Consider the following 72,089-nt stretch of genomic DNA (forward strand, 5'->3'; position numbering starts at 1 on the left):
ATGTAAAAGTTAGATGTGACGCCATTGAAAATATAAAAGAATTTTTAAATCTGATACCCTGACTTCTAGTCTCATTTGTTTTGATTCTTGAATGTTACTTATCCTTTTATTAAGTTTTTCTTCATTCAAGCATTGATAAACCTTTGTTATGGCATGGATGAAGATTGATTTTTTTTTTTTTATAATAAGGTATGTCATTTTAAAGGGGACTTGATGTGATGTTTTGTGGAATTGTTATTTAAATTGCTAATTTGATGTTTTGAAGAAAGTTTGCAGCTTAACTCATCAAAAACTTTACCTTGAAGAACCAAAGTTACATATAATTGATCATCTTCACCTTACACTATAACAAGATGTAAATGAGAAGTATAAATTATGACAAAATTGATTAATCATTCAAAGAGTTTGGAAGTTCAATAAAAAACTTAGTATGAGAATCGTTCAACCACATAAAAAGAAATAAGCATACAATGTGCGACAACTAGGTAAAATTCATTAACCTCAAAATAATATTAACAATTGGTTTATATAGTAGAAATTAAGCTAACCCTAATTTGACTTAATGGATTCAAACTTGATACATAAATCTTAACGCATTAAAAGCTTAAAATAATAAAATAAAACCTAACTCAAATAACTCTTAAATGTTGCAGGTCCTATAATATATTAAAAGATAAATATATAATAGCTCAACTAATTAAAACAAGCTTAAAGTCAAATTTTTTAATTTGCTTTTAAAATTGAAGTTAAATTTCAAACGAATGATTATCTCTTATCTTGATGAATTAGAAAGTCTAACATGCATCACTAAAAATATATAGATGTTTACTTTTCAATGTAACTAGAATTGTATCAAAATTCATTTTATAGCTCTAGTTATGACCAAAATAATAACAAAAAATCAAAAGTGACAAATCTGAATCTTCTTATTCCTATCTTTTTGTAATGTTTGGAAGTTTCTCTATAAGCTTTTCTTAAACATGAATCAAATTAATCAAGGCTTGTTCTTTGATATGCTCTCAAAGTTGATCTTAACCCATGTATCTTGAAAAAAGTCCATTAATTGTTTTCCTTAACCTCTTTGCTTTAGATCTCATGATAGGACCAATTGAATCTCTAATGGATCTTTTGGTGTTAAAGTTAGGTTCATATCATAATATATACTTGAAAAGTAAAAACTTTAGAACCCACAAACAAGATAGAAACAACTCAAAAAAGCTAAAATTAAATTGATAAAAACCCGAGTCAATGATCACTTAAATCAAGGAACTGAAGTTATTAAATGAAAGACTCCAACCTTTTAATTATAAAGAATAAAAATCTAGAAGTATAAGAAAAAATACCATAATAACAATTATATTTTTATAAATTTTGAAGAGTTGAATGAAAACTAAGAATATAAATAATTTGATATGTGCATAATATTATTTATAAAATAAAACTAAGTTTTTATTTTGTTTTGACCCTTCAAAAAAAGTAATTATAATTTATAAAAGAATCAAACCTTAATGAAATAATGAGTTGAATATAAGATCCAATTAAAATAAAAACCCAAAGTTTATAAAATAAATAACAAAATCCCAAAACTAATTGAATTGCAAGCTGCGTGCATTTCCTTTGTAAAACGAATGATCGCTGAATTCCTTGAAAAGAATGCTTGTACTGCCAACTTTATGACGTTGATAAATAAAGAATTGGGTTGAAATAAAACAGTACATGAACTATTGATTATATGCCATTGACAAATAATATCGTTACAAGATATGGAAAAGCTCTGCCAACTTTATGTCTCTTAGAAAATTAATGTTTGCTGAATGTAACGTAAAGATTGTAGCATAAAAAATCCTTTCAAGATAAGGATAGTTACCTGATTATTTTTTTTTAGAAAATAAAGAATCTTTATAAAATAAAAATTCTATATATAATTAAATCAAGAATCTATAAATCACTTCAAAACAATCATTTTAAGATTGTTCTTGTTTGTTGATATTTTCTAATTTTAATTTAAAATATATCTTATCTCTTCAATAAATTAGTTATTGAATGTATTAATAAAAAACTTAAAATGATTTAAAAATTATAAAAAAGTCCAGTCTAGTAAATTTATAATTTTTTAATCCAATTATCTTGACTTAATTTATTAAATTTTTCTTTGATTTTTTAAATGTTAGACTTTGTAATAAATTTAATTGATATTTTTAATGGATTTTTTTAGTGGTGATAGTTGATTCTTATTGCTATGATGTTTATGTTTGTGCTTTATTTAGCAGTTGATTATGGGCGTTTCATGTTACCATGCTTATGAAATCTTAAAACAATTAGAAAAAATTATGTTGTAGTTAATTTTTTATGAGCTTGTATTTTGGATATTAGACGACAGCCTATGTACCCGAGCTACACAAGCTTAATGGAAACCAAGCTGGGGAAGCAAGGGGGAAACCAACAGCTAGAACTTCAAAGAGAACAAGAGATTGCAGATGACGACAATGACGATGAAGGTGGTGGCAATGAACCAGCCAGTGAGGAAGAGGTAATTTCCATAAAAAAAAGGGCCAAATCAAAGAGAGAGTTGAAGCCTAAAAGTCCTGGAAAAAATCCTCAAGGAAAAAAAAAATACAAAGCAAGTGATAATAACAAAGAAGATGATAATGAAGAAGGTGACACTGGTAGTGATAACGATGAGATGAAAAACCCAAAAAAGGGACAAACCTGAGTTGTAATTTTTTTTTAATTGTTATATATAGTTTAATTTATATATATCTTGATTAACTTTTTAAAATTTTAAACTTAATAATTATATAAATTATTAATAATCTTAGTGTTTGTAGTATTTGAATTGATAATCTTTATAAAATAAATTTAAAATTTAACCAGTTAAATTATATTTAGAGTTGCATAACCTTAAATTGAAAGTATGGTAAGGAGGAGGTGCATCTAGTTCTTAAAGGTATTGGCAGTGAAATGAATTTTGTCATAACTATTGGTATATCTTGTTTAAGGTACTGCATTTCTGTGCATGCCGACGGCTTCTATTAATTGTATGACCAGGACTCTCTCTTTCAGGTGGTGTAAATTTTTTTCGAAAGGTTAATGTTAATAAAATATTCTTAAATTAGCATGAAGGCTGTTTGAAATAAACACGTTTGTGATTAATTTCCCAAATCCCATGGGTTAAGAAATGCTCTCCGTTGCTACAATGAATGCCCATGGAAATCCCGTAGTTCATGGAAGCCACTTTTACAGTAACTAACTAGTTTTGTTGCCCATATTTCAATGTGGATATAGATATGAGATGCGGGTAATGTTTTTGTAAGTTTTTCTAGTAAATATTTATAATCTTATAATGTACAAAAAAATAAAAATAAAACATGAACAAAATGTGATACAAGTAGAACCAAATTTAAAAGTATCTTTAGTACTGTTATAGCTTTTATGGTTATGATTTAAAAAAATTATTTGATAAAAAAAACTTCTAATTAAGGTTAGTTTAGTTTAGTGGCTGTTTGGTAAAAACTGTGATTGAAATTAAGATTAAACAAAAATCAATTTCGTATGTTTGGTCACAAAATTATGAATTTTTTTTCTATTTTTCCTAAAAAATAACTTCTTTAAATGTTTTTAGATTGTTTTATTGTGTTGATGTTAAACATAATTTTTTTTTAAAAAAAATCTCAGAAGATATATTTTAAAGCAAAAGGCACTTTGATCAACCACTGCTATCATAATCCCAAACAATCAAGTTTTTCGAATTGAGATTATAAAATAACTAAGATAGGCAATGATTTTTAATTGAAATATTGTAGATTTAACTATTATATTACATAATCAAATAAAAACACTTCATATAAAGTAATTTTTATTATTCCATTAAACTATTTACAATTCCATCACGTATGAAATCCATCCTGTCTTGACTATAATTTTCCTGGCTTCTTGAGCGTGTAGTAATATCAGGTAAAATATCATCAAGAACAAAATTATGATTGTGATCAAATTTTATAAATGCAATGTTATTATGTGATCTCTTTTTAATGTAATTATGCAGTGTCATTAATGCCACTACAATTTCAATTTGCGTTTCTATTGATGAGCAGGTATGTTTTGTAGAATCCTTCATCTCTGTTTCTATACTTCAAAAGAATGTTCTATCACATTATGGAGTGATGATTGTGCACGATTAAAAACTTCTTGTTGATTTCTTGGTTGTCCACTACGCTGAAATTTTTGGAAGTGATATCTCTGACCTTTATGTGGATGTAAATACTCATACTGATCAAGATATCCAGAATCAACCAGATAGTACTTATATGTAATTACAAATAACATTTACATTTGTCAAATTATTTATAAGAATTTCACAAATTATTACACTTATAATTATATAACAAGTTCTATTGTATAACTACTTTCTGGTGGTTTAGGAAATTTTATATTTCTATTGTTAATAGCTTTAAGAAAAATACATGTATCATGGGCACTGTCTTCCCATCCTACCCATACAAACATGAATTGCATGTCAAAACTACAAGTAACCATTATGTTTGAGTTAGTACACCTTTTCTTCCTATAAAAGAAATTTGATTTTCAATTGATATACAAGCTTGCACATGTGTTCTATTAATTGCACAACACAATTCTACACGAAAACCATTAACAATATAAACTCATTAATTACTAACATGCAAAAAATTTATCTAAATTTTATATTGCTAACGTTAATAAACATTTGTCTAACCTTGAAATGGGGCATATATCTTGGATTCATTGCAATTCTTGGAGTGCTTGTAAAACTCGGGTCCTTTAGTTTTATGACATCTACTACAAACAAACATACTGCTGCTAAGACTTCTTTGATGCATCTACTTACAGTTTCACCCGAATGTTGAAATCGCTCTTGAACCTCCCTATTCGGTGCTCCGAGTGCTATTATTTATAGAAATATAACCACTTTTTCAATCACACTCATCCTTCTTAAATATTTTAACCCATACCTTATTTCTAATTCATTGCACAAACTCAACAAAGTGGATATATCCATTCTAAACATGTTCACACATCATTTTCAATGTCCTCGTAAAACTTCGGTTAACCAACACATGTCCATGTTGTACGAAACCATACACGATTCTTTAAGCATATAATTAATATAATATATGTGTATTACTCGGGCTATGCACACAACTAACTTTTTCATATCAAATTCTTACCTTCAAAATGATTCATCATCCTTATCAATATCATCATCATCATCGTCGTCATCATCATCATCCCTACCTGAGCCATCGTTGTCATAATCACCATAACAGTTAATGTGATCAACAACAAGCTCCATTATATTTTCATAATCATTATCCAAATCTTCATTGATTATTGCATTAAAATGCACATCATATATATATATATATATATATATATATATATATATTGCTAAATAGATAAACAAATGAATATTGTTAAACACTATTTTTTTATTTTTTTTAAAAGTATTTTTTGGATAGTATTTTTAATGATAAAGTATTAAACATATTGGTTTATTCTGGCTCGGCCCACTTCTATATAATTTCCAGTCGGTCTTCATTATTTATGTGAATAGTGGAGACTAAAAGCAAATTCTGTAGATGAAAAAGAAGATAAAGAAGGGGAAGAGGAAGCTACCTTACAAGGAGGCTATGTCTGGCTAACGGTTGCAACATAATAGGTCGATGGTGAACGAAGGGCGTTGTTTGGCCTATGGAAAGCGATCCTTTTTATCTATCAACTATTTCTGCTCTTACTCTTTCTCTATCTCTATTACTTTGTATTTCTATTTCAAAAGGTTTTCTCCCCTCTTATGGTGATGCTGATATTGAGGATAATGACATAAGGTGATTATCATAGTGGTGATAAGGAAGCCATGCGGTGGTGTCCCTGTTTTTTTGCCTGTACTTGCCGCTATTGTTCATCTTTCTCATGTTTTTGTATGGTTGCGTGACCTTACTCTATGTTTTCTATATCAAATTCTAGTTTGTCCTTCATTTTGTTTTCCACCCTTCTAATTCGTGCGATTATCATGGCGGTGATGAGGAAGCTATGTAATGGTGCCCCTGTTTTATGCCTGTGTTTCCCTCTCCTTTTCCTCTCTTTCAGGTTTTTTTCTATTTTGGGTGGTTTTATGTCATGTGAATTAGGATTGTTTTTTAACTTGTTTTTTGCCCACTCTTCTGCTTTGTCTCTTTTGTATGAGCTCGTAGTTGTTTTTTATTGTGCAAATTGCCATTAACAAAGAGTAAGATTTATATTGTATTTTTTTTACTTGTTTTTTCTTATATGAATCGCCATCGAATTCCCATCTTACAGTGATTGTTCCTCATATATTTTTTCTTCTGCAAGGCTTTAACCCATGTGAAAATTTATTTGACACTGTACCATGTGAAAAGTATTACTCCAATATTGTTTGTCACAATGTAAAATAGTGTTTCTCAACCCTGTAATACACCAATTTGCATGTGATTTTAGTTCCATTTTACACTAGGCTTTTACAGCAGTTTGCATGTGACTTCACTTTGTGACTTATTGGTACATCTTGTGATGAGTGATTTTTAGCCATTATGTTTAATATGTTTAACCTTTTGCATATTCTTTTATTTTCCTTCTCGTTAATCCCTTTCCTATCTACTTTAAATTTTGCTTTGTTATTGAAATAACACAATTTATTATATTGGATTTCCGAAGTAGTGGAATTTATAAGTGAAATTTGTTCTGTCAAATGAAACAATACACTTGATTTACATCATCTACCAACATATTTATTAGCTAAAAACTAAAAGCATTGTCCACATCATAAACTGATTTCATTAATAGTAAATTGTATTATTTCATATCGCAACTAATAAGACTCAACAATTCTCAAATAACACTACAACTTTGAATTACATTAAAATACAATCCATAGTCGGAACATAATAAATATTAATGCTCCATAACCTAATTGATTGCAGATGTCATCTCCTTACAATGTCAATTGTTTAATTCATGAAGGGTCCCGAACCAATATAAATTAATTTATTACTCCATATCATCTTGAGAAATCAACAACTTTATTAATTTGTAAATTTATATAAATGACAAAAAATTTAAAAACATGTTAAATAGCAATTTAAATAATAATATTACCAACAAATATATGAAAGCAAGCATTTGGGATCATTATATACCTCTCGGTCTAAGGTCCTATACATTCTCTACAACCATTTCATCTTGTTTTCAATATTACCCATAGCTGACCACATTTCTCTATTCCTTCTCTAAATTAAAAATTCAATAGCAAACCCATGAAAATCATCACCGATATGAACTTCTTCAATTGAGTGAAGCTCGGTTATAACCTTAAGAATACTGCAACCTTCCTGATCTTTACTAATAGATGTTGAATCACTATTGTTTGACATGTTGTCAACCATTTGATCCCACTGTGATAGTAGTTGAAACCAATTTTAGAATTCCTTTTTTTTTTCCCACCTGAAACCTCAAACCGTTCTCTTTCTGTCCTCTTCCTACTATTGGGGCTATGGTGACGGGTAGACATATTAACCATGCTAACTGATTAGTACTTAAAAGTGCATTTTTATCATGGTTTTATATATTCATTATGCACTTGAAGTATCACTAGCATCTTAACTAAAATATGTTTTATAATAATGTATCTAATAATATAAGATGCCTATAATGTGTGGTAAATGTCTATTTTTAATGCAGGCCTATCACATAAATGAAAGGATTGATTGATGACTTGAAGAACTTAAATTGCAAGGATAAAGAGATGGTCAAACTTAGAAAAGAGATGTCGGTGCAATCCAAACCGGAACACTGTTCGGTAATTGAGTCATATCTAGAGCTATATATCTCAGATTTAGGTCCAATTTATATGGATGGAAAGGTAAGACATAGGCCTACAACTTTTATATGGAGCCCAAGATCTAAAAAGGCCATTATCAAGTCCAAATTGTAGCAACAACAAAGAAGCCCGAATCTGTCTTTTAGCCCGAGCACTGTTTGGTATTTTGGCCATATCTGGAGTTCTAGAAGTCCAAATGAGCTGAATGTTTTACACAAGAAAGCTGAGACAATTTCCTACAACTTTCATGTTTGCAACTGGCTCCAATTTTGATGTTATCAATGATGTTTTGGGTAGACAAGAGAAGATAAGGATTGTCACCAAGTCAAAAGTTGGCCACCCACTTATCAATTAGTCATCAAATCAATAGTTCCCAATTTTGGCCTATAAAAGGAGGCATTTGCCATGCATTTAGGCATCTTGGTTTCCAAATCAAGATCATGCTCTTCCTTTCTCTCTTTGTATTTTTTGTAATGTTTATGCTTTGCTTTCATTAATATTAAGTTTATGCCTTTCATTTCCTTTCCTTTACTTAGTTAAGTTTTATGTTCTTATTTTGTTTATCTATTTTGCTTTCTTTCATTATGTCTAGCTAAGTTGGTTATGTCAAGGTGAAAAGGTTACACTAATGGTGTAAGAATAAGTATAATGTAAACTTAATATGGACTTTAATGTTTGATACTAACATGTTTTATATTTGTTATCTTGTTCACTCTTTAATACTTTGCTTGTTAAATGAGTAATCTTGATTTATGTTGTATAACACTTGGTACAACAAATGCTTGACACTTTCATAGCCCATAATGTATGGTATAACCGACACCTGAGCTATGAAAGGAACTTGATTTGTTGTTAACATAAGTTATAATCATGAATGCTTGATGAGATTTACAAGTATTAGCATTAATTGAATAAGATGACTAATGTAATCATGATAACAATATATAATCTGATTGGAACCTCCTTTGTGTGTGGTTTCCAATTCAATAATAAGAGTTTATACTATACTTGTTTGATATACCATTAGTGGAACCTCTAACCTTGACATTTGTTATTATTATTGTTTAATCCTTACATTAATATTTCATCTCTAAGTTCTCATCATCATCATCTTCTTCTTCTTCTCTTTCTTTATTATTATTATTATTATTATTATTGGTATTATTATTATTATTATTATTATTATTATTACTATTATTGTTATTGTTATTGCTGTTGTAATATTGTTATTTATAATTTGTACAATTAATCTCTCTATGGTTCGACCCCGGTCTTGCCGGGTTATTTATTACTTCGACACTCCTGCACTTGGGAGAAGACATCAACCTTTTAGTCGTGTCACTAACCATGTTACAAAACATCATCGAAAAAATTTAGAATTCCATCCTTTTTAGAATCAACACTTCCTTCTTCCAAATCGAGCTGTTCAATATTGCCATGTTGATTGCTATCAACACCAACATTATGATTAGGTAAGACTTCAGATGATGGTGCCCATGCATAATCACTAGTAGCAACAACGTTTGCTAATATTCTATCGTACTTCATACATAACGACGGTTTGATACCGGCGTGCCTAAGCTTTTTTGCCCCCCTTATTTCCTACACAAAAGAAACAAAATTATTTCATGCAACTTTGCCTAATTTATTAATAACTGAACTCAAATGTAAACACATTAAAGATTAAGGATCATGACAAATAACCTGAATTTTTTATTTCCACCACTAATCACTAGCAAAAATTATTCCTAATTCAGTATTCCAGCCCATATCAGTTTAAAAAATGAGTTTCTTCTATATTATCTAATCCTTTTTGCAGCCATCCCATTTGTTTTTCAGTTGTGCCTTAGTGAATGCATGACCAATGTGTTCTTTGAATGATGCCAACAAATATTTCGAGCCAGCTTTGTTGAAATGAGTGTTTGATCTCATTCCCATATCGATAGCCTTGATGCAAAGGTCATAAAAGACATGCAACATTTCTTTAGTCCATGTTGCTTTATCCATATTTTCAGGACTTTCCATTCCTAGTTCGATGAATATTTGGAAGCAAAAACAATGAGTTATAACATGCAATGAATTTGACATCTAATTTAATACAAATATAGTCAACATACAAGTATTTAAACAATCAACAACGATGATTAAAAATGAAATGAAGATGTTGAGACTTCTAATTCCAAAAATGAACTTAGAGCATCCAATATATATAAATAAACTTCGACACTAGTTAAATGCCTTAAACTTTCCCTCCTTGACATATTTTCTATTTATATTCTATGTTTATAAACCTGCACCAGTGATCAAAGTATATGATAGCATAAAAGCCCTAAACAATTACAATGAAACAAACAGTTGGCAACAACAGAATCACAATTGAGAGACAATTGATAAAAACAATCATCAAAGTTTACATTATTGCACAACTACAAATGCAAATGATTTAGAGATGCATATGGCTAATTAATCCAGCAACTAATAGTTTTCTTTTCATTTTAGCATGTAAACACAATAATGGCTATGGTTAATAAACATAAATGACAACAACATATGGTCACAGTATTGCAAACAAGAACAATAAATAACATAAAAAGTTTTATTCTAGCACCAACAAACAGACAAGTAGTTACGTAATTGTAAAAAATAGACAAACATACTCAATTTGACAACACATTTTCTTTTTTGTTGCTAGACAAGTTTGGATAAGTAAAATGTTATTGTGCCTCCTACACCAACACAAAACTGTACATAAATTCATCAACAATAAATATGTAATTATAAGAAACAATTGAACAAGCAAGTAGCCATTTACGGTTGTGGAGTTGAAACAAGTTCACAAGGATGCTTGATACATCCTAGTAAAGAAGTTGCAAAATCACTATACAGTCCAACATTGAAATAGTTGTATGAAGTAGTGTGAAGTAAAGAAAAACTGGTTATTCACAAGTTGAATACTTGTTGAAATTTGTAATCTTAACTCATTTCAGATTTTATATAAATTTACATCGAACTCAATGTTAACCCAAGATTAGTAAAATTATTAAGCATAAATTGCATATTTCTTCGCTAGATCACAGGAACCATAATAGATAACCTAAAATTCAAAAATTATTGTCACCAAATTGATTCTTATTTCGGTAACTACAACACAAGAAAAAGCCCAGATCCTGTATTAATTTTGAATAAGTTCAGCAGATAGACAAAATTATTCACTGTGAAAACAATTGCAAAAATGAGAAAATACATTTTTCAATAGATTTACAAGATTAACAACATGGAATCGCGTCTCAAGTAGAAAAAAGAAAGGAAAATTAGTTTCCATAATAGAGGAGAGATTATGATTAGAAGAGACAGATCTTCAATTTTCTTTTCAAAAGGGTGAGAGGAATCTAACCATCGACAAACTACTTCATTGTTGATTATTTGATGCTCATATTTTTTTGACAAATTAGAGAGAAATTAGAAAGTTTGATTTTCCTCCAATGGCTTTAACAAGTCTGTGTTTTGTGTTGATGGACTATTGGTATTTTTACAAGGATTTGTTTAGAAATCAGGGAGGAACTGGGAAGTTCGATTTCCCTCCAATAGCTTTAACAAGTGTGTTTTGTGGTCAATGCAATGTTGGTATTTTTACTCTGAATTTTTTGAGGAATCGGGGAGGGGAAGTTTGATTTTCATCCAACGGCTTTTTTTTTTTATGTTTTTCTTATGGTCAATGGATAATGAAATTGAAGTTGAGAAGCATCAGAATCGTGCTTTTAACAAAACTTAGTTTCAAACACACTTTATGGTAGGTCTAACCAAAACAAAACCAAATTTCAATTTTATCAAATATTCAAAGTTGTGGTTAACTCTTAACCTTATACGTAACCACAACGTCAAAAAACATCTTAGTTGCCAAAAATCTTAAAATGACATTTAAGAAAATGTAAGAAAATAAAAAACAAGATGAGGTAGTAATGAACTTTTTTCAAGTGTCATTAATTTTAGTATAGTAGGTCAACTTTAAAATCTCCTGACCTAATTATTTATAAAGGTTAAGTTTTAAATTAATCATGTGAGAACTGACTTGATATAACTAGATTGATTTGACAGAGCCAAATATAACCTAAATAACATAAAAACAAGGGTTGAATTAAAAAAATAATTAGTATGACATATTTTTTTGTTTTATTTTTGAGAGGATGACCAAGTAAATCAGCCATGGTACTCAGATTAAAAAAAACAATCACAATCCAAGTAATGAGCATGATCAATATGTATTAACCACCAGGTGGCTAGCTATTGTTTTTCTTTACCATATCCTTATTCTCTCCTCGGTTAGCCCTGCATTGGGTTTGGGTTGTAATTTCAGTCTAAATTGAAGAGTTATTAAATAATCAGTAATTAAATTGAAAATCGAGGGCTTAAACTAAGGTGAGATGAAATTTTGGACTTAATTGAAAGGTTCTTATATAATTAGAGACCAAACTAACCAAAGAGGAAAAAACTAGCGTATGCGTCGAAGACGTTCTAGCATGTGGGAGGACCCCTCGTGCTCTAGCAGCACATGCGATGCCCTCCGTCTTCCAAACTCAATCGTCCATGATGTTCCCAAATACATCTAGACATTCTCTTCCATTACAGTTAGAGCGTGTCGCATTGTTCTTCCCATGGAGGTGCCTCCGGCCTATTATCTTTCTTCTTTTTCTCTGTTCTCTCGTTGAAATCCACAATTTTTTATTTTTTTTTCCTTTGAGGGATTGATTGTTTCCTAATGATCAATTACAGTCCCTCAAATTTTTATCTCTTGCAAAACACAAAAATCCGATCAATCTTCCACAAAATCAATCTTGAGAACAATGGCGGAATGCCTTTTTTTTTTTTTCATGAAACCAACTTTGATTTCTTAGAAACAAACCATAAAAAAAAAAAATAATGAATGAGACAAGAATAAAACAAGCGTAGGTAAATCAAATTGAAAAAAAAAAAAGAATTCGAGAACAAAAAAATAAAATAAAATTAGCACTGTATAAAATTGTTAACAATTTCCGAAGTTAATTGTGCCCGCCAGCAAGATTTGCTTACTTGGCTTCATTCTGCCATAGAAGCAGCTTTTCTGGTTACTGATTGCTTTTGATCTTACCTCTCCTGTTAACCAAACAACTAGATGTATGAGTTAACATCCATCCTCCCACTCTATCATACTCGTCATTTTCCCATTCCATCTTTCCTGAAAAACAGACGTTCAGCACATGAAGAACAGTAAGGTTTTTTTTTTATATTATTATTATGCTAAATGCTTGCTGCATGAATATTCTGATACACACAGAGATGAATAAAAAACTTTTGCAGTGTTATCTCATAAGATGTTAGAAGGAAATAAATCTATAACGTCTGATTTTCCTCTTTCTTTCCTTTTTTTGTGTTCATTTTCTCCTTTACCCCCTCATCTATGCTCCTGAAAATATCCGTAGTCAAAGGCCTGCAGCAGATTTTTGGGAAAACGGTGAGAAGAGGAGAAGGTCAGATACAAATCTGGCTACTCTTTTCAGAAAAAAATCGAACTGCTTACCTTTGGTCAGACAGAAGCGCATCTCCGTCCAAATGTTAATTCATGCATTGAGCTCAGAAGAATACTCTCAGAGCATCCACAACTTTCTCAGGCCTGTTAGTACCAGGACAAAGATTTTACATGAGAAAGACGGGGGGAAGTGGTTGTGCACAAAAATGAGGTAATATGATTAAATTACCAGTCCTCTTGTGGCATATGGCCAGCGCCTTCTAGTAACTTAAGCTTCACAGCATTAGGGTTTCCTTTCTGAAACTCTTCTGCCACAGCCTGAGGCAGATACTTGTCTGCTACTCCCCAGGCAAGAAGTATTGGTTTATCCCATCTAAAGTCCAGAGGCCATCAATACACGAAGTCCCATTTGAATAAAACTAATTCACGTGCTGCACTACAATCTAAAAAAAGCTCTACCTACCCTTCAGATGCAAAGCCATCAGCGATTTGGCTTGCAATATCTCTGAAGTTGATCTTCCTCGCGGCCTCGAGCAAAGCTGAAACAACAAAAGTAAAAGCATGAAACCGTTAATAGTCAAGACATTCATGTATGCTTACATCCATCACCAACTATTTGTTAACTGCTGGTTCTGTTCAAGAGTGAAGTCATTGAAATTAAAGTACTTCTGATATTTTAGCTTACACAAATCTTTAAAACAGTAGTTTAAATTGTATTATTGCACCATGTCTGTTTTATGCTGCTAACGATGTTTTTAGGACAGTTTCTACAAGATTAGAGCATGATTTCTTCTACCAATTGTCTGTTAAATTCGCATCTATGCATAAAAAATTGGAGATATATCAGACTGCCTTGAAGTGAATAAATATTAGACAAATCAAGGGCTGGAAATAGCTAATCAGGACAATACTTGCTTAGTTCCTTTCGAAATATATCATTTACCATTTATCGCAAATTTACTAGCAAATGTGGAAGAAATGAAATACAAACCAAACCCTGGTCCACTGCTTGCCAAATATGGTAACCGATAAACGTCGGCCTTTTCCAGCTTCAGGACATAGCTGCAAAACAAGCGCATTCAGAGAAAGTAAAGCACGTATAAAAGTAATTGCTTCTGCAACTTAAAGCAGCTCAAGCTCCTCAGGTACAAAGGAAAATGGCTATCTTTACAAATCTTCAGGTGTCCCTCAATTGGCATGCTTAAATTTTAAGAACAGGATATTGTCTGTGTCTTCACATCTGTGATATCGTCTCTGCAAGCGTTAGCGCTCAGAACAGACTCTGAATTGCAGGCTTGCATGTATTTATTGATTTTGTTTGAAGGTAGTTTGATTACTTCCAGATGGTTATAAGAAAAGAGCAGCAGCTACAAAGGAAGAAATGCAGGTATGATTTGGATCATCTAGGCAAGAAATATAGACATTAACATGCAATTGACTTTAGCTACCTGAGGGTAACGTAGAAGCAGTAACAAACTAAGGTGCAAGTTACACAGAGATATGAGGACTGGAATTTGTAAATATAATATTGATAACTGTTGGTGAATAATATAAAATTATTCTTAGGATTAAACAATCATGAGTTTGAATATTGCTACTGTTATTTTATTTGATAAAAATTAAGTACTACCTAATGTAAACTTATACAAGTTTTAAATTTAAAGAGCTTTTTATTTAAGGATGTAAATTAAAAAATCATATCCTGAGACCCAACCTAACAACTCAAGTTATTAAGTTAAAATGATTATTTAAAAAAATATCAAAATCTTGTTTACTAAGTGATTACAAGTTCAAAACTCACCATCTACATTGTAATTAATAATACATTAAGTACAAAATAGCAGTATGGACCTGTGAAAGTCTAATTAACAATATGCAGATGGATGAGGCAGTTGAATGGCGATTATGACATCCAAAAGACACGAGTCAGAAATCTCAATCTTGAACTGAGGTATGATCATAGGCTGCAGAATAGGTGTATTTAGAGATTCAGGTAAAGCAACACGTTTGGAAACTTCATGTAAGACTCTCGCCATTTGCTTTCTTATTGGTTTAAGCTAAAAATACTAATGCATAGTGGAGCAGATTGGTCTCGGTACTAAAAATTAAAGGTTCAGTTGGAAATTATAAAAACTGAAAGCATATATCTAGGATACCTACGGGCTGCCTGCTTCAATAAAGCGCTCAGCCATGACAGCATTTTGGCAGGTAAATTCACCATAGAGAGGAATCCTGGATGAACAAATTAAAGGAAGTGCAGGTGAAAAAAGCAGTGGGTTAGCGGGGCAGAGTCGGTACATTTAAGAGAAACTAAGAATCATATATATGGATAGCTTAAGAGATGATATGGACATTAGCACTTTCATTAAAAAGCTAAGCACTGAACCTTAGCTGTTGAAATAGTCCAGGAACGGGAGATGAAACTGTCACCGGACTATTCAAAATTGCTAGTTTTGATATCTTGCTCTTGTTTTTCAGGGCCCAGGTCAATCCATATGAACCTACAAGAAATCCCTTCGGGAATATGAGAAGCATGTTAGGTATTGTTTACATGAATGGACTTGCAGCATTGATATATTATCACGCTTGAAAACCGAACCCAGACCAAAATGCAGACCTGGGAAGTTTTGTAAACCGAATTGGTAAATATTATATGAAGTTTCATCACAAACATGCATGATTGAGTAGCTTGTGTTCAGGTAATTTATTCAAACCTGAACAACAAGGAAGAAGGGAGATTTGACTCCCAGCACATCCAGTAATTTATCAAGTGCTTCATGGAACTCCTTTTCTGCCACAGTTGAAAATTCTCGAAATGAGAGAACTGACGAGAATTAAAATGTTTGAAGTGCTTATTATCAGAAAACAAAACCTGTGTAGTCAAAGCCATATCCAGGTTGTGGCTTGTCACTGAAACCAAACCCTATCCAATCAGGTGCAAAGCAGTGGAACCCAGCATCTGACATCTATATAGGAAAAGGATAATTAACTTTACTATCGAAGAAATGTGTAATCTAGCAGTAGAAAACAGCTCAAGCAGGTAAGTTAATTTTCTGTGTGAGTTGATGAAAAGGGCTTTCCATCTTTGATTCTACTCGTTTTCTCGAGGGAACTTGTTTTGTCTTTATTTGGCACCTTTCTTCTGAAGGAAAAGAAAATCCTAACACCACAGAGCACTGGTCACCTATTATTCAGGTACCTACACTCCTTAAGTTGTTGATGACAGCCAAGTAAAGAAACTTAACACACAATTAGATCTTGTTTAAGCAGATTTTGTTTGAAACAGAGGAAAATTTTGCCAAATTCCAGGCATTAAAAGGGTAGGTATTTCCATGCAATAAGCTGTGGTTATAGCTCAAGAACATGTGAATCCAGCAGAGTGGTAGCCTACATAAAATCCTGAAGCACAATCTCAGAACAATGTTATCAAGCCATGAAGACAGAAACCTCATCTCTTAAATTCTTCTGCAGAAATTGATCTTTCAAGTTAAATGTTAAGCTCAGCAGGTGAGGATGCAGTTAGAGATTCGATAGCCTTAACTAGTGGCCATTAATTTCTCATCATTTACATGTAAATAAATTTGAAGAACTTTGCCGTAGAGAAATTTATATGAAAAAGTCTAGGCAGTTTAGACATTGAAAACAAAAGGAAAGTATGAAGATGAATTAGAAACCAGGTCAGCAACCTGAGACATGACAACTCGATAACTATAAGATTGTGCTGGCGCCCCATGTAAGAAGACAACTGTTCCACGGCGGCTGTCAGGGGATCCTGCCACCCAAACATATATTTGTCAAACAAGTAGTTAGAAACAAAAAGGAAGTACTGTTGTATGCCATAGATAAAAGTTTTACCAGTTTCTCTCACAAACCATATTAGCTCCCCAGATTTTATGTAGGAGCCATTTTCCTTTCCCTTGTCTTCTATCCTCTGCATCAGAAAAGAAATGAATGAATGCTAGGATAAAGAATATATTTCTTTTTTTGACATAATAGCAAGCACTACTGTTTTAACGAATTTTATTCAACTAAAAAGACTACATGGACACTGAAACGATATGGCTTCTTGAGCTCCTTGATTCAAAAAACAAAGGATATATATGCCTTCACTAAAAATGGCACTGAACAATTTAATCGATTGCCACAGAGACTCATGTTTCAAATTCAAACATTTTATATCACCTCAAATTACAATTCGACCCAGAATTTTATATTAAAATCTCTTAACAATTTCAAAAAGTAATAAAATGATGGCCATGTGTAACCCAAAAACTTGAAATATTTATTTCACTAAAACTAACAGGCTGGACAATATTATTGAATGTTCAAGATTAAAAGGGGGCTTGAAAAACATCACTCTACATTGAAAACATTAAAAAGAAGTCATGCAAGTTAAGTTGTATATATGCTTGATTGAGACAACTTAATTTAGTACTGCTAGCTAGCATAAGCTAAATAAGTATAAGAATGCTTACATAGAGCATTTGGCCGACATTGCCATCCTCAGCAGGAGACTCAGGGAGCTGAATGGAAGAACGGCTGGAAGGATTATCAGTGACAAAACCAAAGGGGTTGAAAGCTGGTGCATCTTTGTCTTTTTCATTGTCTTGGCTACTGTTAGTGGCATTTGCTATTATTGATGTCCCTCTTCTTCTTCTACTTGAGATCATACTTCTTTTTGTGCCTGTATTAATGTTGCTGGTGGGCATAGAAGCAGGAGGAGGAGGAGGAGAGAGCAGAGACCATGTAGCCATTTTTGGTTTTGCTTTGGGAGCGTGTGTGAAGTGAGAGACATACAGTCTTTTCTTTCTTTTGTTTTTAATTTGAAGAAGTAATTAAACGGAGGCCACATTATTGTTATTCATTTATTTTGTGGATATAATTTGACAAAGGGCAGTCGTGTTTGTGGCCTCACGCGCTTTTCCAGTGGCTATTGATGATTCTGCCTGGATTCCATAAACGGGTTGAGTCAAATAAGATAATGCAAAGATAATACAAATATTACAGAATAACCATTTCTTTTCCGTTCTTCGTGATTAGAGAGTGATATAGTGAGTTCTATGACCGGGGGAGTGAAGATTAAGTCTTGAATTTTAATGCTACAGCTAAATGATAGCCATTTACAACAAAACTGCAAAGGACTTGGCTGTTTGTTGCTTGCTGCTAACAGTGGTTGTTCATTCAACTTTTGCAGATCGAAGAAGGTTCCCAGAACAGTAAGCAGCTACGGGAGGAAGATGACCTTGAGATTAGGATTGAGGGCGATGACCTTGGGATAGAGGATATCGACCTGCCTGAAGGCAATGATCTTGAGGACACCTGCGAACAACTGTTTGATATTGAACACCATGTCTTTGAAAATATTGGGAATTTCGATTGAAAATGTCTTGATAGTTATTTATCGGGATAAATATATTGATATAATATTTAATATGGTTTGATAAATTATTTATATTTATAAAAAATATTTATATTATTAAAAATAAAAAAAGTGATACAATATAAATACACGAAGGAAAAGGATCACATTCACTTTTTTTAATTCCTAGTTCTCATTGTTGTACTTGTAGCTGCTACACTTACAGTAAGGCTGCTGCTATTATCCTTTTTTCTTTTTCTCTTTTCTCTTACACATACTCACCATTCTTTCTCACTCTTACTTTGTGTTTCTCTTTTGATGTTTATTTATAAGCAAGAATGGTAGGACAACTTGACTATAAATTATATCACTAATGGTGGCAGCACATGTGTTGTATCATTTTGCCAATGATTAATACAACTTGTTTGACAATAGCAGTTATCACCAATAACCTACTATTGTAGCCTTTGACAATGGCAACCCTCTCTTAAAATAGCGTTGTAGATGCTGCCATATAAGTGGCAATATCCCAACAATCACCCAATTTGCTATTTGTATGGGCAATTGTCATCTTGCTTTTTCAACACAAGCTTGAATCCTACAACTTTTCCAAACTTACCATTCTGAGAGCATCTTTGACCAAGTTTATAGGTACACGCCAAACCTTTCAATCACTAGAGTCACCAAAGCACACTCATGCTCACACCAAATGATCACTTCAACTAGATGGTCTCCCACATTACATCTGAAAAGTGTTAACACTTATCTCTTGGACATAACATTCCCCTTTGAGTGTATCAACCATGCTCAATCCAGAATAATTTTTCAAGCCTCATAATAAGGCTTATAACACCCCCCTCAAATAGAAATTTATATTTCCGAGTGTGATAGTCATTTGAGTATTTGAATTTGCTTAGAAGCTCACCACTCTTCCAAAAGTTTACTAATTCAGGAGTTATGTCTGCCTTCTATTCCATCTTAGGAACCACACCTTACTTTTCCATAAATCTCTTGCTCTTAGTCCTAAGAGTCCAAGCAGCTCTCTATCTTTAACCATGAGGACAGCCCATCAAAGGTTGATCCATATCTGTCTTCATACTTTGAGTATTACAATGTCATTACCGAGCTCACCACCTTGACAAGAGTTAACTTGTTCCCAGAACCTACGCATGCTCTCTGTTTTTACATAGCAGTTGCGTCTTAATGCTCCATAAGTCATCCACTTATTGTCCAAGGAAAATATCTTCTAGCTCATTGATCTTTAATATGGAGGCAAGATCTATGAAAGTCAATTTTACATTTGTCTTCATACTCATCATAGCCACTTCATTGGCTATTCATACATTTGTCCACTCATATCTAGCCATCACATCGGCTCTAAGGCTTTACTTGGGCTCATATCATAGCCTTCACACCTTCTTTCTCTCCACATGATTGGCAATTTGAAGCCCAAATCTGCACTCCACAACCCAATCCAGCCTCCACTCCCTCTTTCTAAAATATAAAGTATACATAGAAAAAGTGACGTGAAGGACTCCAATAGCCTTAAATGATGTTGAACCACTGTCACAAGAAATTCTAGTTGGCTTATTTTTTAGATTTTTCTTGCTTAGCTCTCTAATTACTTAACTAAGTATTGTTTCTCCCTTCCTCTCCCTATTATGGCCTATAATGTCATCTTTTGTCTGTCCAATGTCCATTTGTCGCTCATTTAGAATGTCTCTGGCTCTACCACCATGCGGACTATAGAAGAGATTACTGTCACTGATCACATAGAAAAAGAGAGTTACAGTACACTCTTCGCAATCCTCCATCTTGATTTATATATTTGGAGCTTCTGCGCCTTTCTGCTTGATAACTCCACCCACACCAACTTTTCTTTGGTGTCTTCGCATTTCATTATAGGTAGTTGTACCCCCTCAATTAGGTGTTTTTGTAATAGCTCATTTTTCATCCTTGCATGCATTGGAAAAGTCCTTGCTTGTTGCTTTTTTAAAAAGCACAAGAGACTTCCTTTTGTACAATCTTTTACACAGTCTCTACTCTAAGCTTCATCTGGAAACTCTTCTTCTCCTTGTATATGTTGTCTCATTACAGTACTGACACTACCAAAAGATTGATGTCTTCTTCCAAGTATAGGAGTGTCAAAGTAATAAATAACCCGGCAAGACCAGGGTCGAACCACAAAGAGGTTAACTATATAAATTATAAATAACAATAATAAAACAACAACACCAATAACAATAATAAAGAGATCTTTGAGATGTGATATTGATACAAGGATTAAACAATAATAAAAACAACTATCAAGATTAAAGGATCCACGAATGGTATTTCAAACAAGTATAATATAAACTTTTATAACTCAACTAGTAACCACACACAAAGGAGGCTCCAATCATATTATAAATTTTTAATATAATTATATTAGTTATCTTATTCGAATAATACTAATACTTGTAATTATTGTCAGGTATCCATGATTATAACTTATGTTAATAACAAATCAAGTTTTTTTTTTATTGCATAGGTATCGGTTATACCATACGGTTTGTGCTATAAAAGTACCAAGCATTTGTTGTATCAAGGTTATACAACATAAATCTAAATTAACCATTTAACAAGCAAAGTATTAATAATGAATAAGATAACAAATACAAAGTATCAAACATTAAAGTCTATATTAAGTTTATGCTATACTTATTCTTACACCATTAGTGTAACATTTTCACCTTGACATAATAAACTTAGCTAAATATAATGAAAAAGAGAAACATAAATAAAATATAAGTTAATTAAGTAAAGGAAAGGAAATGAGTAGCATAAACAATATATTAATATAAGCAAAACTTAAGCATTATAATATAGAGAAAGTAAGAATATGATCTTGATATGAAAACCAAGATGACTAAATGCATTGTAAATGCCTCCTTTTATATGCCAAAATTAGGAACTATTGATTTGTTAACTAATTGTTAAGTAGGTGGCTAACTCTTAACTTGGTGACAATCCTAGTCTTCTTTTCTAAAAAAAATATCATTGATAATGTCAGAATTTGAACATACTTAAATTACAAAAGTTTTAGAAAATTATTTCAGCTTTCCAGAAAAAAAATTAAGGTCATTTAAATTTCTAGAACTCGAGATATAGGCTGAACATCAAACTTTTTCGTTGTTGCTAAGATTTGGACTTCCAAATAGTAGAATTGAGTCTTGCCTTCCTCATTAATGTTTTAAGCCTATGTCTTAGCTTTCCATCCATATAGAGCAAACCTAAATCCAAGAATTATAGCTCTAGATATGACTCAATGACCGAACAATGTTTCAATTTGGGTTGAACCAGCATCTCTTTTCTAAGTTTGGCCTTCTATTTGTCCTTTTAATTTCAGTACTTAAACTCATCAATCAATCCTTTTATTTATATGATAGGCTTAAATTCATCAATCAATCCTTTTATTTATGTGATATGTCTGCATTTAAGATAAATATTTATCATAAATTAAAGGTATCTTATAATATCAGACTTGTTATTATAAAACATGCTTTAGTTAAGGAGTTATTGATACTTAAAGTGCATAATGATGATATAAAACCTTGATAAAAATGCATTTTTAAATACTAATCAAGTACCTCGTTGGATCCTACGGGTACTTCTGCACAATCTCCATATGCCCTTGTGCAATTTCTATTTTCTAAATTTCTCTCTATTCTTTGCTTTTATGTTTGACAGAAGCTCATCATGTCACAACACTTATCCAAGTTAAAATAGGGTGTCAATCTTTATCTCTTTGTTATATTTCTTTTCCATTATCAAGATTTTCATGAATTCTCCATTCAAGCAATCACAGTCACTGAATTTAACTTTTTTTGAGAAATCACCACTCCATTAGATTCTTTAACATACAAGACTTAACTATTCTTTTATGTCATCATCTTGCTAGTCTTCAATAGTTTCATTACAAATTATTACATATACTAAAATAGTAATGTACGAATAATTATTCAACTAAGCAAGTTTCCAGGAAAGATTGGAGGAGTCACACTGGTCCCGTTTAAAAATCAATCTCCTAGATACAACTTCTTAGGCCATATTTATCTATCGTACTGTTTTTCCATATATACAATAATTTGCTAGCTTTGTTGTGCCTTTTCTTTGCAAGTGATATGAGATATCCTGGTTTTATACATGATTTCTCAACATCTGGTGAGACTACCAATGCTTAGATTCGTCAAGATTGGTCTTCATCAATTTCAACTCTCCACTATAAAGTGTCCACATGATTGGGTGTTTAGAGTGTCCTAATTTTGCCTTCCCTCAAGGCAATTAAAATTCTCACCGCTTAGCAGTTCAACACATATAATTAATTAAACATGTGTGACTCCTTCTTTTTCATCTCTATCGACCACCACGATGACCTTCAAATGCTTTATGATAAATTAATCTCTCCTAATAATTCACCACCACCAATTTTGGTTCATATCTCAATGATTAAACTATACCATTGCATCCGAAACAATCCAATTAGCTAGAAACAAGTCTGAAATCATTCAAATCGCATTTCAAATGGATAAGATTTGATCAAAACACTTCTGGCCTGATGAACGACCTAGATTCAATTTCAGATCCTGTTGCATGTGAGATTAGACGCGTTGCATCCTATACCTCAGCTCGCAGCTAATATGCTAACAAACTAGGTGCTGACTTGGCGTGCAAACTGTGCATGCTGATGCCATGATTACATCATATGATATCATCTTTATCTAGGCCAATCATATGAGTCAAGTCATCTGGTATTTAGGTTGGGTCAGCCCATCCAGGTGAAGAAAATGCCTGGCGTCACATTAGTATGCTTGGACAGTCTCCTCGCCAGCATGTTTGGGAGTGTACGACTATGTCCCATGTCTAAAGTTTTTGTTGTTTTCACCAGTATGCTTGTCTTTTCTTCCTCTAAACGATGATATAGTCAAAATATAATTTTGACAAATTTTATTTTTGATCAAAGATCAAACATCACTTTAAACCAAATGTTATGATACCAATTTTAAGAATTCTGACCAGTGATGTTTTGATAATTACCCATTGAAGGCAAAGCACACGAACATAATATTTAATGTGGTTCGACAAATTGCCTACATCCATGGGAAAGGTTCATATTATTAGAGATAAAAAAATGATATAATATAAATACATGAAAGAGGAGGATTATATTCACTCTACTCAACTCCCAACCCTCATTGCTGCACTTGCAGCTGTTGCAATGGCAGCAAGGCTGCTGCCGTTGTCTTTTTCTCTTATCTCTTACACACACTCATCACTCTTTCTCACTCTTACCTCGTGTTGCTTTTTTTGTGCCTATTTTTAGGCAAGATAGTAAGATAATTTGGTCATAAATTACAACACTAATGATGGCAGCACATGGGTTGCACCATTTAGTTAATAGCTGGTGCAACTCGTTTGACAATAGTAACTGCCACCAACAACCTACATTACAACTTTTGACAATGGCAATCGTCTCCTAGAGTAGGGCTACAGATGCTGCCACATAAATGACAATATCCCAGCAAAAAACAACAGAGTTAATGCTTTAGTAGAAAGTGTTTCAGAATGGTGACTTCCAAAGGAAGGATTGTCCACCACCTGATGTGGGGATAAAGTTTGAATCGTATGATGATGCCTATAGTTATTATAATTGCTATGTTAAGGATTTGATATAAATGTAAGGGTTTAAAGATAAGTAAGGAAGCGTGCAGTCATAAAAAGGAAACAAAGACTAGTTGTCTAAATATGTTAAGTTTAAGGTGAAGGGTGGATGAAGTCAAGCCTGAGCACAATCACTTGTTTGATCCTGAGATAGCATAAAATTCAAAGTCCAACAAAAAGTTATGGTAGATGTGAAAGTATGGACAATTAATTTATATCGAACAGTTGTTGCAGACCTACTAGGCTATAAAAGCACTAACTCAAATGAAGGAGAAAGTAGCCAACATGTTGATAGGTCCAAGCGCTTGAAGCTTAAAAAAGGAGATGCACACTTATTTTTTTAGGGTTCAGATAACAAATCCAAACCTTTTCTACTTTTATTGTTCCATCCAGATCTAGCTGGATTTCTTGATTCTGCTTAGAAAAAAAAAGGAGATCTACCATTGGTGCTGCCGTGAGAAGCACCTAGCGGCAGCCATGACTGCCACCAGCGTGGAGGCAACAGTAGCTTGCTTGCAACCAAAAGCCTGTTTGGGAGTATGGTTGAAGTTGTTTTTCAAAGTGTTTTTCATTCCGAAATGCATCAAAATAATTTTTGTATTTTAAAAAAATTATTTTTGAGATCAGTGTATTAAAACCATTCAAAGCATACAAAAAAATTAAAAAATACTGGTTGACCCACATTTCTAGACACTTTTGAAAAGGAGTAAAATTATGTTTATGCTCCTTATACCTTTTTAAGGATTTTTGTAATTATATCCCAAAACTTATATTTAATTAGAAAATGTTGTTAAGGTGAAGTTTATAAATTTAAACATGCCTTTTATTCCTTATTACCTTTTAGTTTTTCAGAATGAATTATAATTGTGCTCTCTTTTATATAAAATATTAATTTTATATTTTAAAATTGAAATATAAATTAAATTAGATATCTTCTAATAAGATTAGGATTGAATTAAAATAGTTAATTCAATTTTTATTGTGTTTTATAATGTCATATTTAGATTATGATTTAATTAAAATAATATTTTGAAAAATTGTTTTTCTAAAATAAAAGGAGTTTTTTAAGCCATAAAACTTTATTTAATTCTTCCTAAAATATTTTAGAATGTTAATAATAATTTTAATGTGATTAATTTTTTTATTAAATTTTACAAAAAAAATTTCAAAAAAAATTTATATTAAATAAAATCTATTATTTTGACAAATTGGATTTGATTTAATATTTCTAAATGTTAAAAATATTACTTTAAAAATTTCACATAAAATCAATAATTAGAATTGAAGCATTCAATAATTTTAATATACATATTAATATGTTATTATATATGATGGATGGTTATGAATATTAAAAGTCAATGTAATTATGTTTTTGTGGTTGAATGGTTTTAATAATAAATAAGACCTTCATGTCTTGCTTTTTTCTCAAAACAAATTTAAAATTTTAAAATTCTTTTCTAATCCAATTCCACTCAAATGTAACTTAAGGTTTCTTATATAATTATATAATATAGAAATGTAGAAATTTATATAGAAAAATCTATTTTATAATTCAAAACGAAGAAACAACAATGAAAAATGCTATAATCATAGTGCTCACAAAATACTTATAAAGATTTGCAACAATTATCTATGTTTTGACTGTTTAATTTCCTTCAATGACTCAAGAGAATTAGTTTAAATATGTTCATAATCATGTAGTTTGAATTGTATGCTAGGGCTGTTTTGAATGGTATAATAGGGGTGTATTTTTATACATAATTGTTATGTATGATATATCACTAATATCATGGAATGAGATTTAATTAAAATAATAAATCTCTCATTAATATATGAAGTACATTGTGAGAACATGATTTGTTCTGATTTTATTTGCATAAAATCATTATTCTATTCATGGATAACTTGTTGAGCTACTTTAGGTTACCATTAATTAAATATATTTAATATTATAAAATTGGATGCTTCTTATAACTTATATGATTTAGATGAGTTACTTATGATCATATAAGATTATATGCAGTAGTTAAGTGGAATATATATGATATGTTTAGATAAAAAAAAATTATCACCTATCTAGTCTAGGAGTCACATAAAAATATGATTGATAAACAATGTTATCTATTTAATTTATTTTATTTTAATTTTTTATGTTATTTAAGGTCATATAAATTATATGAAATCCTATCCCATTAGGAAATCTAAATGAAATTTCTCGAATTAATAGTGAGAGCTATTAATTTGCAGGAAAATAGTGGGATACTAAATCATAATTAAAGATCTTATCTAAATCTGGTTATAAATATTTATACATAAAACCAATACTCAATATCTTTACATGAATAATTTGATAAATTACCATGAGTAAAATTAATATATTTAGCATACTAAATGCTAATAAATTGATTGAACCAAACCTCTTGAATTGATACCTAAATGTGAGAATCGTTCTCAAACAAGAAAGAAAGTTATATATTCTTAAAAATCCATTTTCTCTTGTTTTTTTATGAGCATGTTGATAACAAAGTAAACACTAAATATCAATGTTATATTTTATAACAATGAGTAGACTAATATATAATGTTATCTAACATCTCACTTGAACTTCAAATACAACATAAAAATATAAATATATAATAATTATGCATTTCAAAAGATTGTTTAATGTGACTAATAAAACTGAGAGGTATGAGACCTCTAAGAAATTATTTCATTGCAAGATAACAAAGAGTTCTTCAATGAAGACCCATATATTGAGTATAGTTGATTATTTTAAAAATTGTATAGCCAACATCAAGATCAACAAGCTCATTTGAAAAAAAAAAAAACAATGTAATTAATTCTTTATTTTATTTTAACTTACAACTACATGTTATTGGGCTTGAATTAAAAAAAGTGAGAGAGAGAGATTTTTTTATTTATGAATGCACTAATCTAAATTATTAGTACTTAAAAGTGCATTTTTATCAAGATTTTATATCATTATTTTATACTTGAAGTATTAATAACTCCTTAACTAAAACATGTTTTATAATATCATATATGATATTATAAGATACCTTTAATTCATAGTAAATGTTTATCTTAATGCAGATCTATCACATAAATAAAATAATTGATTGATGAGTTTAACTACTAAAATTAAAAAGACAGAGAGAGTGCTAAGTTTAGAAAAGAGATGCTGGTGCAATCCAAACTAGAATACTTTTTAGTTATTGGGTCATATCTGGAGCTATAGAATGTGGATTTAGGTCTGCTTTATATGAATGGAAAGCTAAAACATAGGTATAAAACATTCATGATTATCCAAAACTTAATTTTTCATTTTGGAAGTTCAAATCTTAGCATGAAAAAAAGTTAGAATCTGTCTTGCAACTCAGACATTGTTCAGTGTTCAGTTCATATCTTGAGTTCTAAGAGTTCAAATGATCTTAATTATTTTTTATTGTAAAACTGAGACAATTTTCTATAACTTTCATAATTCAAGTTTGTTCGAATTCTAACGTTAGCAATGATATTTTGTTTAGACAATAAGATAATGATTGTCACCAAAGCTAAAGTTGGTCATCCACGTAACAATTAATCATCAAATCAGTAGTTCCAAATTTTGACCTATAAAATGAGGTATTTACTATGTATTTAGATATCTTAGTTTTTATATCAAAATCATGCTCTTTATTTCTTTCTTTATATTTTTGTATGTTTAATTTTTATTTCATGTTATATTTTTCTTAATCTCTTTTTTATGCTTTTCATTTCCTTTACTATATCTATGTTCTTATGTTGTTTATTTATATTTCTCTTCTTTATTATGTTTAGTTAAGTTTATTTTGTTAAGTTGAAAAGGTTACATTAATGGTGTAAGAATAAGTATAGTATAAACTCAATATAAACTTTAATGTTTGATACTAACATGTTTTGTATTTGTTATTTTATTCACTTTTAATATTTTGCTTGTTAAATGGTTAATCTAGATTTATGTTATATAATACTTGGTACAACAAATACTTGGCACTTTCATAACCTAACTGTATAGTATAACCGACACATATGTTATAAAAGGAACTTTATTTGTTGTTAACATAAGTTATTACAAGTATTAGCTTTATTCGAATAAGATAACAATTTATAATCTAATTAAAACTTTCTTCGTGTGTGGTTTCCAGTTGAGTAATAAAAAGAGTTTATATTATAATTGTTTGAAATACCATTAATAAATCATCTAACCTTTACAATTATTTTTTTTTCATTGTTTAATCCTTACATCAATATCACATCTCAAAGCTCTTATTATTATTATTATTATTATTATTATTATTATTATTATTATTATTGTTATTGTTATTATTATTATTCTTGTTATTGTTATTTATAATTTATATAATTAACCTTCATATGGTTTGACTCTAGTCTTACCGGATTATTTATTATTTCGACACTCCTACACTTGGGAGAAGATATCAATCTTTTAGTCGTGTCATTAAATATGGTTGTAACCATAGTTTTCAAACCCGGCTTGGTGACTAGTAAGGTCCAAGGCTTGGGTTTCAAGTTTTGACTGGGTTACCAAAGCACTTGGGTCAATTTTTTTAATTAAAACGACGTTGTTTTAGTAAAAAAAAAAAAATCAACGGGTTACAATCTAGTTTTTGACCGAAGCTTACCTGGTCAACTAGGTCATACTAGATTTTTTTTCTCTATTTTTTCTTTAACCCTATTGAATTCCAGTCCCGGATCAACCGTGTCTTGGGTCGACCTATCGAACCGGGTTAGGTTTTGAAACTATGGTTGTAATTAGAGGTAATGTGGATTAGCTGTATTTTTTAAAATTTTAAAATTTTTCACTTTTAGATTAATTTTTTTATTATTTTGATATACTAATATTAAAATAAATCTTAAAAATATATTATTTTAATATATTTTTAAACAAAAAGATATTTTAAAAATCAATCAAAAGCTTAATTAGAAAAAACGCGGTGGCTATATTTTATAAATATGATCGGACAGAGCATCGATTGGAAATAAATTGAAGTTGCGAGGATTCGGTATAAATAAAATAAAAAGAACGGCACCCATAAAGCAAAATGGAAGAAATTTCTTCAATAAATCTTTTTCTCCCACTGAAGTCCCTCAGCTCCATTCTGAAACAAAAACCACTTACATAAAGTTTCCTTAATCCTTGTTGGGTTTTGAAGCTGAGTTGGTGGTTTGGTGTTTTGTTTCCTTACAAGTAGAAAGAGGGGTCTCTCTTGATTTTCAGGTGACTTCTCATTTTGGTTGGAGATGGTTACTCTCTTTTTGTGTGTTTTAGGGACTTAAAGTTTTGATCTGTTACTGAAACAATAACTTTTCTTGCTTGTAAGATTATTGCTTGTTAGCACCTAAAGAAAAGAAAGGAAAGAAAAAGATTGTTGCTTGTTTATGTCAGATCCTGAGTAATTCTCTTTTGGAGGTAGATAACTGAATGATTGTGCATTTCTTGAGATGGTGAAGAAGAATCTATGTTTTCGTAGTCATGGGCTTTCTCTGTAAGGATTCTTTATGCCATGGAAGAGAAGTGGGTTGCTAGCAAACTAATCTCTTTGTTAACAAACATGATAAATTAATTTCCAGTGATTGTTACTTTAATTTAAAAATTATTTATTTATTGCCATTTGGTTTTGAGTATTTTGTAGATGGAAGAAGAGTGTCTTAACACAGAATCGGTGGGAAATGATGATGATGCTGATGAATGTGGGATTGAAGGAGATTGTGCGATGACGGAATATGTCAATCAGACTGGTGTGATTGAGAACCCCCTGCCTCCTTCCGTTGGCATGGAGTTTGAGTCCTATGAGGACGTGTATTACTTTTACAATTGCTATGCCAAGCAACAGGGATTTGGTATTCGAGTAAGTAATACATGGTACAGGAAGAGTAAAGAAAGATACAGAGGAAAACTTAGCTGCAGTAGTGCAGGCTTCAAGAAGAAAAGTGAAGCAAACCGACCAAGACCTGAAACAAGAACAGGCTGTCCAGCGATGGTGAAGTTCAGGTTGATGGAAAACAAAAGGTGGAAAATTATTGAAGTCGAACTTGAGCACAATCACTTAATTACCCCAGGAAGCGGTAAATTCTATAAATCTCATAAAATTATTGGTCCTGGGACCAAAAGGACATTGCAGTTGGATGGTCCTGAAGAAGTACAAAAAATTAAGCTGTTTCGCACTGTGATTGTTGATGCTGAGGGAAATGGAGGTGTGGATACTGATGGAGGACAGTTTGGGAATGATGTTCTCCTGCCAAGTCAATTAAAGCTTAAAGAAGGAGATGCCCAAGCTGTTCAAAGTTTTTTTTTCCGCTTGCAATTGATGGATCCCAACTTCTTTTACGTGGTAGAACTTAATGAGAAAGGATACATGAGGAATTTGTTTTGGACTGATGCAAGGTCTAGGGCTGCGTATGGTTATTTTTGTGATGTAATTGCAATTGACACTATGTGCTTGACATACAAATTTGAAGTACCACTGGTTGCATTTATTGGAGTAAACCATCATGGACAACCTATCCTATTGGGATGTGGTATGCTTGCCGATGAAACAACAGAATCATATATGTGGCTGTTGAGGGCATGGCTTACATGCATGTTAGGACGTCCTCCACAAGCTATCATCAGTGACCACCATAAGACCTTGCAAACTGCTATCGCTGATGTTTTCCCGAGAGCTTCTCATTGTTTTTATTTGTCACGTATCTTGCAAAGAATTCCAGAGGCTCTGGGAGAATTGTTTGATTTTGAAGCAATTAAAGTATCATTGAGTAAAGTAGTTTACTGCTTTCTCAGGCCTGAGGAATTTGAAGCAGCTTGGGAAGAGATGACACAGCATCATGGAATCAGGGATCATAAATGGATCCAAACATTATATGAGGATAGGAAAAGGTGGGTTCCAGCCTATTTGAAAGAGACATTTCTGCCAGGAATGTTACCGCTCCAGCAAAATGAAACTGCATTTTCATTTTTTGAAGGGTATCTGGATAGACATACATCTCTCAAAGAATTTATGGACAACTATGATCAAGCTTTACAGGCGAATCGTCAGCTTGAATCATTGGCTGATATGGATTCGAGGAATTCAAGTTTTATGCTAAAATCAAGGTGTTTCTTTGAGCTGCAACTCTCAAAGTTGTACACAAATGAAATCCTGAGGAGATTTGAAAGGGAGGTGGAGGGTATGTACTCCTGTTTTAGCACAAGACAAGCTTATGTTGATGGACAGGTGATGACATATTTAGTCAAAGAAGAAGTTGAAGTTGAAGGAAGTAAGCGGGAAACTAGAGATTTTGAGGTCATGTACAACGCATCCGAAATGGATGTTCTGTGTGTTTGTGGATTGTTCAATATTAGCGGGTACTTGTGTAGGCATGCATTAAGTGTCCTTAACCAAAATGGCTTGAAGGAGATGCCGCCTCAGTACATCCTCACACGGTGGAGAAAAGATATGAAGCGGTCCTATGTTCTTGATCACAGCTGCCGCGGTATTGACATCAATAACCCAATTCACAGGTATGATCATTTGTACAAATGCATTGTTCGGGTTGTAGAGGAAGGGAGGAAATCACAACATTGTTCCGAGGCTACGCAGCAAGCTTTGGCCGACATGTTGAACAAGCTTCATCTTGTAGAGGACCGGCCACCGGCCATGTAATACGTAAGAGTAGTGAAACGTAGAAGATAAGTGCGTGTGATTGTGTTGCTTCTCTGTCAAAAAAGGCTGTAAGCTCAGGGAAACCATGCAGCTGACATATTCGAAAAATGCGTCGGTATAATCTGGAGAAATTGTCTTGTTGCTGAAAAAAAAAATGATTTCCTGGAAAAAATCATTAATTAGAAGTCGCGAGTTGTTCCTCGAGGACTTCCCAGCTCCACACATCTTCCATAACCTGGAGGAATGTTGCCCTCACGCTACTCTATGAATGAATCTCGTTGATTATGGCTTTTTTATTTTTGGTGTCCAAATTGGAAAGCCATGAACAGAAAGTGTGATAGAACAAACACACGCATCCCTTCCTCGTACTCATGTTTGTCAAAAAGAAATTATTTTTCTATTTTTTTTTACTTTGAATTTATTTTTTTAATTGATGAGTTAAAAATAAATTTTTTAAAAATAAAAATTTAATATATTTTTAATAAAAAATGGTCTAACATAACATAACCTAGGCTGACAGTAAAGAAAAAAAGAAAAAGAAAAGGAATATATATATATATATATAAAGTTCTTATTTTACCCACCAAGCCTAATTAATTTTCAAAACTCGACCGTAAGACTAATAAATAACAAAACCCTTTCTCACATCTTTCCTTCCCTCCTCTTCGTGCATCCGCCGATGTGGTGAGCGCCTTCTTCACAGAACACACACGCACGCACAAAGAAAAGAATATGAAGTTCAAGGCATTTGTGACTGAGAATGGCGTAAGTCTGCTGGACAGGAGATTCCTGCCTGCTTTGGACAAAATGGGAAAGATTTGCCATCTTTTCCTCACCAGAGAGCACGCCTTCTTCCTCCACAACCTCCTTACCACCTCCGACGGCATCCAATCCATTGCTCAGTTCCGCAAACAAGCTCTCTTCGACGACTATCGTATTTCCAGCCAGAATGAAGACCGCATTGCGTTCGCCTTTGACATCTCCCTCCTTCTTCGCGCTGTTCGTAGCAGTGTCAGTATTATTTCCAGTGAGTCTGGGGGTGCGAATCGGCTTCAGGTTAAATTGGTGAAGAAGCTGCCTCCTAATTCTACTCAGCCAATGCCTTTTCTTACCTTTGAGACAAAGGGTTATAAGTCTGCTGTTATTCAAGACGTTCCCATTTCCAAGCCCTTGTCTAGGGATCAACTTCTTCAACTTCAAGCTGCTCTTGACGCTGCCCAAGATCTTCCTCAGACTCTGGTTCAGGTTCCTGATTTGAATCGGCTGCAGAACTTTGTTGATCGCATGAAGCATGTTGGTGATCTTCTGAATGTTTCTATAAGCAAGTACGGGGATCTTCACCTGCAGATTTCAACTACCTTGATCACACTTGGTGCTGAGTTTCGCAAGTTGTTGGTTGTTGGAGATAAAGCCCAAGCCCCAGATGAGGACCGAGATTTAAGTGCGCAGACTCGGTCAGAGAGGGCGATTTTGATGGGAGATGCTCAGAATGTGCAGGTCAGTGTAAGGCATTTTTCTAAGAGTCTACAATGTCACTTGGCCAAGCCGGATTGTGCTTTCTATGGGATTGCCCCTCAGGGTGCTTGTTTGACTGTGATATTCCAGTTCTTCATTCCCGGAACTCGTCAAACTGATAAATCTATCAGTCTGCATTGTAGGCTTCCTGTGCTTGACCCAGGGTCAAGCTGAAGGTTAGTTCCTATCTTGTGTTTTTTTGGCTGTGGAGTATGATGGCCAATTTTGTTGTTTTTGATTGAGTTGTTGCGATTTGGATTTGCAAACGTGCAGAAGTTCATATTATGATCATATTCCATAAATAGCTCAACGGATTTGGATTGCATTTACTGTGTTAATATCTCCCTTCCCTCGCTGGTTTTAAGGAAACATTGAACATGGAAGTGACATGTTAGAAGAAAATGCTACTTGAATTGATGTAAATGTGATGATGCGAAACCCTCATCAAAATGTAGCAGCATTTGGTTCTTGGTGCCTCTACTTATCCTTTCTCAGTGTAAGATATGCTATTCCTTATGATTTGTGGTTTTTTGAAGCTTTACTTCACCATAGACTAAAACTTAGAAAAAAAACCTTCCATCAACTTGATTTTGAAGTGTTCTCGTCTTCTTTTTCCTCCCTTGTGTGGTTTAAATCGTTGAAATTACAAACCAGTACTGGAAGGAACTAAGTGATGATTTATTAGCAATGGAAGAGTACGTGTTCTCTTCAGAATTGTTACTTGATGTGTTCGTCATTGATTTGCATTTATTTATCGTATGCTCTATAAATTTGCTGTGATTGCCAAACTCATTTGCAAGGAAACATGAGTATGAATATCTGTAACTCTGTGAGAAAATGTCTTCCCTCAAACCAAGAATTAAAAGTCTCTATTTGGCTTTTTTACTAGCAGTTCCATAGCTTCAAATGAGATGCCATCATTTGGCTTTGTTTGTCTATAATGATATTAGCTGACATCTAGATTTACTCATGGGCATCTCGCATGTTACTGGTTATTTAGAAGGGTTTGAATAACTCCCAACTGGCTATGGTGAATCATGTTTTGTTGCAGTGAGGGAACAGATGGGAATTGATCTTGATGACAAGCGGAGTGCTGATGTACGACAAGTAGTAGCATGAGTTTGAGAGTAAGATAAAGCTGTTAGTGGTTGTCGACAAATTAGGTTTATATCTTGGTTGAACCCTTTGTGTAATTGCAACTGAATCCTTATATATGTTGTACTGTAAATGATCATTTTCAACAATCAAATGAGATAGTAAAGATTCTCTCATCTCTCGTTCTTTTAAAACTTTCGTAGACCTGTCATCTACTTCCATATTTGTGATGCAGCACTTTTTTATCCCTGCGACTTTGCAAGGAGCAGCAGCAGCAGCAATGGTGGTGTGATCTTATGAAACTTGTTCATACCGCATTGTCAATATAGGTTACGTGAACTTTCCTAAGATTAGGCATCATTTGCTGGTTGAACCTTTAATGGACAGCACAGTCTCTTTTGTTTTAGGATGTAACTGGTCACCGGCAACAAGTTCACGGACAATGCCATTCATCTCTATCAAGCTGCAGCCTGGGGTTTTCTTGAACCTTGGTTTACTGTTTTTATTTGCTTTTAAAGTTATTTAAGTTAATTTACTATACCATAAAAATATGAAAAAGATATTTTTGTCTGAATATAATGATTAATGAATCACGTACACCATCAACAAGGACATTGATTTTTGTATAAAATGGCAAGATCATTATTATATTATTCCAATGTTTTGTATCTTAGCCTCCAGAAAACCGTATCTCTTTTAGGTTTTGTTAATTCAGCTAATACTCATATTAAACTTGAAACCCTAAAAACTAACACTGCGACCTTCTCACTGTTTATATTGCGTTTTTTCTTTTTTGGGCGTGGATGCTACAAATATCCAAGAAAGTAATTCACTAATATTAGAATTAGCTATTTTTTATTTTTTTATATAGAAAAAGAAACTGAAAAAACGTAAAAGGAATTAGCTCAGATGACAAAGCATTCATCTAAAAAGATGCTAATGATGGACAACATTATCACAGCTCCGCTAGACCACTGGTGCTTGTTACAGTCTCTGTTCCGCATAAGTTTATAGTATAACTTCAGAGGGAGGAACCATTGATGAACTATCTCTCGCATAAGTTACTTCAGTTTTTCAAGCATTCGAAGCCAAATTCCTGTATCCTTTGAAAGCGCGCATGCATGCATTCAACTTATGATCGATCAATATACCTGCACAGCTCCCCCATGGAAACGATTATTCAGAACTACAACTGGTAACATTTCCAGGCTAAAGCCAAATGATTATTCACCATAATCCACGGGGGCAGGTTTACATCACCGAGCTAAAGCTACGAGAAAGAAGAAAATGAGATGCTGATTTGGATTTCTTTTTCTTTTTTTTACATACATGATGAAGCGAAGAGAATCCCACAGGAATGGAAACAGAACCCTGCAAATTGATATTAGCATAAACAAAAACGCTAATGGCAGAATGCAATAATCCAAAGTGATCACTGAAACCAAGATTAGTTCCAGGTCCGATGTAGCATGACAAATCCTAATCAAACATCTTATATTGGCAGTATAAATGAGAAGAAAAGGGAAAAACAATTGCATAAACCTAAAAATCAAACAAGTCAAATGTGCCCAGGCTGTAGGACGAAAGATGTTCCTCCACAAGACCTAAAATTCTTTCTTCACAAGTGCGTTAGAAATCTCCTGTGATGATGATGACAACGATGATCCATGCTGGAGCCAATCCTTGGCGCATACAAGGGCTTCAAGTGTTATAGGAAGTAGTGAACCCCTGTAGCTATCTATCTTTCTGTTTTCAGTGTCGAACACAGAATCAGGAGCAACAGTAGATACTGGTATTGATAAAATATCAGCAGCCATCTTCGAAAGCATTGGGTACTTCAGCCTGTTTAGTTTCCACCAACCTACTACATCAAACTCATGCACCCGAGGAAGAAGAGACTCCTCTAGATACTGATCCAATTCCGACTTCAAATGTTGCCCACTTGTAATCTCAGAAATATATATATCAAAATCTGAAAGCCCATCTCCAATAGAAAGCATAGGTAGATCTTGAGTGTGCAATTCTAGAGGCTGCATCTCTTGATGGATTACTTGGAGTTGCATCTCTTGAGGAGGCACTTCCTCAGTATGCATCTCTTGCGGCGGTGCTTCCTCTGTTGGCGTCTCTTGAGGCGGCGCTTCCTCCATGCACGTCTCTTGAGGTGGCGCTTCCTCGGTATGCGTCTCTTGAGGCGGCGCTTCCTCTCTGCACATCTCCTGAGGCGGCTCTTCCTCCATCTGCATCTCTTGAGGCGGCTCTTCCTCTCTGCACATCTCTTGAGGCAGCGCTTCCTCTCTGCACATCTCGTGAGGCGGTGCTTCCTCCATCTGCATCTCCTGAGGCGGCGCTTCCTCTCTGCACATCTCTTGAGGCGGCGCTTCCTCCATCTGCATCTCTTGAGGCGGCGCTTCTTCTGTGCGTATCTCTTCCAGCAGCGCCTCTTCAGTGCGCATCGGCGGCGCTTCCTTGGTGCACATCTCTTCCGGCGGCGCTTCTTCTGGGCACATCTCTTCAGGTGGGGCTTCTTCTGCCTGCATTGCTTGAGGAAGCGCTTCTTCTGTCTGCATTGCTTGAGCTGGCACTTCTTCTGCCTGCATCTCTTGAACAGATACCTCTTGGGAGGGAACTTCATTTGGGTGGATCTCTTGAACAGGTACTTCATGGGAGGGAATTTCTTCAGCATGAGTATCTTGGGGGTTTACTTCTTCAGTGTTAATATCTTGAGGGGGTACTTGAGAGGCATCATCACTCTGCATCTCTTGAGAAGGTGCTTCTTCCGTGTGTGATTCTTGAGGTGTTATATCTTGAGCATGCATTTCTTGAGAGGGCGGTTCTTGAGAGGACACTTCAGTGTGTATCTCATGAATGGATACTTCTTGGGAAGGCATTTCTTCCACGTGCATCTCTTGAGGGGTTAATGCTTGTGAGGGCACTTCTTGGGGGAGTGACTCCTGAGGAAATACCTCCTGATGGTGGCCATCTTGAAGAGGCACTTCTTGAGGATTTGATTTGTCAGGGTGTGCGACTTGAAGAGGTACATGAGGGTGCAGTTCTTGGGAATATCCATCTGGAGCAGGTGCTACTTCGACCTCTTGAAGAGTGTCTGATTGAGTAAGGCTAATATGCCCTTCTTCCACATATGCTGCTGGTAGATGAATATTGGGAGCAAGATAGTCTAGAAAGAGTTCATGAATGCCATCATCAACACTCTTGATCCACATACCAGCATCCTCACCAAAGACCTTTGGGAAGCTAAATTCTAGAAGCTTCATCTTAAACCTTGGATCCATGACCACTGCGATTGCCAAAACAAGGAAGCAATCCTTCCAATACTGATCAAACTTTTCTTTCATGGGTTTGATCAGGTTACTGACAAAGGGGTCTTGGCTCATGGTTGCATGTGTCAGCTCTAACTGGATTTTATACACTTCATGGTAAAATACATGGGCAGGTGGGTATGTTGGGCCTGTCAAAATGTTAGCTGCATCATATAAAAGCTTCAAGTATGTGCAGAGAATATCCACCTTCTTCCAATCATCAGTTGATGGGTTTATCTTGTAAACAGGATCAGAGGTGTCTAAGCACGCAAAAACTTCCTTCAATTCACTGGCAGCCACCAGCATGTGGTACGTCGTGTTCCATTTAGTTTGATTGTCAATAATGAGGATTTTTGTGCTAGGGACTTGAAGTTGTTGCCTGAGTTCAGTAAACTTCTCATCGTGAGCTTCCGAGGTTTTCACATATTTCACACTTTCACGGATTCTCCTAACAATCTCCCCTGTGGCACTGAGTGCATCTTGTGCAAGATGACTTAACACTCGAGCATAGCAACTCCCTTTTAGTAACTGACCATGGAGCACAAATGGGTTCTTGACAGAAAGAAGTCCCCTTAGATTTCCAATTACATTCTCATTTGAGAAGGATTGATCAAGAGTGAGAGTAAATAACTTGCTCCTCAAATGCCAATCAGATAGGCAAGACACAACTGCTTGGTTGAACGCATAATCAGAATCATAAAAAGGTAACGTGGCAACATTAAGGATTCGTCGCTGTAAATTCCAATCACCATCAATGAAGTGACCTGTTAAGAAAGCATATCCAATATCTAGATTCGAAATCCCAAAATCCAACGTAAGGTTGACTCGTCCAGGAATTCCATTGATAAGATTCAAAAGCCTTTGCTTCTCCCTCAGGTACACGTCCACACATTCCCCTTGAATGGTGTTGAAACTCACCATATTGTAATGAGGTTGAAGAGTCCGGACAAAATCAATGAAACCAGGGTGTTCCACTATGTGGAGTGGATAATCATGCAGAATGATCATCTTAGCTATCTCATGGTTGCAGCGGTCCTGATCCAAGGGAATGCCTGAGAATCCAGGAGATGCTCGGAAACGTTTTTTAGGAGGGTCTGTTTTCGAGCCTGGTGTATATGGTGATGATTCATTTTTCTGACGGCTTACAGGGCAGATCCCCAGGGCAATATGTCGCTTGAGGTGACTGGTTCCTGCAAGCTTTGAACCAGTTATATATGCAAATGATTTCTTGCACTGTTTACAGCACGCTCTCATACAGCCAGCTCCAACAGTTTCAATTGTGAAGTGTTCCCAGACAATAGACTTCTTTCTCCTACGTTTACTAGGCTGTTCCTCAGAAGTGGGTGGTTCATTGTTATCTGTTGGAGTCACAGGGGTAATTGCCATAATGGGACTCATGGGGTCTTCTACTTCCATGATAAGGCTTAATCCTGCAACAGGATAAAATGTAGGAATTAAGTGGGAATGAAAAAACAAATAAGACAATAATGGAGAACTATAAATTTGATTCTGGTGCAGATTAGTCATAGCCAATTTCAAACTCTAACTAAGAAAATGTAATAAAAAAGGCATTTAAACAGCATATTTGATTTTGCTCCTACTTTGAACATTGTTAAGATGAAAGCTGAAATGAAAGTAATACTAGCTTTTCCAGGCAAGAGGACAAGTGTTTACATTCAGATGAAGTGGTGGCACCTTAAAAGTTAAGAAGCAAAGTAACGGAGGATTCCTGTCAGAATTTCAAAAGAAACCAACACAAAAGATGGTGGCACAGAAGTAGGCTCCCAATACCTCCCAGTACGCTGCCTCCAATCTATAGGTTTTTACAGCTTTGGGCCAAAAGGAACATCAATAGGTGATTAGTATTTGATTATGCAGACTAACCATTTAACTCTTAGCACAAGTTATTTAGCATCCAGTCCAATAAATAGATGCAGAATAAGAGCGTTCGAGTGCATTAAAGGAAGTTCCATAATATCCCATATGAGAGAATTTCAAATGCTTATATGCCAGCAAATAAAAAAAGAGCCCGAACATAAGAAAATGCTTGTGTCGAGTGTACTTGAATGCATTGAACTGAAAATTTGGTGAGGATTGCTACCAGATTGAGGAATTTTATCAAAACTTGACAAGTCTTTTCAGGACAACCAGCAACCAGCACGGAGTAAAAGCTCCTAGGAATTTGCTATCCAAGAATACCAGCAAGCATGAAGTGACAGTAATATTGCAGTGAACTGAGCTATATCAGAACTTCACAAACCCAAAATGAACTAAGCTACCACTAACAGGAGCATGAACCAAACCCAACAAACACGAAAATCAAAATAACTCTAACCCACTAAACTGAAACATGTTCCAGCATAAACCCTAAAGACGATTTTTAAGCCAAGTCCAGTAGCCAAAAACCATAACAGATCAAGTAAAATAAACAGAAACAAGTAACAGCAACTTCATCTGACCTTGATTCGCAGATCTGAACTGAAGTGAGCCAAATCAAGAAAAGAAACAAACACCCTGCAAAAACAAACAAAAAAAATCGAATCAAAACTATTTTCTTGATTTCTTTTGAAAATTCAATAAAAATAGTTTTTAGAAAAAAAATTATGGAGGAGGAGGAAGAAGAAGAAGAAGATGGGCTTTGAGGCTTACTTGATGAGCTGCGGAAAGCTTAGAGCTTTCTATTGAAAGTTTCGAGCTTTCAAATTAAAATTGAAAGAATCAAAAAAGAAAAAGAAAAACACCAAAGAAACCCTAAATTGGACCTTCAGAAGGGCTAGGCTAAGGGCTAAACAGATTTTGAGTTTGCTGAGGGCCTCTTCTTGTTATTATAACCAAAAGAGAGATAGGGACAAATTTGTCAAACAAAAAAAAATCAAACTTTGATATGGACTAATAAGCTTCGAGGTCCATCAATGTCTCTAGCCGTACATAGAGCCCACCTAACACCTATCTAACCTTGACCGTTGATATCTTCTGATGCTCTGGTCCCCGGTGGTTTGATCCAGCGGCTATTATTAATCCTATATTTAACTCAATTATTCACATTCGTTGTTTTGTTTGTAAAATTATTAATATAATAGTCCAAAACCGGCTTGAATGTGCCCGGAAGAGACCTTACTGAGAAGTCAATTTTAAAAAATAGTTAGTTGTGAACGTTCGTTTTAAGATATATTTTTTAAAAGGTTTTTTATCCAAAATATGTTAAATTAATATTTTTAATATATTAATATTAAAAATAAAATAAAAAATATTATTTAAATATATTTTTAATTAAAAAATATTAACCATGATATATAGTTGCAGTCTTTAAGTATGAAAGAGAAATCTATACGTGGGAAAAGAAACGACTCCTAGATTAAAAAAATATTTGAAAATGTGGTAATAGATTTTTTAAATAATTTTTACTTGAAAATATATTAAAATAATATTTTTTTATTTTTTAAAAATTATTTTTTAATATTAACACATCAAAATAATATAAAAACATAAAAATTTAATTTAAAAAAATAAAAAATTAATATTTTTAAAAATTATTTTTAAAATACAGGTACAAGTTGAAAATACTAAATTCAAGCTTAATAGTTAGGATTTTTTGAAAATATAGTTTAACTCGTGTTTTTAAAATATTTAAATTTTTTATTAAAAATTATTTTTTATATTTTTAAATAAAAAATATTTTAAATTATAACTACAATTACAATTCCAAAAGCATGGATGCAGTGTAGTGTTCATATGAGCTACGTTCATCAAGCAACAAAAACTAAAGGAAGAAACTTAGCTGCCCGAGCTGAAGTTATTACATGGGAAGCGTAAGGCTAAACGACATGGAAAAACAACAGAGTAAAGCAGCATAAATGTAAGAAACAGGGGAGGTGAAAAGGGACAACAGAAAAGACAAAAAAAAGTGCCAAAGCCGAGATAAGAAGCTTGTCAAAGACAACAAAGTAAAGAAGTCATTGTTTGGAACAGTAACGCACAAAAATAATTTGCGTGCTCGAAATAACATAATTGTTCTTCATCCATAAAAGAAATCCCTAGGACAACACTGAAAACTGCAAAAGTTGCTCAGAGCAAGAGCAACCACAGACAGCAGTCATAAACTGCCAAATATATATTAGGGATTGAAACATATTTGGTTAAAGAGATAGAGACAATGATATAAATTTTTATTTTTTAGAACAATTTTAAAATAAATTTTTATACTTTTAAAATAAAAAATACAAAAAAAAAAAACATGTTTGTAAAGACTATATATATCCTTAAAATATCCCTGCAAAAAATTTTAAATTCCAAAATTATCTTACTCTTTTCAAGTAAAACACCCTAATTGTCTTGAGTTAGAAAGCAACAATTTCATCATTCTCTTCTCTATTAATAATCTTTTCACATGAGATTCATGTTTTTTCTTTCTTTTTTATGTCAATTTTTAAAATCTTTCTCTAATCATAATGTCTTTTACATTGCCTGAAGTATAGCTATTAATCTAAAGGTAAAATTTAGTTTTCAAACTACTTGTTTTGATTTTGTAAACAATCTATATATATATATATATGAGTACAAATAATAGATTCTTTCCATTCCTCCAGTATAATTGAGATCATATTATCAAAGTATTCATTCATTTTATTTACTAAATAACAAATACAATTTTGTTACAATGAATTTAAGTTTAAAATTAAAATTCTAGAATTAAAATTCCATTAAAAAAAAAAAACCTTATTATTGATGCATGAAAGCCCTACATTATTGATTAAACAAGTCATACAAACATACAAAAACCAAAATTGAATCAAAACAAAACCTAAAACTCAAGATAATGTTTTTTGGATGAATATAAAATACATTCAAAAGCAACAACCCAAAAATTCTTAAGTTATTGCCAAACTCAAAAATTTCCAATTGAAGCTTTAAACTTCCAATTTTTGACCTTAACAAACCACATTGTTATATTTATATATGTGTTAATTAAAAAAATAAAAACAAAAACATAGATCATAGAAAAACATGCTTGAAATTTCTAAAACTAAAATTAAAGCCCTATTAACAGTTAACCAATGCATTAAATGTATATCAAAAACTAACTCTTTTAGGACAAAAACCAAGCTAGAAATCAAGAACATGAACTAACAAAAACCAAAAATAAGAATCAAACAGCCACTATCACTTTTAGCAAATTACAAAAACCATTATATCTTAGCAAAAACAATATCCAAATGTTTCAAAAACATCAAAAAAAAAATATTAACAACCAACTTAAAGCAACATCAAGTAAAGAAAAAATACATTTTTATGCATTAAAAAACATCCAAACTTAATACAATGTGACATCAAAACAAGCTTAAAAACATTAAGAAAGCATGAGTGGGTAAGTCATATGGACACCCTTGAGTTTTTATATGGCTATACCATCTTCAAACTTTCTAACTATAGGCTGTTGCTTTTCCTTCTTTTTTTCCCTTTCACTCTCTTTCTTTTCAAAGTTTATTAAACCTTCTATGTTAGACTTTTGAACCTTCTTAATAGAGTCAATTAATAAAGTATTTCCCTCTTAATTAATAAAGTATTTCCCTCTTTCTCATTTTCTGATTTTTTAAAGGATATTTATAGGGTTTTTCTAAATTTTTTGGTAGATTCTGTCAAAGATTAATCAAAGTTTAGCTCTTTGATTTAAATAAGAGGGTTCTAAATAAAATTTAAAAGTTGGAAGCTTTTATATTAGGTTGGTTTTACAATAGTGGTTTTGTTCCTTGGTAGTTTTGCTAGACTTGGAGAGCAAAGAGTCATTTCCAGCCTTTTGATCTTGAGATAGAGGTTTTAAAGCCCTTGATAAAAAAAAAAAAAAACCCTTTGAAAAGCTTTCAAATGTGAACATATGAAAAAATTGGGTGGTTTTTAAAATAATGGGTGTCATTGTCAAGGTTGATTGGGTTCACTATTGTTAAGGTTTCGTTAGAGCAAATTCAATGTACATATCATCGGAAACCACTTGAAGTGGGTAGAGGAGATATGCACCTTTCTTTTTTTATCCAACCTTACTTAATTTGGAGATCTATAGCTTCACATTTATTCGTTCAATAGTGTTAACTCGATCAACCTAGAATCTAAAAATACAAGGAAAATTAATCAAGTATGAGATATTAGAGACTTATGTAGAAGAATTGGGGTGCAAACATCCAATTTCATAGACATGAGATTATAGAGGGGGCATTTCTCAGTTGAATGGTGGTGATTATAACCCCCAAAATGGTTGGAGGCGTTATATTTATTTGCTTAAACATGCTTACTCGATTAACAAAAATTCCTAAAGAAATAGATGAACAGTGGGTGAACGACATGTTATTTAGGTTAAACCTTGAAATTAGTTTTTTTTTTAATTTTGGATTTGACCAATTTTAATTTATCTATTCTCTTTTAAATACTTTTAATTGCAACCATAATTATCTCTCAACTTTTAATTGCATGCAATTGTACCCCTGTAAAATTCAAATATCAGCCCCAAAGTTTAATGCTTTTTACAAACGAGTCATTGGTTTTTAATTTGTTAATTTCATCTATAATTGACAATTAAAATTTCAATTCTTTTCAGTTTGACCCCTGATTTGACCACTTTTTACCCTCGTAATTGTGTGTCACTTATAGATTGGTCCTTAGTCTTGGGAATCTATAATTAAGTCCTTAATTAACCTTTAAACTTTAATTTTATCACAATTAGGCCATTGATCTGACCATTTAAACCTTACAAAGTCTAATTTCAATCCTCAAACTTTAATTTCTTCCAATTAACACCCAAATTGACTTTAAAAATTGATTTTTCTTGCAATTAACTCCTCAATAAAATTAATTAAGCCTTTCAAAATTCTCATTAAGTCCTTAACCGTACAAATTTATATTTTCACTTGTCATTTTAGTCTTTTATCACCAACTTGAGCAATCTTATAGGCTTTTTTTTTTGTATTTTTTTGCATCAAAAGTGAGCAACAACAAAAATAAAAAGGATGAAAAAGTTTCCTATTCTACATTCTAGTTTTATAACTTGAATAGGTCTAAAAGTTTGAGAAAAAAACACTTTAATTATCGGACAAAACTAAAAAACAAAAAATGTTTTGGAATATATGGATAACATTTAAAAGTTTGATGAAAAAATAATTGCATGACTTGAGGCATGCTCAAGAAATGTATTAGGGCCAAGTTTTGAAAAGGCATGGCTTTAAAACAAAAAAAAAAAAAAGAGAAAGAGAAAGGATGGTGTTCATGCATATAAGAGATAAAAGTAACAAAAACAAAAATGAGGTTTAGAACAATTCAACAATACATGTAACCTACAAAGTTGGCTAAAAGAGAAACGTAACAAAAATTATATAAGATGAGATGATGCGGTTATCAAATAAAAAAAATCTTAAAATGTTAGCAAACCAAATAAATAAAAAAACTGAAAAGGCAATGTCAACTAGAAAGTCGATAAAAGTGGAACAAAAGGAAAATAAAAAGGTGAGGTGAAGAAATAGTAGAGGCTATAAAACAAAAGCATGCAATTAGTGATAAAAAGCATAAAAGGTAGAGAATGACAATACTTAGATATTCTAATAATTATGCAAGGGCCATAAAAGTAAAAGGAAAACAGAATGTTTAAGTTAGCACAAAAAAAAAATAAAGACTTAAAATAACTCATTTTAACTAGCACAATATAAAACCAAAAACTACAGTGAAAGAGGAGCTAAAATCATATAAACTAATTGCTAACAACAACATCAAAGCGAGTGAATGAATATATTCAATGTAAAGATTTAAAAGATAAACATAAATAGTAAGAATCAAGGGGTAAAAACATGATAGTAGATAAAAATAAAGAGGATATATTAAAGAAAATAGATTAATCAAGCACACTTATGATAAATATTGCAATCAGCTGAAACATGCAAATGCCAAAGAAAAAGGAAAATGAAAAAAAAAAATTGTTATGCACACATAAAATAAGACTGCATTTTAATAGAATAACAAGAACATAAGCTACTCATCTAGTAGAAAAATAAAACAAAATTAAAAGCAGACATGTTAGTTCATTTCAGAAAAGAAAAAAAAAACTTGATTTTTTTTTTAAAAGAAGACAATCAATATAGGGATGAAGGACATATTCATTAATGAAAAATAGGAAGGTGCAAGGATGTAACCAAAAAAGTTGTAGATGTACATTAAAACTTTATGATACCCTAATTTTTGAATAAATATTAAAAAAATAAATATATTTGAGAATGGGGTTAAAACAACACAAATTCGAAGTTTGTGGATGAAATTATCAAATTTGAGAGTCAATTAGTTAGAAATTGAAGAATTAATAAGTTTGAGAATTTAATTAAAATTTGGATTAGTTTAATCAATGAAATCAAGAGTTTAATCAAATAATTAATAAGTTTGCAGACTAAATTAAACTTTGATTTAATAAATTGAATAAATTTACGGATTTAATTGAAATTAATCCAAGGGGTAAAATTAAAATTTATTGATTAAGGGACCCAATTGATACATTTTAAAATATCAGGGACCAATCCATAATTTGTCATTTTTCATGCCAAATGACACCGTTTTGATCCTATTGTTCACCATCCCTTTTGTTTCACACGAAGAAAATCGATTCAACATGAAATCTGCAGCAAATCGTGGACCACGATCCCATTCGTAGGGGTAATGGTTGTTGAAGCTCTCGGGCCTTTTAAAAGGCAGAGAAGGAGCAACGAAGAAGGAGGAGAAAAAAACTAAAAATAGGGTTGAACCCACAAGGGTCAAGAACTAAAAGTAAATAGAGGCCAAAAACACTGAAAAAAACAGAGTAGAGGCACAAAAGTAGAGGAAAACAGGGGAATTGGATTGAAAATGGGGGAAACTGAGAGAAAGGGAGACCCAGAACAGGAGGAACAAAAAAAAAAGAAAGCCAAGAACTAGAGAAGAAAATAGTGGGGAATTGGACTGAAAACAGGGGAATTAGAAAGGGACGAACAGGCCAAGAACCAAAGGAAAAACAGGGCATAAAACATAGTAAAAAAGGCAAAAACGAGGGTCACCGCGCTGCCACCATCCACACCGTCTCTAGAGAAAAGTGGAGCTGCCGGAGTTGATCAATTCGGCCATTCTTCTCCAACTTACCACACCAAGTTAGTAGCATCCAAAGAAGCAAAGGAAAGTAGAAGAAGGAGTAGAGGAGAGGAAGCAGTGTCAGCCAGCCAGAGCTTCTCCATCGTTTCCATCGCCTCCAGCAGACCAGGGGAGAAAACAGAGCGAAAAAAATAGAGCCAAAGAAAAGCAATTACACAGAGAAGAAAAGAAAACAGTGAGCATAAGAAAGAAAAACAAAAACCCTGAGACCAACATCAACATCATCGTTGTCTTCATCGCCTACAGAGGAACCCAAGACATCAATGTCCATAGAAAACCAGTGCCTTCACCATCACAAAAGCAAAAGAAAACAGAAGAGAAGGTCATACACAGACAAGAGGCATCACCGAGGTGCAAGCTTCTTCGTCGCCTCTGGCCCACTAGGTAAGCCACCTTCTCTACCTTTCATTGGGTTCTAGTTAATTAGTAGCACAGTGTGCAAGTGAATATTAATTCACTTGCATAGTGCAGCAACACACGTGGATTAACATACAGGTGTTGCTATGCTCGACCAGGTCACTGGCTTGGGCCACTGACCAGGCCGGGCTAGTGGGGTCGAGTCCCGTCCATATATATTGAGCTAGACCAACCCAAACAAATAAAAAAATAAAATATATATACATGAATAAAAATAATATAAATTTATTAGTTTATTCATTGATGTTAGAGTTAGGAATAAAAATATCTGTTTAAATTTATATTATTCATTGTATTTTATTTTATTTCGCTAAAAAATAAAAAATATGTGCATGCATAAAAATAAATTTATTTTATTTATTTATTCACTGACGTTAGAGTCATGAATAAAAATATTGATATAAATTGATTTTATAGCTACATAATATTTACTAACGCTAGAGTCGGAAGTATCCTTAGTTGAATATTCATTGGCGCCATAGTTAGAAATATTATAAGCAAATTATCATAGCCTAAACTAATAAATGTTTGACAATTTTAGATAAAATTAGTAATGCAGTCTACCTTAAGCAGAACATTTAAGAGTGATAATATCTTTCTTTTTACGTAACCAATCTCGAACCATAGAATCTTCGTTGATCAATTAGGATTCCTAGTGATCATAACACTAAGTGGCGACTTCTTAAACAAGACTGTTCTCCATCAAAGAATAGGATGTCAGAAATATGTTCTTTTTCTGAAGATAAATTTTTACGGCCGTTGCGATGTCCGGGTGTAACAGAATTGCGACTCCACTAGGGACCAATGGACTAAGCTTTGCCTTTTGTTTGTTAATTGCTATAATGCTTGTTATGTTGTGTTTATTTGTTTATTTTTCTTACATTTACTACTTTAGCATACATCCTTGTTTATATTATCATGCATCACGTTAAGAGCACACACCTTAAAATCTAGAATAGGTGGGGAAGTAGCTATACCCCAATGGCTTTAGCCTGTGTAACACTCGTGAAACCATCTAACTCTCGCTTGATTGTTTGCTTGGAAGTGGTTGATATGCCAAACTGATATTATTCAAGACCTTTATCTTCACACTACTTATAAGTCTCATATCGACCTTTTAAGGACGATCATTGAGCATGCAAGCGACCCTTTGAAACTAGATAATAACCAACCCCTTGATGCACTCAACAATTAAGATATTCTTACTAGGTTTGTCACCCCGTAAAGGGCAAGTTTGCATTTCATACACATTTTATTTTAATTAATATTTTTGCATAAATTGCATGATTTATATTTTAACAGGTTGAAATATAGGTTCCCCATTAAAACCCATCTATAACACTCGTTCAAGAAAAAGACAAATAGAAAATGAAGAAAAAGCCTAGTTGGAAGCCTAACATCAAAAAGAGGTGGACAATCTTAAAGAAGAAGTTGCAAGGCTTACTAGTCTACTCCAGCAAGCCTTGAGAGATTAATCTGGAAAAGCAACACTTATAGCTTAGCCTGAAGATATGTATGTAACTCATTTTGATCCACAGAATCTAGGGGTAAATAGGGTGTCATTTGAATTTCAACAAGCTATACATTTCCAACCAGCATGCCTTGCGAGAATTTTGTCTGCCATTGATTCTACAGAGAAAGAATCATAAAAAAGCAAGATGGTGAAAGAAAAGGGTTTGGAAAAATGGACTATCCTAGAAGGGAGGATAAAGACAGTTGAGGGAAACCATTTGTATGACCTGGTGAAAGCTGTCTATATATATTTGGTATCAAAAATAGTCATTACTAAGAAGTTTAGGGTGCCAGAATTCATTAAACATACAGGAACCCAATGCCCTGTAATTCATCTCAAGGTATACTGCAACAAAATGGCTGAGGTGGTTAATGATGAGAAATTGCTTATTCATTTCTTTCAAGAAAACTTAAGTGGTGTTGCCCTCACTTGGTATATGCGGTTGGACAATACCAAGGTTAAAAAATGAAAGGATTTAATTGATGACTTTATAAGGCAATATAAGTTCAATATAGATGTGGGCCCTGATCGATTAAGCTTGCAAGTTATAGAGAAGAACAACAAGGAGTCCATAAAAGAATACGCCCGGAAATGGAGTGAGGTAACTGTATAAGTTAACCCTCTCATGTTGGAAAAAGAGATGATTAGTTTATTTTCCAACACCTTTAAAGCTTTGTAGTTTGAATACTTGGTTATAAACTCTACACAACATTTCACTGACCTGGTTATTATAACTGAGAGGATTGAACAAGCCATCAGCTTAGGTAAGATTGTTAACCCGACTGAGAAAAATAGTTTCACTGAAAAAGGAAAGGACATTGAAGGTGTTTATTAAGGCACTTATCGTTCCTATAACTAATTACTTCACACCAAATCTCATAAATTAACTATCTTAAAGATAAAGATAGTAGGAGGTAGAGAATGTCTACATATGACTTCAACTGACTGTTGAAAAGATGTTATTGTCAAGAATGAATGATTCCATAAATTGTAATCAATGATTGCTAAATGTTTAGGCCCTTTATATGTTATCATCCAGTATTCATAGCCCAAGATGTTGTCGTAAGTTCTTTATTTTTGAACTTCTTTTCCAAAGTTTCAATGAAATGAGTTTGTCATTCAATCGTGTTTACGACCAAGCATTATTCATTTTTCTAAGAGAGTTTTCTTATAAAGACTCACAAACATATCTTTGAAGCTTTGCGCGATCTTGTAGATGCAATTCATCTCTTTTACCAAAATTAGTTTTCCTATTGGAGTTTTGAAAAAAAATTGATCTTGTATTTGGATTCTAAAAATAATTTGATGTTTACTCAAAAACCATATTTTTGACATTCTACTTATAGAATGACAAGTGAATCAAGCAACTCCATCATTGAGGAGACTAAATTATATAAAAAAAAATGGATAAAAAAAAAGAAATGAATAAACACCTTTACCTGTGACTCTTGAAACATGTGTTTTTAAATGTATGAATAATGGTATGTAGTGAACTCATTGCGCATGACTCATGAAATACATCTTTACAAAGACTAAATCATCACAATAGATGAGGTCAAAGTTTATTGATCATAGTTGATTGTGCTTAAAATGAGGAAAGGCCATCTTTGTTATTCCTTTCACGTTCTGAAATAAGTACATCCTTTGTGATCCCCTTTTGAGCTTGAATAATTTTTTTTTTCATGAAAAAATCCTGATTAGGATCACACACCACATGAGGGGGCAAGTGAAATTTCAATGATTAAGAAAGATGATAATGCCATGAGAAAGCCAAAAGGAAAAGGAGCCCAAAAAACTCAAATGCTAGGGGGCATGCCCAAATCACAAGAAAAGGTGATAACCAAGATAAAGTCAGTATGCTCTAGCAAAGCAATGAAAAAAAAAAGGGTCAATAAAAAAAAGCAGTAAAAGAAAATATGAATGACATCAAGAGTCAAATTATTGATAGTGATCCTCAGTCTTTGAAACCTTGAAATACTCCTTGAGCCTTATAAATCATTTTCTTTGATAGCCAAAAAACCACAGCCTCCGTTACGTGCTGTAGAAGTCCTTTCTAATCAAGCAAACAAGTAACCTAGAACAATAAACAATGCTCTCAAAATGAAAAAATACTAACTCACATCGAAATAATTTTTGTTTTCAAAATGCAAGATCAAGATTTCAAGATTCATTCTAGACTCATATTCCTTCACAAAACTGAAAAATGAGAGAATGGCCTCTTAAAACCATTATTTATCTATGTTGCTGACAGAGCACACTTAGGGGTAATGACCAATACAAGGGGGTAACATTGTCTTTAGAAGGAAAAATTCTAGAAAAAAAAATGGTAATTTCCTTCAACAAGATAAAGGGGCATTTTGGTTTATAAAAGACAGTTTGATCCTTTCAGTAAGTGACATCAAATGTTTTTAGTAGTGAAACGAGGAGTAATGAATAACCTTCTAAATTATTTAACGAGATAAAAAATCTCTAGCAAGCGAGTGGGTCATGAAGGTTGAGTTATATAAACAAATATGGAAAAAGACTTACATGAGCCAACTCGAGTGGGCTACAAGCCAAGCAACAAAGATGGCTCAAATCAGATAGCAAGATCTCACCAACCAAGCAACGAGAAGATTAAGAAGAAATAAGGGCCTATATTTTAAATCGGGTAAAGATGCATACATATCATCTAAACTTTGAGACTTTAGACAATGCATTTTGTAAATTTCATAAGAGAAAATTCTGATGGAATCCATCAAGTGGAAAGCCAACTTGAAATGGCCAAGATTGAAATTGCTTTTGAAAATTTTTCACTTTTGAGAATTTTTCAACCTAGGCAGGCCACCCATGAAAATAAGGCTACCTGAAAAATATTTGAATTTTTTCACCTTTTTCGAGTGTGCCTTCGAGCCATCAACCATTAAAGATAATGCATTTCCTGCCCTACCTCCTTTTAAGTGTGCCTTTAAGCCCTCATTTTATCTCTTTTAAGTGCACTTTCAAGCCCTCGACAAATAAAGGTAGTACGTTTTTTACCTTACCTTCTTTTGAGTGCGCCTTCAAGCCCTCATCTTATCTTTTTCAAGTGTGCCTTCGAGTCATCGACCATTAAAGGTAGTGTGTTTCCTACCCTGCCCTCATTTCCTTCGAGCTATCATCTTTTGAATAGTGCGCCTTCAAGCTCTATAATGTAATCCTGAAAATCCTTGTATTTTTCCATTGGGAAGGTCACCCATTATAATAAGACTACTTTTAAAAAAAATTTGAATTTTTCAACATCGGGCAGGTCACTTGGAACAATTAGGCCACTTTTGAAAAATCCTCGTATTTTTCCATTGGAAAGGTCACCTATTATAATGAGACCACTTCTAAATTTTTTTTGTATTTTTCAACATCAGGTAGGCCGTTTAGAATAATTAGGCCACTTTTAAAAAATCCTCATATTTTTCATGTTTTAGGAAGGTCACCCATTACAATGAGATCATTTTTGAAAAATCCTTATATTTTTCAGCATCGGGCAGGTCGCCTGGAACAATTAGACCACTTTTAAAAAATCCTCGTATTTTTCATATTTTGGGAAGGTCACGTCTTGGGAAAGTCATCCATTACAATGAGACCATTTTTGAAAAATCCTTATATTTTTCAACATCGGGCAGGCCATCTGGAACAATTAGGTCACTTTTGAAAAATCCTCGTATTTTTTACATTTTGGGAAGGTCACGTCTTGGGAAAGTCATCCATTACAATGAGACCATTTTTGAAAAATCCTTATATTTTTCAACATCGGGCAGGCCGTCTGGAACAATTAGGTCACTTTTAAAAAATCCTCATATTTTTAACATTTTGGGAAGGTCACCTAACATGACTAAAAGATTGATGTCTTCTCCCAAGTGCAAGAGTGTCAAAGTAATAAATAACTCGGCAAGACCAGGGTCGAACCACATGGAGGTTAATTGTACAAATTATAAACAACAACAATAGTAACAATAACAACAACAATAATAATAGTAGCAATAATAATACTAATAGTAGTAGTAGTAGTAGTAGTAGTAGTAATAAAGAAAAAGAAGAAGAAGAAAAGTTGATGAGAACTTTAAGATGGAAGATTAACGTAAGGATTAAACAATGATAACAATAAATATCAAGATTAGAGGATCCACTATTTCAGTTCTTAAATTCATCAATCAATCCTTTCATTTATGTGATAGGCCTGCATTTAAAATGAATATTTACCACAAATTAATGGTATCTTATATTATTAGATATATTATTATAAAATATGCTTTAGTTAAGAAGTTATTGATACTTCAAGTGCAAAAATAATAACATAAAACCTTGATAAAAATGCACTTTTAAGTGTTAATCATCACCCATTACAATGAGTCCATTTTTCAAAAATCCTTGTATTTTTCAGCATAGGGAAAGCTGCCTAGAACAATTAGGCCACTTTTGAAAAATCCTTGTATTTTTCACATCTTAGGAAGGTCACTCATTAAAATGAGATCACTTTTAAAAAATCTTTGTATTTTTCAGCATCAGGCAGGCTGCCCGGAACAATTAGGCCACTTTTAAAAAACATCCTTGTATTTTTCAACATCGGACAGGTCATTTAGAACAATTAGACCACTCGCAAAACCCTTTTTGCGTTTTATTATTTATCGGGTAAGTCCCTGGAACAATTAGACCACTAGCAAAATCCTTTTTGTGTTTTATTCTTTATCGGGCAGATCGCCTAGAACAATTAGACCACTCGCGAAACCCTTTTCGTGTTTCTTCTTCCTATTGGGCAGGTTGCTGGGAACAATTAGACCACTCGTGAAATTCTTCGTGTTTCTTTTATCATCGGGCAGGTTGCCCAAAACAATTTGATCCATTTCAAAAAAAAAAAAAAAGTGGGCCGTCTTCCAAATGACTTGTTTTTTATTTAAAAGTCATATGTCAATATATTATTTTCAAAGTTTTCAAGACTTTTAAAAAATCTCTTTTTATATCTACTTTTATTTATAAATTTACTACACAAAGCTAATGATAATGAAATTTTTAAATATCTTTGTGCTTGACCGCTTTTTATGATTGACTTGTTTTAACTTGCAAGTACACGAGTGTGTTGTTAGCTCCCCAGCAACGACGCCAAAATTACTTGACCGCTTTTTATGATCGGCTTGTTTTAACTCGCAAGTGCACGAGTGTGCGATGTAGCAATTAACTCGGTAAGATCGAGGTCATATCCACAGAGAGCTAGATCTGGAAATTAAGCTAGGTAAAAAAAAAAACTCAAGAGAAATTAAATTAATAATAACTTGGTTGAAAATAATTGATGGATTTGTTTTCAAAGATGAAAAAGTGTAAATAGATTTTAAATGACAAGAAAAAGTAAGTCTTGGTCCAAATCAATTTTAATGGTGATGTATTGGTGATTTCTTCAACATATATAAGATAACTCAACCTAATATCAACGATGGTTATAGTAGGTCGGGAGATATTACAATGAAGTTTAGAAAGATGAAGATTGATTATTGCTTAAGAATGAACAAGTACTTTCATATTAAGTAAGACATTGAATCAAGCAATCTCTATACCAAAACTAAAGTTTGTGCATAAAAATTCAAGATTATAACATTACCTAAATGATTTCTAAAATTTCTTTGCAATAATAAATCATTCATGAAGAAAATGAGAAGATAAACATTAAGATTCATTCATATCCTAAAGAACTCACCTCAATCACCATTATCCTTGATTTGGATCCAAGAAAGAGTTTAGCCAACCATGATTATATATAAGAACACTTCAATAAACATGAAATAACTTGAATTAAACTGAAATAATAAGTTTTACAAACTAAAGAACCGAAATCTATAAAGAAGAACACAACACAATTTCAGAAAAAATTCGGACACAAATCTGACTCTAACTTTGGATAGCAATTGGACCCTCTTAGAAGCCTTATCTAGAGATGTCTATTAGAGAAATATTTATAGTAAATTCTGTCACCTTTCCAGATTATTAAAGAACAGCTCATTTGGACACCTGAGTCAAAAGTTATGGACAAAACACCGAAAGATGTTCTGAAAAATCAAATCAGGACAGCTTTACAACCACTTTGGTGCACGTTTTTCTTCCTCATTTATGAGCTATCTCTTTCTTCTTTTTGACCCAAAATAATGTAAAAATGTCCCCTCCAGCTTTCATCCATGTGCTTGCCTTCTTGGATCAATGGATTACTTAAAATAAATCAATTGTTGTTGTGTGGACATGTAAGATCATGGATTGTGTTTGGGCAGATTTGAAGGTTGATTTGGGGCTGATTTGGGGCTGAATTTAAGCATCAAATAAGTATACAAATATACCTATTATTTAGGCTAAGATTGACATTAAAACCTTGAGTGTTTAATGGTTGAAGTTTGCACACAACATAAGGCAAGTTTGGGCTTAAAATAGATCATATGATATTCTTTTCTAGAATTCGAATAGAATTGATTTTTGGGACAAATTTGAAGCACTTATTTGAACTAAAATTTGCTTCAATCTTCAACTAAATGTCTCTTCAATTCTTTGTTCTGAATTCCGACGTTGAATTTCCTGAATTAATTCATTTAAGCTCCAAAAACCTATCGAAACATTAAAACAAATTTCATTACTGAAAAGCACATCAATTATTATAAAAAAAACCAAATAAAAACAATAAATACATATGTAAAATAAGAGACTTAATGACACTTTTGATGCACAATCACACACCCCAACTTAGATTTTGCTAGTCCTCAAGCAAAACAAAACATAAAACCTTTGAAATAAAAAGAATAATAACAATCCTAATTAGGCTCGATTCATCACACTTGAAGGACCTATCATGCAAACATTGGTATCTTTAACTTAGTGTACACAATAGCAAATAAAGAAAAATAAGCATACTCACATTCTCTAAATCAAACATCCATATAAAATTTCCAAATTCAGTCATATTTATCGTGCAACCAACATAATTGATTCATACAAAAACTCAACTTGTAATCTTCCCTTCTCACCAACACAAACAAGGTAGCAAACTAGAGAAATATCTATATATTTTTTTCTTTCTTTGTTTTTTTTTTTTGAAGATATGATTTATTCTTTGTCTTTAAGTAGTCACTTCCCTTTTGACGCGAATACAAATATTTGTGATGAATGCACCCGGTTACTCACAAAGTCACAAACTTAAAGTGCTTTGCATTATTTTAAGTTGCCGTTTGACGTAAAGATAAACATTTGTGATGAATACCCCTAGTTACTGAGCAACTCAAAACATTGGAGTAGATAGAACTTTGTACACATTTATTTATTTATTTGTGTAATAATTATTACTCTATTTACTTAAACCTTGTTTAGGATTGGATCAAAAGGGATAATCACAAGTAAAGCATCATACTCATCTTTCATGCATAATCACACAACTCCCATAACTTTTATAAGGAAAGATGTACTTCAATAATCTTAAAAAAAAGTATGCTATATCTTGCTTTATAAGATATTATCTATCCCAAATTAAAGCATGCAATGTTCAACATAATAATGAATAAAAAAATGTAATGATGATCCTAAACAAGTCTCATTCACATACGAATGCAAGTTTTTTTTTTTTTAACAAGCATGGTTATCTCAAGCATTCAACATAATGAAATATCTAAAATTAAGTTTTACATTATCCTCAATGTAAAGAGAAAGAGAAGAAAAGTATAAAGATTAGAAAATTGTTACTCCCCTTCTGTTTTCAAGGATGAATGTCTGATTGAATTGGGCATGAGCTGACTTCTTGCTTGATTTTTTTTTAACCTGCATATCACAACTAAAAGAAAATATTGATGTTTTTTTTTTGAAAATAAAGAACCTCACACCCCCCAACTTAAAATAATGCATTGTCCCAAATGTATGAACAAGAAAATATAAGAGATGCAAGAAAGAAGAAAAAAATAAAAATGAAAAAAATAATAAAAATGAAAAATAAAATAAAATAAAAATAAAAACTCATTACTTTTAACACTACAATGGTATTGGATCTTCAAGATCCAATGTCTCAACTTCAGCCACAACGTTTTCAAGATAAGGTTTCAATCGATGACCATTTACTTTGAAAATATTTCCATTCTTAGGATTTTCTACCTCAAATGCACCATGCTTAGATATGAATTTAATCACAAATAGACCAATCCATTTTGTCCTCAACTTCCTAGGAAAGAGATGTAATCGTGAATTATACAAGAGAACCTTTTGACCAACATGAAAGGATTTTCTAAGAATATGTTTATCATGCAAAGTTTTCATCTTATGTTTTGAAATTTTTGCATTTTCAAATGCATCATTTCTCAGCTCCTCTAATTCATCCAATTCAAGCTTTCTATTTTTGCTAACCTCATTTTCATTGTCATTGAATTGCCGAATGACCCAATATGCACGGTGCTCAATCTCAACAGGGAGATGACAAGGCTTTCCATAAACTAGCCTATAAGGAGACATTCCTAAAGAGGTCTTATAAGCAGTGTGATATGCCCACAAAGCATCAACTAGTCGTAGGGACCAATCTTTGTGGTTTGGATTGACTGTTTTCTCTAAAATGTTCTTGATCTCCCTATTTGCCAACTCAGCTTGGCCACTAGTCTGTGGTGTGATAGGGGGTACTGACCTTGTGAATTACACCATATTTTCTCATCAAAATCCCAACGGGTTTGTTACAAAAATGTTTTCCCCCATCACTAATCATAGCTCGGGGCATGCCAAAATGAGAGAAAATATTTTCTTTCATGAATTTGACCGCAACTCGATGGTCATTGGTTCGAGATGCAATGGCCTCCACCCATTTAGACACATAATCAATAGCTACAAGGATGAATTAGTAACCAAATGAACTTGGAAAAGGTCCCATGAAATCAATCCCCCAACAATCAAATATTTCCAAAACAAGGATGGGGTTAAGGGGCATCATGTTACGCCAAGTGAGGCTACCTAGTCGTTGGGATCGGTCACATGCAACACAGAAGGCATGAACATCTTTAAACATGGTGGGCCAATAAAAACAACACTGCAAGATTTTGGCAATGGTTTTCTTGGAAGAGAAATGCCCACCACAGGCTAATGCATGACAAAAATTAATGACACTTGGAATTTCATGATCAGGGATGCACCGCCTAATAATTTGGTCAGGACAATATTTAAATAGGTAGAGGTAATCCTAAAAAAAGGTGCGCACATTGCGCAAGAATTTTTGTTTGTCAAGTTTAGACCAATGAGAAGGAATCTGACTTGTGGCTAGGTAATTTGCTATGTCAGCATACCATGGAAAACCAATGTAGGAGACAGTACCTGCACAAAATAAATTTTCATCAACAAAGAGTTCATTTATTGGAGATTCATCAATTATGCTCTCATAGCTTGAAAGACGAGATAAATGATCAGCCACTACATTCTCTACTCCTTTTTTATCTCAAATTTCAAGGTTAAACTCTTGGAGTAGGAGGATCCATCGAATCAAACGTGGTTTGGCATCTTGTTTTGTGAGCAAATATTTCAATGCTGCATGATCAGTGAAAACAATAACAAGAGATCCAACCAAATAAGACCTAAACTTGTCTAATGCAAAGACCACAACTAAGAGTTCTTTTTCAGTTGTAGTGTAATTCAATTGAGCATCATTCAAAGTCTTGCTAGCATAATATATAACATGAGGTTTCTTGTCTTTTCTTTGCTCTAAAACAGCCCCAACCGCAAAATCACTAGCATCACACATTAGTTCAAATGGTAAAGACCAATCAGGAGCTTGCATGATTGGTGCAGTTGTCAACAACCCTTTAAGCTTTTCAAAAGCTTCTTGACATTTTGATGTCTAATCAAATTGGACATCTTGTGACAACAAGTTACACAATGGTTTGGCAATGATACTAAATGAATGAATGAATCTTCGATAAAAACCAGCATGTCCTAAAAAGGATCTCACATCTTTCACAGTCCTAGGGGTAGGTAATTTTTGAATGATTTCCACTTTTGACTTATCTACCTCTATTCCTTTTGAAGAGACAATGTGACCTAAGACAATGCCATGTGTCACCATAAAATGACACTTCTCCCAATTGAGTACAAGATTGCTCTCTTCACATCTTTCAAGGACTTTTTCTAAATGCATTAAACACAACTCATAAGAATCCCCATAAACTGAAAAATCATCCATGAAAACTTCCAAAACATTTTCCACCATGTCACTAAAGATACTCATCATACACCTTTGAAAAGTGGCTGGTACATTACACAAACCAAAAGGCATTCTTCTATAAGCATAGGTACCAAAAGGATAAGTGAAAGTGGTTTTTTCTTGGTCTTCTAAAGAAATCTCAATTTGGTTGTAACCTGAGTATCCATCAAGAAAACAATAGAAAGCTCTTCCAGCTACTCTTTCAAGCACTTGGTCTAAAAATGAAAGCGGAAAATTGTCCTTCCTAATCACCATGTTCAATTTATGATAATCAATGCACATACACCATCCAGTTTGGATTCTAGTTGGCACCAGCTCATTATTTTCATTCTTCACTACCGTGACTCTAGATTTTTTAGGGACAACTTGGGTTGGACTAACCCATTTTGAGTTTGCAATAGGGTAAATGATACCTGCATCAAGTAGCTTAAGCACTTCACCTCTCACTACTTCCTTCATGTTTGGGTTCAATCATCTTTGCATTTGCCTCACAGATTTAGCCTCTTCTTCAATATAGATTCTATGTGTATATAAAAGAGGGCTAATTCCTTTCAAGTCAGTAATTTTCCACCCAATTGCTTTCTTGTGTTTTCTCACCACTCTCAAAAGTTTTTGTTCTTGCTCTATGCTAAGTTTTGATGAGATCACAATAGGATATGATTCATCTTCCCCTAGAAATGCATACTTAAGATCACTCGATAAAGGCTTCTTTCTAGTTTATAAGGCTGGACAAGAGATGCCTCAACTTTCACATGGGGTGAAATCAAAGGCTCAAACAATGGGGTCCATTGACCTATTGACATAATAGGCATTGGATCTAGATAAGTCTCGAGTTCTCTTACTTCCTCATCAACATATTCCAAAGAACAAAATCTTTCATCATGAATTAATGTTCTTTCCAATGGATCCTTGATCCACACTCTATCAAAGTGTTCTTGACAAACTGTTTGGATCAAATCTACCTCTCTAATGTCCTCATGTTCCCCAATTTGTTTGGAGACATTGAATATGTTCATCTCCACAGTCATATTCCCAAAAGACAATTTCATCACCTCATTCCTACAGTTAATTAAGGCATTGGATGTAGCTAGGAAAGGTCTCCCTAAGATGGCTGGGATGAGAGCATTAGAACCTTGAATTGGTGCGGTGTCTAACACTACAAAATCAACAGGAAAGTAGAATTTATCTACTTGGACCAACACATCCTCAACGAAACCCCTGGGAATCTTGATTGACCTATCAGCTAATTGAAGGGTGATTCGAGTAGGCTTGATTTCTCTTAAACCTAATTGTTTGTAAAAAGTGTAAGGTATTAAATTCACACTTGCTCCTAAATCCAACAAAGCGTGATCTATCTTATGACTTCTAATAATGCATGAAATGGTAGGATAACCAGGATCTTTGTATTTGGGAGGGGTCTTAAATTGGATGATGGCACTAGCATGTTCAGTTAGAAAGGCTCTTTCTTTCACATTCAATCTCCTTTTGACTGTGCATAAATCCTTAAGAAACTTTGCATAAGATGGAACTTGTTTAATTGCATTAAGGAGTGGAATATTGACTTTCACTTGTTTGAACAATTCATAAATTTCTGAGTTCATAAGATCATGTTTAGGTTTCCCTAATCTTTGTAGAAATGGTGCTCTAGGAACAAATTCTAAATCACTCAGTTTGACTTCAATTTTTCTTGAATCATCTCCTTTCTCGCTCATCTCTTTCTCATTTATCTTGCCTTCTTCGTCACTCAAACTCTCATTTGTCACTTGTGTTTTAATTCCCTCTTCACTTTCCCTAGATTTCTCCTCCACAATACCTTTAGGAATCCTAAAACCTATACCTTTGTCAACAATCTTTCCACTTCTAAGGGTAGTGATAGCTTGGACTTGTTCATGGTTTGAAGGTTCACTAGGTGAGGATTCACTCATGTGTACCTGACCTCTAAGATTGGGCATTGGTTGAGCTGGGATTTTTCCCTTCTCTTGAATGCTTAGTGATTGAGTCAACTTAGTTAGTTGACTTCGAATGTCATCTAAGGTCCTATTGGTCTGGTCTTGGAATTTGTAAGCTTGGTTGTTGATTCCTCCTTACGTTTGTATGAATTGTTGAAGAGTATCCTCTAGGGATCTCTTATGAGGTGGTTGGTATGTGTTATGTGTGGGAGCATGAAATGGTTGGGATGGAGGTTGAAATGTTTGAGGTACTGAAGAGCCCTCATTTCTCCATCCAAAATTTAGGTGGTTCCTCCATCCAGGATTATAGGTCTCAAAGTAGGGATTGCCTACTTGGTTTGGAAATGGCTTTCTAACATTACTTGAATAAGAAGTTTGGCCATATAACACTTCCTTGAAGGTTGGAATGGTAGGACACTCAGTTGTCCTATGCCCTTTGCTCTCACAAACAACACAACTTTCCTCTTGTTGTTCACTCATGACATGCACTTTTTTAATCTCAAAAGACTCTACTTTCCTAGCCAATGAGGTTAATCTAGCATTGAGGTCATCAGTCTCTTTCAATTGAAACTTCCCACTTGAATGAGAAATGGTGTTTCTAGACTCAACATGAACTGGGAGAGAAGTCTCCCATTGCTTTGTGTTTTCAGCCAATTGATCAAAAAAATCAAAGGCCTCACTTGGTTCTTTGTCATAAAACTCACCATTACACATGGTTGACACTATCTTTTTAAAATCTGCGGTAAGAGAGTCATAGAAGAAACTCACTAACCTCCACATCTCAAAACTATGGTGGGGGCATGCATTTAACAAGTCTTTGAACCTTTCCCAAGCTTGGTGAAATGACTCATTTGGACTACAAGAAAAATTCATCATTTGACGTTGTAAGGCTGTTGTCCTATGAGTGGGGAAGCATTTTTTCAAAAATTCAGCTTGCATTTCTCTCCATGTACCTATAGACCTAGGACGCAGGGAGTTTAGCCAAAGCTTGGCTTTATCCTTTAGAGAGAATGGGAATAATTTTAGCCGAATAGTTTCTTCAGTGCATCTTCTATCAATAAAAGTATTACATACCTCTTCAAAGTCCTTAATGTGTATATATGGATTTTTAGAATCCATACCATGATATGTGGGAAGAAGTTGGATCATGCCTGATTTCAAATTAAAAGCTTGTTGGTTCAGAGGCAAGATAATACACGAAGGTGTACTTTGTCTAGCTGGGTGAAGATACTCTCTAAGAGTTCGAAAATTAGGTTGATCATTGAATTGTGGAGGTCCATTACCTTGAACACTCCCTTCACCCTCTATATCTTCAACATTAGCCAAGATGAAAAAAATAATAATAATATAACAATTATATGAATATGAAAAGAAAGGAAAAAAGAAAAAGAAGATTGCAAATAAAAGTAAATGAAATGTAAAAGATAAAGTAATAGCTCAAAAATAAAAATACAACAAATTAGAAAATTCACATTCCAACTAATAAGCACTATTAACAATAATAAACATTAAAAGATAATTATAACAAGCATGAATAAAGAGGCGGTAATACCAGTCAAGTACTTCAAACAATAAATATAAGAAAAATAATTACAAAAAAATAAAATAAACAAGAGACGGTAAAACCAGCCTTATAATATAAACAATAAATATTATAAACTAATTAGAATAAACATCAAAAGAAAAATGGTTGAACCAACCAAAAGCTAACAATTAGTGGTCCAACAGTCTAATATCCGAAAAGTTGAGGTCAATTTTTTTTTCGGCGGTAAAACCAGCCATTTGATTTATTTTTTTTTAATTTTTTTGAGGCGATAAAACCAGCCAATTGATTTTTTATATATGATTTTTTTTTTCCAATAATCAAATCTAAATTTGTTACCTTTGCTTGCTAGCTCCCCGGCAACGACGCCAAAATTGCTTGACCGCTTTTTATGATCGCCTTGTTTTAACTCGCAAGTGCACGAGTGTGCGATGTAGCAATTAACTCGGTAAGACCGATGTCATATCCACAGAGAGCTAGATCTGAAAATTAAGCTAAGTAACAAAAAAAAAAACTCAAGAGAAATTAAATTAACAATAACTTGGTTGAAAATAATTGATGGATTTGTTTTCAAAGATAAAAAAAAAAATGTAAATAGATTTTAAATGACAAGAAAAGTAAGTCTTGGTCCAAATCAATTTTAATGGTGATGTATTGGTGATTTCTTCAACATATATAAGATAACTCAACCTAATATCAACGATGGTGATATTAGATCAGAAGATATTACAATGAAGATTAGAAAGATGAAGATTGATTATTGCTTAAGAATGAACAAGTACTTTCATATTAAGTAAGACATTGAATCAAGCAATCTCTATACCAAAACTAAAGTTTGTGCATAAAAATTCAAGATTATAACATTACCTAAATGATTTCTAAAATTTCTTTACAATAATAAATCATTCATGAAGAAAATAAGAAGATAAACATTAAGATTCATTCATATCCTAAAGAACTCACCTCAATCACCATTATCCTTGATTTGGATCCAAGAAAGAGTTTAGCCAACCATGATTATATATAAGAACACTTCAATAAACATGAAAGAACTTGAATCCAACTGAAAAAATAAGTTTTACAAACTAAAGAACCGAAATCTATAAAGAAGAACACAATACAATTTCAGAAAAAATTCGGACACAAATCTGACTCTAACTTTGGACAGCAATTCGACCCTCTTAGAAGCTTTTTTTGGAGAAGTCTATTAGAGACATATTTATAGGCAATTCTGTCACCTTTCCAGATCATTAAAGAACAGCTCATTTGGACACCTGAGTCAAAAGTTATGGGCAAAACACCGAAAGGTGTTCTGAAAAATCAAATCAAGACAGCTTTACAACTACTTTGGTGCACGTTTTTCTTCCTCATTTATGAGGTGTCTCCTTCTTCTTTTTGACCCAAAATAATGTTAAAATATCCCCTCCAGCTTTCCATCCATGTGCTTGCCTTCTTGGATCAATGGATTGCCCAAAATAAATCAATTGTTATTTGTTGTGTGGACATGTAAGATCATGGATTGTGTTTGGGTTGATTTGAAGGTTGATTTGGGGTTGATTTAGGGCTGATTTGGGGCTGATTTTTGGGCTGAATTTGAGCATCAAATAAGTATACAAATGTACTTATTATTTGGGCTAAGATTGACATTGAAACCTTGAGTGTTTAATGGTTGAAGTTTGCACACAACATAAGGCAAGTTTGGGCTTGAAATAAATCATATGATATTCTTTTCTAGAATTGGAATAGAATTGATTTTTGGGACAAATTTGGAGCACTTATTTGAACCAAGATTTGCTTCAATCTTCAACTAAATGTCTCTTCAATTCTTTGTTCTGAATTCCGACGTTGAATTTTGTGAATTAATTCATTTAAGCTCCAAAAACCTATCGAAACATTAAAACAAACTTCATTACTAAAAAACACATCAATTATTATAAAAACAACCAAATAAAAACAATAAATACATATGTAAAATAAGAGACTTAATGACACTTTTGATGCACAATCACACCCCCCAACTTAGATTTTGCTAGTCCTCAAGCAAAACAAAACATAAAACCTTTGAAATAAAAAGAATAATAACAATCATAATTAGGCTCGATTCATCACACTTGAAGGACCTATCATGCAAACATTGGTATCTTTAACTTAGTGTACACAATAGCAAATAAAGAAAAATAAGCATACTCACATTCTCTAAATCAAATTTGGGAGTCAATTAGTCAGAAATTAAAGAATTAATTAGTTTGAGAATTTAATTAAAATTTGGATTAGTTTAATCAATGAAATCAAAAGCTTAATTGAACAATTAATAAGTTTGTGGACTTAATTAAACTTTAATTTAATAAATTAAGTAAATTCAGGGATTTAATTGAAATTAATGCAAGGGGTAAAATTAAAATGTATTGATTAAGGGACCCAATTGATACATTTCAAAACATCAAGGACCAATCCATAATCTATCATTTTTCATGCCAAATGACACCGTTTTGATCCCACTGTTCACCATCCCTTTTGTTTCGCAAGGAGAAAATCGATTCAACAGGAAATCTACAGCAAATCATGGACCACGATCCCGTTCGTGGGGGTAATGGTTGTTGAAGCTCTCTAGCCTTTTAAAAGGCAGAGAAGGAGCAACGAAGGAGGAGAAAAAAACTAAAAACAGGGTTGAATCTGCTAAACAAGGGCCGAGAACCAAAAGGAAATAGGGGCCAATAACGCAGGAAAAAAAATAGAGTAGAGGCAGGGAGGCATAGGAAAACAAGGGAATTGGACTGAAAATGGGGGAAACTAAGAGAAAGGGAGACCTAGAACAGGAGGAACACAAAAAAAAGGGAAGCCAAGAACCACAAAAGAAAATAGTAGGGAATTGGACTGAAAATGAGGGAATTGGCGAGGGAGGAACAGGCTAAGAACCAGAGGAAAAACAAGGCATAAAACATAGTAAAAAAGGCAAAGACGAGGGCCACCGCTCTACCACCATCCACACCGTCTTCAGAGAAAAGTGGAGCTGCTGGAGTTGATCATTTCAACCGTTCTTCTCCAACTTACCACACCAAGTTAGTAGCATCCAAAAAAGCAAAGGAAAGCAGAAGAAGGAGCAGAGGAGAGGAGGCAGTGTCAGCCAACCAGAGCTTGGCCATTGTTTCCATCGTCTCCAACAGACCAAGGGGGAAAACAAAGCAAAAAAAATAAAAAACAAAGCCAGAGAAAAGCAATTACACGAAGAAAAAAAGAAAACAGTGAGCATAAGAAAGAAAAACAAAAACCCTGAGACCAACATCAACATCATCGTCATCTTCATCGCCTACAAAGGAACCCAAGACATCAGTGTCCATAGAAAACCAGCGCCTTCACCATCACAAAAGCAAAAGAAAACAGAAGAGAAGGTCATACGCGGACGAGAGGCATCATCGAGGTATAAGCTTCTTCGTCGCCTCTGGCTAACCAAGTAAGCCACCTTCTTTGCCTTTCATTGGGTTCTAGTTAATTAGTAGCACAGTGTGCAAGTGAATATTAATTCACTTGCATAGTGTAGCAACATGCGTGGATTTATGTTTGGCCAGGTCACTGGTTTAGGCCAATGACCGGACCGGGCTGGTTGGGCCTAGCCCTGCCCATATGGGCTGAGCTGGGCCCAATTCTAAAAAATAAAAAAAGTAAAAAAATAAAATGTGTATGCATGAATAAAAATAATATAAATTTATTAGTTTATTCACTGACGTAAGAGTTATGAATAAAAATATCGGTTTAAATTTATATTATTCATTGTGTTTTATTTTATTTAGCTAAAAAATAAAAAAATATATACATGCATAAAAATAAATTTATTTTATTTGTTTATTCACTGATGTTAAAGTCATGAATAAAAATATTGATGTAAATTTATTTTATAGCTACGTAATATTTATCAACACCAGAGTTGGAAGTATTCATAGTTAAATATTCATTGGCGCTAGAGTTAGGAATATTATAAGCAAATTATCATAGCCTAAACTAATAAATGTTTAGCAATTTTAGACAAAATTAGGAATGCAGTCTGCCTCAGAAAGAATATTTAAGGGTAATAATATCTTCTTTTTTACGTAACTAGTCCCGAACCATAGAATAACCCTAGTGACCATAATATTAGGTGGCGACTCCTTAAACAAAATTATTTCCCATCAAAGAATAAGATGCTAGAAATCTGTTTTTTTTTCAAAGATAAATTTTTAAAGTCACTGCAATGTTCGAGTGTGACAAACTTTACCAAGCAAAAAAATAAATGCAAACAACAATTCAAAAATAATAAAAGACTAGAAGTAATCAAATTGAAAGATATAGAAACATAAAAAGGCCATAAATCAACCAAAGTTGTGATTTGAAGTTACATGCTTCAGCAATATACTAACATGACTTAACTATTTCAAACATCAAATAAAAATTGATATGATCGATGTAAGGGTTAATCAATTAAATTTGAAATTTTCCTAACAAACATAATTCTTAATCAAATAATTGGATTGAGATGAAATTTTACTAGAAATTTCAGAAGGTATAGTTTTATGGGTTAAAACTTCAAGATGATCACAATCCATACAAACATCATAATACAAGTCAAAAGATGCTGGATGAATTTTGCTATGTGTTGCCTTTTAACTTGTGGACTTCTTATTTGAAAAGAATTCTTTTCTTCATGATACAAGGCTATTCAACAACTTACTTTTATAATTTTTCTAGTTCTAAAATGATCCTTAATGAGTTGCAACAAAGTTTTCAAGGATAACAAGAATTTCTTAATGTTTTAAAAATCCTTTTCTTATATATTTTTTTATTTATCTTAGCTACACAAGGAAAAAAAGACTATAGTATTAATGATAAATTACATTGTTTGTTTTAGGTTATTTAAATTTGTTTCATGAAGAACTATTTTATTATTTTGGTTTTGTGTTATTTTCATTATTTTGGACTTGTTTTAGTTTTAGTTTAGACTTCTAATTTAATTTGGGTTCATGATAACTAATTAGTCATTGTTTAGGATTTATTAGTTTTTGTTAGGCTTTGTTTTTTGGCCTTGGGTCAATGATCCATTAAATTATTTTTCAGGATTATATATGTTTTTTATGGTTGTCAAATTCTAGCAACCTTTTATCATTAAATAATTTAGATTTTTGCTTGGAGTACATCACATTCTTTACTGGAACATAAATTAACAACTGACTTGTAATGGGAGACTTCCTCTGCATGTTTATTCATGATAGGTACTAGATAAGAATTGGATAATTTGATCAATCTTATTTTTAGGTTTGCTATACCATCTTTGGTTTATTGGAATGCAAGTCATGTGATTTTTTTTATTTTGTGTTGTTTTTAGGTTCAATTAGCTTTGACTCAACTTGCTTTGGTGTTGTAATTTTTTTTTTGTTGTTGTAGCGTGTTTATATGGTATGTTGTTCGATATACAATTATTGTATGAATTTGATTTTAATTAGTTAAGGAATGTTTTTATAATTTTTTCTTGGTTCTTTAATTTTGATAAAATAGAATGGTAGATCATGTTTGGTGGGCTTTTGGGTGGGATTTTAGAATGATTTTAAATTTGAGAAGGTCTCGGAGATTAAATTGGATTTTGCTTAAGTGATTGTTTGTTGCTAAATTAGATATAGGGAACATGAGGTCTCGATTGAGTTGTTTGTTAAGATGTTGTCTTTAAGGACTAAAATATCATATTAATATTTTTATGAAACTTTTTATTTTTTGTTTTAGAACATGTGTTTTGTAAGATGTGTTTTTTAATGAGTTTGTTTTTCTATTAACCAATCATAATCTATTTCCAACTTCTTCTTTTTTTTTTCTTTTTTGATTTTCAAATCATATGATTTTATTTTGTGCTTTGTCTTATTAAATAATTGCTTTTAGTGTTTTTTTTTATTGTAATGGTTTGTTTGTATGCTTCTCATTTTGTATGATTTTATTAGACCTAGATTAAAAAGTGAGCAATTATTTTTTTCTATAATTGGTCTAGTGACAAAATAATAATATTTTTGTTATTTTTTAAGTTTAATAGCTCTTTAATTATTAAATTAAAAATAATAGCAAACTTGTAAATGATTAAATAATTCTTATTGATTTTTCTTAGTATGCTAAAGTGTATTTTTCTAAAAATCATAAGCAAATATAATTTTAACCGAATATCTCATATATATTGCGTGTGTGTGTATTTTAAACAAAACATGGGCAAAAGGGTAGGGCTACAAGCCTGCAAACGTGTAACTAGACTAATTGGTGAAAGGAGATGTAAGAAAAAATGGGTAAATTGAGCAATCAGTGTACAAAATATAAATAGAAGGTAAAATAAGACATGATGAGCAAGTTTCGGTAAAATAACACGATTTAAAAAATCACAGTTTAAAAATGTGATATTTAACTAAATATCAGGTAAAATAAGACATGAGCAAGTTTCGATAAAATAACACAATTTAAAATATCACAGTTTAAAATTGTGATATTTAACTAAATATCATGATTATAAATCGTAATATTAATTAGCAGTTTTATAGATATTTTAAAAAATAATTAAATAATATTTAAATAATCATTATATGAATTAAGCCATGGTCAGATTTGATGTGGTTAAAACAACTAATATACATAATATTAATCTAGATCACATATGAATGGACTTGCTTATGTAGTCGGATCCGTTTATATGTATGACAATAAATAGTTGTATTATCCTGCATAATAATTTAAATTATAATTAAATACATAATAATTAAATTTAACATAAATTGAAAACATATTAAAATTAAATATTTTTACAATATTAATGAATACATCATCTAATATATATCAATCTTATAACCATAGGTTATAATATATTTTTTAATCCAAGAGAATATTTAAATTTTAATTACTGTTGCGCTTTAAAAATATAGCATTTTAAGTTATTATATTTCATGAATATAATAAATAGTTGTATTTTAAAAATATAAAAAAATTAAATTAAATTATTTTATAAATTATTTTTTTAATTAATATAAAACACAACAGCATCAAATTATACTATCTTAAGATTTTGTTTTAAAAATAATATCATTTCCTCGTATTTTTAAGTTTATGGTGGTAATTTTTTGTTAAAAAAACAGCAAAAATACATACGGCTGCGCGGAGCCACACCACGTCGACTAGTTAGTTCTATTACAAATCTATCTTCCTTTCCCGATAATTACTGATTGTTAAGATGCCACAAGCAAAGATTAAAAAAAACAAAGAATGGATATGTACACATACGACCTCTCTCTCTTGGATTTCTCCGATCCCTTCTTCGATCCAGTCTCCACTTCTCACCTTCACCACCTTCTTCACCGTTCATCATCATCATCATCATCAAATTCTTCAACAGTAATCGATCGCCATGATAAGCCAAAGAGCCCTCCAAAGCACCGTCATGATGGAACGTCCCCTCTCCCACTTGGAATGGACTGGAGCCTCCCTCCTCATAAATGGGTTTGTCTTTTCAATACAGTTTTCGTGCTCTTTTTCTTATTCATGATTGTGGGTCTTGCTGATTTTTGGTGTATGAATTATATATATAATTTTGATTGTTCATGGAAATGACTTAAGCTTTACACACTTGTTGGAACTTTATTTGATTGCTAATGTCCTCTTCTCTGAATTTTAGGATGGACGGAATTCCGTTTGGCCTCATGATCCTCATACTGGATGGAGTTATTGTGTTACCATTCCTTCTTGGATTCTTGTGCCCAAGTCAAGAGGTTCAGATCCTGTCGCGGTATCATTCTCCACAGCTCAATTTTATTTTATACTGTGAAAGCAGATAGCTTTCTGTTTTAACATTCATTGACCACAGTTTTACAGAGTTCAAGTTGGTGTACAGTCACCCGAAGGGCTCACCACCACCAGAGGGATATTGCGAAGATTTAGTGATTTTTTAAATCTATTTTATGAGGTGATTTAAATGTCAAGTCATTTTTGTTGATGGGTGTTTATTTGACTTTTGAAAATTGCTGCTTCTTGTATGTCATTTTTTTTGGTCTCGTTTGGTTGTATAGTGGTTTTAAGCTCACTTTTACTATTGATTGTAGCTTAAAAAGGCATTTCCTCTTAAAACTCTTCCTCCAGCTCCTCCAAAGAGGATTTTGAGAATGAAGAGCAGGATATCTGTGGAAGAGGTAGGTTCTTTTTGCTCCCTTTTTACATTTTCTTGGTTTTTTATGCCAGATCGTTTATATAAGAATCTGCATGATTCCATGATTTTCCAGTGGTTAAAACTTAAAGGTGGTTCCGTCTGAATTTAAGAAATCAGCGATGCATATGAACATGATGTCACTGAATTTTATCTCTGCCAGAGGACTGGGATTCTGTATATGCATATATATGTGGAAGGTCTTTGAAGATTTCTATTAATCTCTGTCTCATATTTTCTTACCTCATTGCAACCGTGAAAAGAGAGAATAGATCAGAAGGAAATAATGGAACAAACAAATAAAGACATACATTCAGATACTGCTGCTCCTGGAAGCTGTGTAACTAGCATGGGAAAGGAGATATTCCATTGTCTTGTCTAGTTTTAGAGACTCGAGCATGCCTCCATAATATGGATGGTTTGCTGAAATTTTGCAACTGGAGCACCATTATTCCACATTTGCTCTCTATGTTGTTATATTTTTTTTTTAGATTAACGTGGGTGTCCGGGCCAGCTTGCGCGCACCACGACTAATCCCACGGGCCCTGAAGTTAACGACTATGTAAGCCTCCAGTGGTCATCATATGAGCAACCAAGGACTCGAACCTGAGACCACAGAGGGAGCAAACCCCTTAGTCCCAAGTCTTTACCACTTGGCCACCACCTAGATGGTTATTTGATTATATTCATCATGTTCAGTGCCTAAGATAATAAAGGAACCCTTAGGCCTTATTCTGATTATTTTGGTACTAAATTTCTCTTCAGATTTTGAGTATTTATGGAGAGTGAAAGCATTGAAAATTGTAACTTGAGTAGAACTGTAGCCTGGATATGTAATTATAGAAGAGTATGCGGGAAGCTTGGCAAAATATATTATATCAAAGGTAGATTCAGAAGGACAATATCCTTCAGCAGTTTTTATTCGTCTATAGTGACTCGTGTTATGCTTGATAATCGCTTCTGCTAGAAAGTGCATATAAGTTTATCAATGTGACTTCAAGCCTTATTCGTCTATAGTGACTCGTGTTATGCTTGATAATCGCTTCTGCTAGAAAGTGCATATAAGTTTATCAATGTGACTTCA

General features: G+C 32.9%; 5 protein-coding genes across 20 annotated transcripts in view; 3 read left to right on the top strand and 2 right to left on the bottom strand.

Annotated features, from left to right (window-relative positions):
* Positions 1–13,108: 13,108 nt before the first annotated feature.
* LOC105113285 (alpha/beta-Hydrolases superfamily protein) lies at positions 13,109–18,210 on the bottom strand. Of its 2 annotated transcripts, none has more exons than XM_011009390.1 (12): positions 17,852–18,210; positions 17,232–17,307; positions 17,063–17,148; positions 16,249–16,342; positions 16,091–16,167; positions 15,763–15,890; positions 15,537–15,608; positions 14,368–14,438; positions 13,840–13,915; positions 13,606–13,749; positions 13,428–13,520; positions 13,109–13,337 (listed from the first exon to the last, which is right to left on the bottom strand). In XM_011009390.1, the coding sequence occupies exons 1-11, from the start codon at positions 18,128–18,130 to the stop codon at positions 13,481–13,483; spliced, it is 1,143 nt and encodes a 380-aa protein (XP_011007692.1). In that variant the 5' UTR covers positions 18,131–18,210; the 3' UTR covers positions 13,109–13,337; positions 13,428–13,480. The 2 variants fall into 2 exon arrangements, with proteins under 2 accessions (XP_011007692.1, XP_011007693.1); XM_011009391.1 differs by having other exon boundaries at positions 13,109–13,349.
* Positions 18,211–29,355: 11,145 nt separating this feature from the next.
* LOC105113286 (protein FAR1-RELATED SEQUENCE 6-like) lies at positions 29,356–32,415 on the top strand. Of its 3 annotated transcripts, XM_011009394.1 has the most exons (3): positions 29,356–29,695; positions 29,799–29,887; positions 30,111–32,415. In XM_011009394.1, exon 3 carries the CDS (start codon positions 30,111–30,113, stop codon positions 32,118–32,120), a length of 2,010 nt encoding a protein of 669 aa, XP_011007696.1. In that variant the 5' UTR covers positions 29,356–29,695; positions 29,799–29,887; the 3' UTR covers positions 32,121–32,415. The 3 variants fall into 3 exon arrangements, with proteins under 3 accessions (XP_011007696.1, XP_011007695.1, XP_011007694.1); XM_011009393.1 differs by lacking the exon at positions 29,799–29,887; XM_011009392.1 differs by lacking the exons at positions 29,356–29,695; positions 29,799–29,887 and adding an exon at positions 29,912–29,992.
* Positions 32,416–32,715: 300 nt separating this feature from the next.
* LOC105113288 (Hus1-like protein) lies at positions 32,716–34,924 on the top strand. Of its 3 annotated transcripts, XR_839925.1 has the most exons (3): positions 32,716–33,811; positions 33,909–34,131; positions 34,687–34,924. XR_839925.1 is itself a non-coding variant. In XM_011009396.1 (2 exons), exon 1 carries the CDS (start codon positions 32,853–32,855, stop codon positions 33,807–33,809), a length of 957 nt encoding a protein of 318 aa, XP_011007698.1. In that variant the 5' UTR covers positions 32,716–32,852; the 3' UTR covers positions 33,810–33,811; positions 34,528–34,924. The 3 variants fall into 3 exon arrangements, 2 of the variants coding, with proteins under 2 accessions (XP_011007698.1, XP_011007697.1); XM_011009396.1 differs by lacking the exon at positions 33,909–34,131 and having other exon boundaries at positions 34,528–34,924; XM_011009395.1 differs by lacking the exon at positions 33,909–34,131 and having other exon boundaries at positions 32,717–33,811.
* A 1,166-nt stretch (positions 34,925–36,090) lies between these two features.
* On the bottom strand, positions 36,091–40,856 carry LOC105113289 (zinc finger BED domain-containing protein DAYSLEEPER-like). 9 transcript variants are annotated; one of them, XM_011009406.1, is made up of 5 exons: positions 40,697–40,856; positions 40,507–40,561; positions 37,628–39,477; positions 37,205–37,261; positions 36,091–37,150 (listed from the first exon to the last, which is right to left on the bottom strand). In XM_011009406.1, exons 3-5 carry the CDS (start codon positions 39,461–39,463, stop codon positions 36,335–36,337), a joined length of 2,709 nt encoding a protein of 902 aa, XP_011007708.1. In that variant the 5' UTR covers positions 39,464–39,477; positions 40,507–40,561; positions 40,697–40,856; the 3' UTR covers positions 36,091–36,334. The 9 variants fall into 9 exon arrangements, with proteins under 9 accessions (XP_011007708.1, XP_011007707.1, XP_011007705.1 ...); XM_011009405.1 differs by having other exon boundaries at positions 36,091–37,261; XM_011009403.1 differs by having other exon boundaries at positions 37,205–39,477; positions 40,697–40,855.
* Positions 40,857–70,008: 29,152 nt separating this feature from the next.
* LOC105113290 (Phox (PX) domain-containing protein) overlaps positions 70,009–72,089 on the top strand; it is an 8,911-nt gene continuing 6,830 nt past the window's right edge. For 2 of the 3 annotated variants that reach the window (XM_011009407.1, XM_011009408.1), the window contains exons 1-4: positions 70,009–70,305; positions 70,481–70,591; positions 70,670–70,768; positions 70,905–70,991. In XM_011009407.1, coding sequence (XP_011007709.1) covers positions 70,072–70,305; positions 70,481–70,591; positions 70,670–70,768; positions 70,905–70,991 — 531 coding nt within the window. In that variant the 5' untranslated portion in view covers positions 70,009–70,071. The remainder of the gene's footprint in view (positions 70,306–70,480; positions 70,592–70,669; positions 70,769–70,904; positions 70,992–72,089) is intronic. The other variant, XM_011009409.1, reaches the window with a different exon arrangement.

This window comes from Populus euphratica, unplaced genomic scaffold (assembly GCF_000495115.2).
Source record: "Populus euphratica unplaced genomic scaffold, PopEup_1.0 scaffold407.1, whole genome shotgun sequence".
In the NCBI taxonomy this organism is placed as follows: Eukaryota; Viridiplantae; Streptophyta; class Magnoliopsida; order Malpighiales; family Salicaceae; genus Populus; species Populus euphratica.

Coding starts and splice junctions, on each gene's coding strand:
- LOC105113285 (XM_011009390.1), bottom strand. CDS start 18,130: ATGGCTACATGGTCTCTGCTCTCTCCTCCTCCTCCTCCTGCTTCTATG. Junction 14,439..15,536: donor TTTATTGAAGCAGGCAGCCC/GTAGGTATCCTA, acceptor CTTGTTTTGCAG/CTATGTCCTGAAGCTGGAAA. Junction 13,916..14,367: donor AAGCAGTGGACCAGGGTTTG/GTTTGTATTTCA, acceptor TTGTTGTTTCAG/CTTTGCTCGAGGCCGCGAGG.
- LOC105113286 (XM_011009392.1), top strand. CDS start 29,951: ATGGGCTTTCTCTGTAAGGATTCTTTATGCCATGGAAGAGAA. Junction 29,993..30,110: donor CTTTATGCCATGGAAGAGAA/GTGGGTTGCTAG, acceptor AGTATTTTGTAG/ATGGAAGAAGAGTGTCTTAA.
- LOC105113288 (XM_011009396.1), top strand. CDS start 32,853: ATGAAGTTCAAGGCATTTGTGACTGAGAATGGCGTAAGTCTGCTGGAC.
- LOC105113289 (XM_011009398.1), bottom strand. CDS start 39,463: ATGGAAGTAGAAGACCCCATGAGTCCCATTATGGCAATTACCCCTGTG.